At 39.9% G+C, this 61,747-nt stretch overlaps 4 protein-coding genes across 14 annotated transcripts; 1 reads left to right on the forward strand and 3 right to left on the reverse strand.

The window, feature by feature from the left end:
• The first annotated feature begins 11,654 nt into the window (after positions 1-11,654).
• nkx3-1 (NK3 homeobox 1) lies at positions 11,655-12,903 on the forward strand. Its single transcript, XM_088422582.1, has 2 exons — positions 11,655-11,900; positions 12,008-12,903. The coding sequence occupies exons 1-2, from the start codon at positions 11,741-11,743 to the stop codon at positions 12,391-12,393; spliced, it is 546 nt and encodes a 181-aa protein (XP_088278708.1). The 5' UTR covers positions 11,655-11,740; the 3' UTR covers positions 12,394-12,903.
• Positions 12,904-19,841: 6,938 nt separating this feature from the next.
• On the reverse strand, positions 19,842-29,909 carry slc25a37 (solute carrier family 25 member 37). The gene is made up of 4 exons (XM_088428744.1): positions 29,598-29,909; positions 24,628-24,856; positions 24,306-24,362; positions 19,842-22,309 (listed from the first exon to the last, which is right to left on the reverse strand). The coding sequence occupies exons 1-4, from the start codon at positions 29,790-29,792 to the stop codon at positions 21,783-21,785; spliced, it is 1,008 nt and encodes a 335-aa protein (XP_088284870.1). The 5' UTR covers positions 29,793-29,909; the 3' UTR covers positions 19,842-21,782.
• A 1,453-nt stretch (positions 29,910-31,362) lies between these two features.
• On the reverse strand, positions 31,363-47,311 carry entpd4 (ectonucleoside triphosphate diphosphohydrolase 4). Of its 9 annotated transcripts, none has more exons than XM_088424728.1 (14): positions 41,058-41,160; positions 40,723-40,845; positions 38,783-38,980; positions 37,900-38,025; positions 37,493-37,698; positions 37,237-37,387; positions 36,798-36,901; positions 36,230-36,289; positions 35,953-36,080; positions 34,131-34,297; positions 33,732-34,056; positions 33,153-33,238; positions 32,670-32,831; positions 31,363-32,220 (listed from the first exon to the last, which is right to left on the reverse strand). In XM_088424728.1, the coding sequence occupies exons 2-14, from the start codon at positions 40,728-40,730 to the stop codon at positions 31,986-31,988; spliced, it is 1,956 nt and encodes a 651-aa protein (XP_088280854.1). In that variant the 5' UTR covers positions 40,731-40,845; positions 41,058-41,160; the 3' UTR covers positions 31,363-31,985. The 9 variants fall into 9 exon arrangements, with proteins under 9 accessions (XP_088280854.1, XP_088280852.1, XP_088280853.1 ...); XM_088424726.1 differs by having other exon boundaries at positions 35,929-36,080; XM_088424727.1 differs by having other exon boundaries at positions 35,953-36,083.
• Positions 47,312-48,803: 1,492 nt separating this feature from the next.
• Positions 48,804-59,584, reverse strand: gda (guanine deaminase). Of its 3 annotated transcripts, XM_088433050.1 has the most exons (16): positions 59,496-59,584; positions 58,887-58,958; positions 58,633-58,796; positions 57,213-57,301; positions 56,934-57,105; positions 56,621-56,708; positions 53,381-53,486; positions 53,264-53,291; positions 52,228-52,335; positions 51,857-51,964; positions 51,680-51,777; positions 51,487-51,554; positions 51,124-51,270; positions 50,907-51,025; positions 49,724-49,751; positions 48,804-49,630 (listed from the first exon to the last, which is right to left on the reverse strand). In XM_088433050.1, exons 3-16 carry the CDS (start codon positions 58,756-58,758, stop codon positions 49,554-49,556), a joined length of 1,362 nt encoding a protein of 453 aa, XP_088289176.1. In that variant the 5' UTR covers positions 58,759-58,796; positions 58,887-58,958; positions 59,496-59,584; the 3' UTR covers positions 48,804-49,553. The 3 variants fall into 3 exon arrangements, with proteins under 3 accessions (XP_088289176.1, XP_088289190.1, XP_088289183.1); XM_088433064.1 differs by lacking the exon at positions 58,887-58,958 and having other exon boundaries at positions 59,496-59,570; XM_088433057.1 differs by lacking the exons at positions 58,887-58,958; positions 59,496-59,584 and having other exon boundaries at positions 58,633-58,858.
• Positions 59,585-61,747: the final 2,163 nt, after the last annotated feature.

Here is a 61,747-nt window from a genome sequence, read left to right on the forward strand (position 1 = left end):
AAATAATTGTGGTATAGGCTTGAGAGATTTAATATCAAAAATAAAATAAAGCTAGTATTTAGATAGATAGATAGATAGATAGATAGATAGATAGATAGATAGATAGATAGATAGATAGATAGATAGATAGATAGATAGATAGATAGATAGATAGATAGATAGATAGATAGATAGATAGATAGATAGATAGATAGATAGATAGATGCAATTTGAAAGAATTTGCACTGTATATGTACAGGATTTGCTTCATCCGAAGTCACAATGGAATTAAAAAACTTTTGATTAAAAAAAAACACATTATTTTATTAAATGTATAGTATGATCCAAGTATTACGTGGCGTAGCCCCTGAAGATTTGTGTGTCATCAGATTCATTGCAACTATAGTCAGCCTTAAACAAGGATCGGCTGTAGGTGCGCGCGCGCGCGTGCACGTGGTCGTCAGTCACGCATTGCAGGCTGGCGCCGCAGCCTCTCCACTTCCACAACATGAGGTGTCGTGTTTCTGTTTGTTGTGGCCTCGGACAACACTAATAACGTGTCTGCACAACAATGTGGATGGCAAAGCTGGCCGCCATCAACGAGGCCGTCTTTCAAACCCCCACACCCCACCACCATCCCGCCCCACCCCAGCCTGCTCCTTCCATCCCCCTGGGATCGCACGTACCTCCTCTGCGCCCCTTTCTAACAACTTGAAAGATTTTCTTGAACCACTTTGCACTAAATACCTTTTTTTTTATTTGATTAGAAGAGGCAACAGTACTCGTTCTGTACTTCAAGTGATTCCTCACTGATGAATAAATTAATGTGATGCCTTGAGATACAAGTTTAACTATAATATTGTCTGTTACAAAAAAATATAGAGTGAAACTAATGAATTACAATAAAAATAAAAATTTTGCATCATGAAGAGTAAATTACTACCATAAAGTTATGATTACTGTGATTCAGTAAGCTGTTGTAACAATGGTTATTTTGCATAGAAAATGTATGCCCGTTGTTATTATATCATCTGTCGACAAGTGTTACTTCCCCATTTGTGGTTAAAATCCATTGCTTCTAAAATATTGACACAATCTGTTAGCATGTCGATTACATTTTCCATTGTTTGTTAGTATTAAGCTAATTTTTTATATCATATTTTAATAGGTGTCACATCCCTGGCTTATCATGTCTTTTTTGTTGTAGGCGAGGTCCTCCTGCCATGACGAGAGGGCAGGGTCACTGGCCGCGCACCTGACGACCATCATCATCAAGGCCTTACTTATGCGGCCGGCGCAGGAGGACAATCGCCGGGTTATTCCTTGAGCCTCTCTTCATCGAAGCCCTAGTCGTTCCAGTGTTTTCTAATCTCGAGTCTCTGCAGTCGCGCGTTTTGCTTTTTACTTTGCCTTATGCTTTTTTGCTTTGTTGCTCGTTTGCCTTTTGCTACCCCTCCAGGCCTCTTTTTGTTGTTCCTAGTTTTTTGATTGTCCTCCTGCTGACCCGTTTGGTCTCTCCTTTTGTTGCACCTTTTTCCCCACGCTTGCCGTGCGATTTTTGTTAATAAATCTTTGAAGCTGAACCCAGCGTGTCGTGTCGGGGTCCCCCACCCACTCGTGTCTCGGGGTTATTCGCAACAATAGGGAGGCATCTTGGTGGAAGTTAGCACGTCTGCCTCACAGTCCAGGGACGCAAGTTCAAATTCATCTCGCTCCGGCCTTGCCATGTGGAGTTTGTATGTACTCCTTGAGCCCGTGTGGAATCTCTCCGGGCACCCTGGCTTCCTCCCACATTTGAAAACCACACATGGCAGGTGAATTGGACACTCTAAATTGTCCTTAGATGTGATTGGGTGTGTGAATGGTATATATTTGTCTCTGTCTGCCCTGCAATTGGCTGGCAACCAGTTCTGGGTGCCCCCCGCCTACTGCCCATAGATAGCTGGGATAAGCACCAGCAGGCCTGTGACCCTAATAAGGATAAGCGGCTGTAAAATGGAGGGATAGATATTTCAATAAAACAATGTGTAATTCTCCTTATATTTGAAAATAAACAGGAGCCTGCACATTGTAGTCTGTGGAGTAGCATCGACTGGGGGGGGGGGGGTGTAATATACATCTAATATACATTCTGCATGAGTACCGAGTATCCAATAAAGTGTTTGATATCTTTTTAGCAGTTACAACCAACGGCAGATATGTGTTGATGTCATCGGACTCTCACTGCCCATCAGACACCAGAGCCCACTTATCTGTCAATTAGGGTACCCCCCCACCCACCCGCCCACTTGAGCCCTCCATCTTGTGTGATGTGTTCAGGTGTAAGGTGAGAAGCATTTGGAGGAGATCAGAGCATGCAGCCTGTCTGTTGGCTTCTTTTTGAGGGGGAAACAAATCACAGAGGACATCTTTTTTTCCCCCCTCTTGGGCCTGTGCATGTGTTTAAAGTTGCACAGGCGACCACTCTACAACTCAGTGTCAGGGGTCAGAGAGCATCCAGCACAAAGGAGCAAGAAAAAGAAGCATGATGCATTCTAGCGTGTCAACACCGTTTTCAGTGGAGGACATTTTGAAGCTGCAACAGCAGCATGACTCCGACAATAAAGTTTTGGTGGCTGACCAAATCGATCCAGTCCATCACAACAACGTGCACGGGACTCAAAACAAGTCTTTCATAAACCTTGCAGCGGCTGAGGATGACATGAAAACACCTGGTAAGAACACTATAGTTGTGCTTTTTCTATTTGATGTTCACTGATGGAACACAACTTGTCTAAGTCCTTTATGTACAATAATGGACACAAGAACTCATAAGACAGTTCATACGCCTACATTGTTCAATGACAAAACTTCTTAAATTGAGGATACAGCAGATTGTTGACTTTCATTGAAATAAAATAGTTTCTTGATAGTGGTTTCTAATATATGTGTATATATTTATATTCATGCAAATAATTGTCTAAACAGGGTTAACAACATGTCACAACTCCTCCTAAAACGATGCCGTGTAAGACTAGAAAATGTAGTTAAAGAATGATTTAAAGGATTATTTGTGGACTAAATTTGGACTACATTAGACAAGCTAAATGTAACCAGTGTATATATAATATAATCGTGAACGACTAGTTTTGGACTAAATCAATTCCAAGATGGACGGACCAGATTTAACCCAAAATCCAACGTCCAGAAGATATCTGGTGCTGGGTTGGTCACAGTTTAATTATCTTCAAAGAAGAATTTGTGATACTGCTTCGATAAAAGATTAATAGAAACATTGATTTCTATTGAACAAAACCCAACTTAGATATTTATATCAGTAGTTATCGACACTAAATTGGATTTGGAAGTAGCACATGGAATTATTACAAAAGATTAACTTCATGTATTTGCAAATTCTTGAGCTTGAGTAAAAGTGATAAGGTGTCTTTTTTCGCTTCAAAACACACCAAAACGTCATAAATAAGTTAAAGAAGTTAAAGAAGTTAAATAAAGTTGTGCTTTGCAACATGAAACCTCAGCCAATAGTTAGTTTCTATATTTATTTAAGTAGATTCAATATAAGATACAAGTATTGAAGTGTTGTACTTTTTTTAGATTTAAATACACAAATTTTTCTTTATTTCATTTATGTTAATGTGATTGTATTGTTCAGCGTTTTTAGTTTTTTTTTTTACATACACAAACGCACACAGAGAAAATGTGTATGTATATTAATAAATAAGCTGTCAAGCAATTCAAATATTTTGAGTAATTAACCACAAAATGTTCCAAAATTAATGGCAATCATCACAACAAAGATTATCACTTATCACTTGAAAAAAAATCTTGGACTAAACAAAAAAAGATCAAACCAAAAATATTTTCTTTCAAAGACCTTTGTAATTGCTTGCATTGATCCTCTACTAACATACAACTGTTGAACTAAACTACTACAGGCATTTTCACTTTGAAACAATCGTCAAAAGTTTTCACGGTATTAGTACTGCCTGTCAGGAACATAATTTCAGCAACATTTGCGAGGTAACTTGTCTCGATGGTACGCCAAAGATGTACAGCTTACACATAGTTTGAATTTGGCTTTGTAAAGTGTGTAAATTTGAATTTTTCCGATGATAACTTTTTAAAGTAAAAACAATTAAACGTCCAGCTTTATCTGTCTTTGTGCTGATGAGTTTCATCTATGTTTGCTTTCCAAGTTAGTTGAGTTAAATTAGTTTTTAAATTCCATTGTTTTAATACATTAGATAGATGGATGGATGGATTAGATCTGTATAGTTAAAAAATATTTTTTAATAATTAATCTGCATTGTTAATTGAATGACAATATATTGCGTTTCACCAGACGCTTGCCTTGAGAGCAAGGGAGGCTCCGAAGGAGGAGGGGGCTCTCGCAGGAGGCCGCGCGTGCTCTTCTCGCGGGCTCAGGTGAGTGAGTTGGAGCGTCGCTTCAGCCAGCAGCGCTACCTGTCGGCGGCAGAGAGGGAGCAGCTGGCCCTGGTCATCAAGCTCACGTCCACCCAGGTCAAAATCTGGTTCCAGAACCGCAGGTACAAGTGCAAGCGGCAAAGTCAGGACAGGAGCCTGGAGCTGGTACCCAGGAGGGTGCCTGTGCCGGTACTGGTCCGGGACGGGAGGATGCGCGGGGCGACGTCCCTCCTCCCGGCGGCTTGCAACGCCACTTTTGCCCATTATAACGCCATGGGTTGCTATGCGAACAGTTGTGTGTGTGGTTGGAGCTATCACAGTGTGCCTGCTGAGGTCAAAAACACAGAGGGAGCCTTCATGTATGCGCTGGATGTTCTCAGAGGCTGTTGACAATACTCCAAATAAATACAGTGTTCGTATGCACACTCTCGTGTAAATCTGTAATATTTGACATTTGTACAGAAAGAAAGATCGTCAGCGCTGATTTCAGATTTGTTGATTATCTGATTTGTTTTGAAAATGTGATAGACTGCTTATAAAAAGGACACTCTGCATAAGTCCTTTTGTATGCATGTTTTTTTTTGCAAGTTGCTGTTATGCAAGGCCCACAATAAAATGAAAATGTGCTGTTAAATTTATATTTACTTTCATTTGTTGTTTTAACACAAAGTTAGTTAGTTAGTTAGTTAGTTAGTTAGTTAGTTAGTTAGTTAGTTGGTTACCAAGCTAGTTAGTTGGCTAGCTTGTTCATTAAACAGACACAGACAAAGAAACCAAGATAAATATAGTTAGACAAACCTTTACAGCTAGCTCACAGTTAATACGTAAGCTAGTCAGACAAAAAGTTAATGAGTCGGACAAACTCAACTAGCAAAAAAAAGAATTAATGGAACATTTATTTGTGTCTCATTTCTTTGACAAACAGTGGGTTAATTGCTTGGACAAAGTCAAGATGATTATTAATTAGATAAAAATAAGAGTTAGTTAGTTAGTTAGTTAGTTAGTTAAACAAATAGACAAAGAAACCATTAATGACTTAGTAAGACAAAGAGTGATTAGCTGTGTGGACATAATTAGCCTACATTTTATGAATAATAAAAACATCAGTCTCTCAGTCAGTTAGCTAATTTGTTTGTTAATTAGACAGATAAAGAAACCTTAAATGATTTAGGAAGGCATCCATCCATCCATTGTCTTCCGCTTATCCGGGGTGACTTAGTAAGGCAAACAGTTAATAACTTATCTAGTTAGCTGATCAAAAAAATAAGGGTAATTAGTGGTGCAGGATGAATTAGATAGAAAACTAATTAATTGGACAGAAAAGCTATTCCTCTCATTTCTTTGACAATCAATGGCCTAGACAAGGTTAGTCAGTTAGTTAGTTCGTTAGTTCGTTAGATTGGGTAAACTTCAACTTCAACTGGGTAAACTGTGAAACATTAGTTTGACAGTTCATGTTGAAATTAAGTTGTATCAACAAAGTATCAGTAAGACAAAGTTATGACGTAGTCACAGTTAGTTAGTCAGTCAGCCAGTCATACGTTGGTCAGTTAGGTGCTCATAGTCAGACAGTCACACAGTTTAATTACTTAGTTACATTTATAGTCAGTCAGTCACTTTTCAATAATCATTGCTCGCGTATTGGGTTTCACTTCTATGGCTGTTTTTGAGGCATGTTGTTTTCAATTCAAATGTTTTCAGGTCTGATGAAAACAACACATTTTTGTGCCCACCGCAACCAGGCCTGAATACGCTGATGGCAGTGTTTTATTAATAGTGTCTGAAGAATTGCTCCGCAGTCAAAGGGGGAAGTGACATTCGACCCGAGGCTGGCTGCTCTATCAAAGAGAGCCCATCATTGTCCCATTGACTAACCCACTGATAAGCTCAGCGAACGTCCCATCCTCAAGCGTTGCTTGGTAAACAAACCTGCAGACTGAGAGGCTCTTTAACTAAGAAACCCTTTCCATTCAACTGTCACTCACTGGCAGACGTGCCACCAAAAATCAGCGTTTCTCCTCCGTTCTCAGCTTCTTTTCCACTGTATAGAACTTGTGTGAGGAGAGCAAGAAATGGTGGGATTTGAAGATTAGCACAGAAGCGTCATATAAACTTAAATAGATCTTGTTTAGACAGTCCAAATGATGAGTTAAGCCGAGCTGTTAGTGGGGGAAAACCCCTGAAGGTGGAAAGGAGGTGAAGCGCTGTGATAAGGATGAACATGGAGACAGAGTGGAGTCCACAGACACTTGAAGAGATCAGATAGGCATATTAACCACCCACCTCTCTCTCTTGTGTGTGCATGTGTGAGTGTTTGTCTGCGTGTGTGCGCGGTTGTGTATATGTGTGTGTCAGGAGAGTGAAGAGATGCTTGATTGCAACCCGGTGATTCACATTTCATGAGGGTCATCTGGTAGCGAGGATGACGTGAACACGTTCATCACATAAAGAAGCGTCAGGCTAGATGTAAAAGCATATAACGTCATCTGAGCGCAAGCCACTGTTACAATCTCCCCTTCACCAAGGCTGACGAGACGCTGGAAAAATGGGATTTCTTCCGTCGCATCCAACGACATGAATCTTTTCTATAGAAAATGGTGACACTTTTTGGTATGTGTTAGGACTCTAAATTGCTCACTAGTGAAAAAAAACACATTTCTAAAAAGTCCATTAAAAAGCCGTGAAACTGCTCTGGGAGAAGCCACTATCATTTATCATAGTGCATGACTCCTTCTCGTGACTGGCTCCTGAGTAGAGAGTAGATCATATGTCCCGCTGATATTTGTTTCTATGCAGAAAGGTTCTCCCGTCACCGAAGTTTTCCTCACAATACTGTCAATGCTGTGAAAACTGGTCTAAAATGCACATTTCAAATGTCTAAATCATTCATCACTCAGCTCAGTTTTGTTAAAGCAAATATTGGAAGTATTTGTTTTATGTCCTGTTATTATGTGCAAAATATGCTGTTTTGTAATTAAGTGTGTTTGGCATAAGGAATAAATTTGAAAATGTAGAGTCATACACTGTAAAAACAGTTGGGTCAAAAACTAACCCAATTATGGATCAAAAACAAACTAATCAATACTTGGATCCGTTGGATCTAATTTTTTGATTTCTTTTTATACAAAATGGCAATTTTTGAGGTTGACTTGTACAAAACATGCAAAACATCCTATAAGGTTGGGCCAAAATGACCCAGCTATTAAATCAGTCTTTTTTATTACCCATATTTATTCATACCTCAAGTGTATCAAGATTGTAAGGGTCCTATTTTCGAGCCCAGCGCAAGCGTTGCGCAAAGCAAAATCGAACAGTGCATGATTTTTCTCTTTGTATTTTAACAGACATGCACATTAGAAATGGACTTTAGTGCTGTTGTGGGAGTGAAAACAGTCGGCTTGCTTCCCAGTCTAAAGAAGCAGCTAATCTCATTACGCAATTGAATGTAATACAGTGACTAAAAAAAAATAAAAAATACTTATTTTCGATTTAGAAAAACGTTTATGGTAATGTAATGTGGTAATTTGCCATAAAATGGTTGCGAAACATCCTCTAGTCTACTTTCAGGCATCAAATTGTCAGTTGTGCTTGAGATGTATAAAATAAAATGCCCTCGGTCCACCAGAACACCCAGTGCGGCATAGCATGATCTAGCAAAGTCCCAAACACATTCAGCCAAACTTGCCCCAGCATGAAATGCTACTTTTTTGTCCAGCACATTTGTGCTGCATACGACACAGAGCATCTAAGTGTTACTTTATCCTTTACGGTTACATTTATTTTGTTAAGGCCACAACTCAACATAGCAACATGCTAAATGACAGCAGCTTCAAAACATACGACAATCAGTGACGTGATTAAAGAGGCAAACGGCTGGCCCGAGTGGTAAAAAGCAGGCTGACACATGTAATGTTACGCCACAACCTCGGACAAAGACGTTGGCAGGAAAACAACTAAAGATTAATGACGAAACAAGTCAGTGTGGCTCAAAGAAAACATTTTGTGGAGGATAAACAGCTTCCCGGTGAGAAAGGTCATTAGTTGAGCTATGTCGTGCCACATGCTCATATATTTACAATGCTTGAACACTAGGCAGTTATTCTCAAAGTGTGCCACAAGCTCCCTCTAGTCTTAAGAAAAACCTGAACTACAAGCACTGTTAAGTGGCAAAGTATGCATCACGCAACTCAGTTCTCAAAAATCATCACTTTGGAGAATAGTTACCAGGTCTTCAAAAAAGAGACTTCCTGCAGTTTAATGCCGCTCCCAGTTGACGTTTAGAGTTGACTAGTGAATTTAGGACTGTTACACATTGTGTATCTAAAACAAAAACAGTCATAGCTCATTCAGCCATTAGTCAAATAATTTAATGCTAATGCTAACAAATTGGAAAACACATTTATAACCCTTTCGAGCAATTGATACTTGAACATAAATGGTGCATAACACATTTAGATATTGAATAAAGTAGTACTCACAGGTACATATGTTTTATCCTCTTTGAGGAGCTGAGATGAGCAAAAATACTGTACTGCCCCCGGTGGCGAAGGTGGGCTTTAGCACAATGGCTACTCAACTGATGTAACGTCAAAAAACCAGCTTCATTTATTTGTAATTGTATTGAATTATGTAATTATAGTTTTTAAGCATTTATGACAGAGCATTTTTACTCATCAGAAAAATGTATTTAACTTTGCGTAAAACACTTGAGGATCACTACACAAGGTGCCTTAAATAAGAGATTCAAATGTGTGCGCCAAATCAGCAAACCAGACAAGAAATAAAGAACGTCAAGGTGAAAGCTATCACATATGGGATCTTAATACTATGTTGACTAGACAGCAGTGAAAGCCTGGGAAGAACCTCTTTACTGGTTCTAATCTGAATCATTCATGTCATGCTGTACCGTTTCTGAACAGAGAACAGGATGTAAAAGTGTGATTAAGGGTGTGTGCACAACAAATAGGGGGAGAAATATTGGCTAATCCATATGAAAACACATAATACAGCTATTATTGACCTTGTAGAGGAAGGAAATGAAGCCAGGTACTGTAAAAATACTACACACAGCAATTTTTAACGTCTTAACTGATTATCAAATTGTGAGAAAAACAAACGCAAGAAAGTGTAGCATGAACATGCTAATATAATTCACAGAAAAAGAGTATGAATCTGGGGCAGGCTACCACTATTGTGACACAGCCAGACAGTATATTTCACCAGGGCTCCCTCTAACGGTATGCAAGAGAATCACTGCCTAAAAACAGCACAATTGTGTTTACCTTAAAGTGAAGAGCACAAACTGTTCATGCTTCTGCTGAAAAAGAAAGAAAAATAGGAGGGAAAGTCTACTATAAGCTTCTACACTTCAACATTTTCAGATACAATAAAGGTACATTACAACCTCCCCCTCTTCAGCAGCCAGCAAGGCGTAGGGAGCACAATGTCTTGTTCATCACCCCAAAATGTCCCCTTTCCAAATAAAGCAAGAAATCCCAAAGGAGCACTGACACCGCTTGTAAATGTATATTCTTGGGCCACGACGAGAAGCAAACAATGAACACGCCCGTCCAGGAGCCGGTCAAAATGTGCCAAAGTCATTAGCGCAGTCCGGTGGGTACGACCACCCACTCTGACCTGTACTTCCCCCGAGGACAGGTCATCCTACCTCCCGAAAGTCGCAGATATTCATCTGACAGCCGCATGGAGAACAGTCACCATGTAGCACAAACACAAAAACTGTATGTATGATTGTGAATTTGTGTTCAACGGAACTCATTCGTTTGCTGTTATCTAGCTTATAAAAAACACATGACAAATTAACACCTCAACTTGGTTTAACAACTCAACTGCTCAGTGGAGCAGTGCTTCGCACGTCCTCCTTACAGTTTAGTGACCTGAGTTCGAATCCAGCCGACTCCGGCCTTCCCATGTAGAGTTTGCATGTTCTCCCCGGGCCCATGTGGGTTCTCTCCGGGCACTTCTCCCACACTCCAAAAACATGCATGGCAGGTGTATTGGGCACACAATCGTCCTTCGATGTGATCGGTTGCATGAATGGTCATTTGTCTCTGTGTGCTCTGCAATTGGCTGGCAACCAGTTCAAGGTGTCCCACGCATACTGCCCAAAGCCAGCAGGGATAGACGCCAGCAAGCCTGCGACACTTGTGAGGATAAGCGGCTGTAGAAAATGGGTGGATGGATGGATGGATGGATGGATTATACCGTATATTTACAAATATGTAGCTCTTTTTTGCTTTGCCATATATGAAAGAAAATTGATTGTCTTTTGATTGTCTTTTGAGGTTTTTGGATCTTGTTACTGGCAGATTTGTAATTTGAAAACATACTCATTAGTGCATTGTTCTCATTGTGCGGATTTAATACTTTTTCAATTGATTTAAAACACTTTGTTTTGAAACTTCAATGTATACCTCGTTATTTTCTCTTATTAATATTGAAAAACTGATGTTCTGCATATTGCTTTTAACTTACCGGTATTAGATTGTTTTAAATAATTGTTTTCGGATCTCGTTACACTTGAACAACCTTCGATGTATTCGTAGTCCAAAATCAACTGTTGTTTCGTCTTTATCAGATAGTGAAAGACTTAAAAAATAATAATAAATTAAAAAATAAAAACTTTAATTTCTAAGCGGTTTTACCTGATATGTTTCGGCCTACAGCTTTCGTCTTCTACAGAGTGTCACATGATGGTCCATGATGCGTCTTTGAAGATTTTTGTTTTTATTTTGGAATTTTAAAATTTTTAAATCTTTCACTTTGTCATAAAGAGGGATCTCCTTATATATCTCTTTATATATTATTCATATTTATTGTTTGATATGTTTTGAAAACAGATTTTCTTGCTAATTTCATGATTCCATTCCATGCATTTTTAAAGTGACTGTGTAAGATTTAGACCGTTTCTCATTAAAAATGAATAAACTAAATTATTATACATTTCAAAACCTTGCAAATAAATGTGCTCTTAAGAACCCACACTATGTTTTAAATATGGCTTGAGTTATCATCAAATTATATTACACGGGGGATGGCACTCCTCCGGAAGTCGCCATATATGTTATAGCTACGGACAGCGCTCATTTTAAAACAATCATTTCAAAATATTCCATTTCCCAATGTTAGATTTCTTACAGTGCCAACCAACCGCAGGGAAGGTTCCTGCATGAGCACGAGTACACACCTCCTTCAGCAACCCGCCCCCGCACTCGCATTAAAAGCAACTGTGTGCGCACGTGTGAAGAGAACACAGCACTTCAGCACCCTCTGACACTAAGAGGCCTCTTTCACAAGTGGACCCGTGAATGGGAACATGTCTGATCCGGTCAAACCTCGGACGTCTTTCCTCATCGAGGACATCCTCTCCCTGAAAGACAAGGCGGGCTTTGTTGGGAAATGCTGCACCCAGGCGAAAGAAGAATGGGAAGAAGAGGCCAAAACGTTGTCAGAGTCGACATTTGTGGAGCACTCAGGTGAGCTCGGCATCTGAGTGCCATTCATTGCCTAATTATCTGGCTCAGCCTACTGTTTCCTTATGATCTACCGACTTGAAAGACTGATCCTATCTCCCTATTCACAGCATCTTTGGACACATCCTGTCCCGGCACGTCCGAGCCGGGCGGCTTCACATCCACGGAAAAACCCAAACGCTCCCGAGCGGCGTTCACGCACCTCCAAGTGCTGGAGCTGGAGAAGAAGTTCAACCACCAGAAGTACCTGTCAGCGCCCGAGAGAGCTCACCTGGCCGGCGTGCTAAGACTGACTGAGACCCAGGTGAAGATCTGGTTTCAAAATCGCAGGTACAAAACCAAGAGGAAGCAACAGGCGTCGGAATTCCTCAGGGACACCTACAAAGAGGACGAACTGGACCCAGTAGTTTTCTTCAGCTCTTTCTGCAGGGCGTACCAATACAGGCCCTACTTGTGGGACTGCGCCGGCCCCTGGAGGTCTGCATTGTGGCGATGAACAAGCCAAAAAAAAAAGTTTGTTGACTTCACCAATGTGTCTTCTGATAATCTGTATTTGTTCCCACTAAAACATGTTTGTATCATGAACTATTCTATGCCCTCCCCCCGCGGTAAATAATATTGTGGTAAAAGGTTATCAATGACATTTATCACTATTTTCCCACTTGTTTACATAATGGAAATAACATGCAGCCCTGGAAATTTTAGAAACTCATATCTTTTTTTTTTCTAATCATTCCACTCCCTGAAGGGTCACATGAGTATCTCGCAGGTCTGTTCTGAAAATAGTAGGGCGATTTGATTATTTGGAAATGTCAACACTATCGGTGATTTATAAAAAGAAAGTGTTGCGTTTTGATATTGATCTGTTTCCTACTGTGTTAAAACATTTCTGGCAATTGTTGTGAGAAATCATTATCCTCATGAATGTCTTTACAAAGAGGAATCTTGATGATTTAAAAAAAAGAATACACCATGTAATTTAGGAGTAAATTGATCAAATTTGAAAGTTCCTTCTTGAGATGTGTGTGTATATGATTGGAGCATTTCACATTGAGCATTCAGCGCCTGAGATCTGGCTCTAAATCTTAAAAACATTGGCATTCTAAAAAATATATATAGCTCATTCACTCAGCACTCATTGAATTATTTTTGTTAGGGAATTTTCTCTGGATTAAAAAATATATACATTTTGTGTGATTTCCAACAAAACGACAGCAAATAAAATTGCAATTTGACTCAAAATTTCATTTAATTTATTTGCTTTGATTTATTGTGAAGATAAACCCCTTTTCAAGGGGGTGCTCAATGAGCACAAAAGAATTAAAGTAAATAAGATGTAAAGTCTGACACAAGCAGTACAGTCATTCAAAATAATACAAAACTAGTACAAAACCCTCAAACGCACACTCACGCTGTCTCTTCAGACAACTCCCTCAACAAGTTCCAAGCACAATCTGAGGTCTAGAAACACAACCGCCAATTAAACTCCGACAATGGATGCGTCGCAGATGGACTTAAATACTATCCAGTATTTATCCAGTTAAAGATATGTCTGATAGCGCAACTGTGCGCACAGGAATGACAAGAAGCACTAATGCGATGACTTGGAGATAACGCGGGAGTGCAGCGAGTGTGCAGGGTCATGCGGTACGACGGCGTCACGACTGGCTGCAACGATCGGCGAAGTTCAATCCGAGCAGCGAGTTCACACGGGTAGTCATGGCCGACTTGATAGGAGAATGAGTGCCACCCACAAAACATACCATGACAACAACACAACTGACAAACATCTTAAAGAGCTTCTTCTTATCTCTACGTGTGAGCATCGCAAGATGCCAGCACGGTATGAAGCCGAGAACCTGTCAAGTGGCTCCTCTCCCCCGCGGGACCGTTCCGAGTGGACCGACCAGTCGGCGAGCGGCGGGTCAACCGGGTGAAGGAGTAAACGGAAGCCATCGACTTTTGAGACGTCCGATTTCTTATCGTCTGCGCGGTCGACAGCGTAAACAGGTAATTAGACATGAAGAGGGCAGATAGCGTCTGTTTTGACGGCCATGAGAATGTGACAGTAATCTAGCTGTGTTTCTCAGCGGGCGGGCCGCATGTGGACATGTTGAAAATGATAAAGGAATTTGTCATTGCACTGCCCGCGCAGAGACACGGTACATTGGACTCAACGCAGTGGAAAGAGCCGGCATTTACTATCGAAATTCTAAAAGGTGTTTCTCATGTTCTGTTACGCCTCAACAGGAACAGGAAAACATTTTGCGACCCCCGCCCTATCTCAACTATAAATTGTATCATTTGTCTATACATTTGTTTTAAGTGCACCTTTGCATGGCATAATGATGACAGTAAAAATAAGGATTTAAACATCACTAAAGCAAAGCTTTCTGGGAAACCTTTCCGTCCACCAAGGCCATCGTGCTGGGGTTGCATGAGCACTACATGGATCCCCAACTTGGATTAATGCGCCATTTTCAGAGAATTTTGAGGACTTGCCAACTGGTTTATAACCACACTGGCATAAAATGACTCCATGTGGAGGATAACATGTGCAAGCTCTCCATGACAAAGAACGCCTAGCAAGTGTAGCATTGTTAACTAGCTGCTGTTGACAAAATCCGCCACAGACCACATGAACTTTTACACGAAAACTGGAGGCTTACAACTATTTTCTAAACAGATGCATACAGTGTCTAAACTTCAAAATCTTATTGCATGGGCTGATTATGTGCTTTTGTGGTGCTCATCTGCACATTATTGTACACAAGAGACTGGCGACGAAGCTTCACATTTTCCGTCAATTTTATTTCTATGTTTGGGTTAGCTGCATTTATATATAGTATTACGATGATTTCAAAGATGCGCAAATTTACAGCTCACAAAGTGATCGCGGGACACATGAGCCCAAATCATGGATTGTCTACACCTGTGCTGTTACTTTTTTTTGTTTTCTCATCTTCGGGCCCTTTTGAATAATTACATATCCTCAGAATCTGTTTTGTACATACTACAAGATGGATAGTATGTACTCCTATATACAAATACTTCATACACATTGGCATATTGGCAATCACTGACATAGACAATTTGAACTGTATATCATCCATATATATGGACAAATCTGAAATATAAATGGGTGAAAAGGGAATAGCAACTTTGATTTACTATTAAAAACAAACACGGTAGCTAGCCCAATGGAAATACAGGAAATTAAAGTGTTGATTCGGCCATTGTAGTCATCTACTGAATAGGTTCAACCTCTATAAATGTTCATAACAATTAAGAAGCCCAAAAATATATATAAAATAGATGTTCACTGTTTAGCATAGCAAGATGAGGTTAATTGCCCAGAAGCCCATAGTCAACAGTACAATGTTCTAAATGACTCAAGGGGAATTATTTGGTATTATCACCAGGCACTGCTTTGGATTTGACTCTTTCTTAGCATTTATGAAATTTTGTGAAGCTGGAGCATCTTTATTTTTATTGCAGCCTCCTTTGCAATAACAGCTTTTTCTTGTGACTCAAGAGACATGGTATTTTTTGCGCCAAATCTGTTATCCTCATGTCTTGGGCACTTTGAAATCTCTTCCTGCAGCGCTTGGATCAACTGGATTTGGAGGTAACTGATGAAAAGCGCTGCAGCATTAGTGTGTGTGCCTTTAGATTATGAACTTCCCATTAGGAACACCAAGAGTGGACTTGTTGTTTATTTAGACTTAAAAGTGTGGTTAATGGTACTAGGAACCTTTCATCAGGTAAGGAAACAATAATGCAACGGGGGCAGCTGTTTTGTCACTCGCCATTACAGGAGGCATCCTTTTCAAAAAAAAAAGAAAAAAAAGGGGGGGTTCAAGCCTCTGTTTATTCCAATTGAGTTGTTATTATGAAAATAAAACAAAGAGAATTACACTTTATGGTTTCAAATGAACACATAGTTCTGCTAATTGTGTGCTAAAATACAAAGGGCAAACTCCATAGGCACACGGGCAAACAATCAAGACATAGTCTACACATTACTGGGGTTCTTGGGGGGCATCCGAGGAAGTGGAGTATGCCAAATTCTCCAGGTCTGTGTTTGCGTGTAGCAATCGTAAACCGGAGAGTCACGTCATCACTACTCTATTTCCCGTCAAAGACGTCTTGTCAACGATGGTGACGTTAAGAGACGGAAGTTCTTTCTGATTGGATAGAATTTGGTGAAAAATGATCTTTGGGATTGAATTAGTTGAGAGTCCAATGCCACCAAAATCCAACTGATTTCTCTGAGGTACCAATAATCCTTGTGCCAATAGTTTTTGCTTAATCTTGCAAAGTACCTCAAGAATGTACAAACATCTTTCAGTTCATTAGGTTTTGATTGTAGTAGACTTTAAACACCGAAGGTTGAAATTTAGTTTCTGTACGAGTACTATTAAAGGGTTGTGTCTCTGAAGGACCCTCACATCTTCATCAAGGGATGAGAAAACCAAACCTGACCACAAAGGAAGCTTTTGTCAGTGCTGCAATGTGCCGTGACTGTCTGACAAATTTGGCATGTCCGATAAGACGTTTTGAACCAGCCCTCATCTTTTTATCCACTATCATAAACTTCCCTGGATAGTCAACTGGATCCCCCATGTCACCAGGCAAAAAGGGAATGGATGTACTCTTTACTCCCGAGCATCCAACAGCTATCGCTGTGTGTATGTTTGTGTGTTAAGACCGGCATGCATTGAGAGAAGAGGCTGTTGTAATTTTCCAGCTCTTATCTCCGGTATAAAGATATAAAGTAGTCAAGCAAATGGACTGCAGATGAAACCGACAAGGACAGAAGACGTGAGCGTCCATTGTGGGCCTCGGATAAACAACGTGATTACGGACACATCAGGGACAACTCTTCTCCACTACCCGTGTACGTGTGCTGGGACATGCCGGCTCCGAATAAAGCTCGCCACTGTCTGCATCTCGATAACAACATCAGATCAGTCTTGTTTTTGTCCCATCGGAGCATATCAGCAAGTATCTGCCTTCATGTAAACAGTCCAATAAATGACAGCTGGCATAAGAAGAACCATGAGCAGAATTACTGTGAGCTAACTGAGGTCATTTAAAGGATACAAAGTTTATGGTACGGGTCTCAAGCACAAACTTGGGTGCGTGGGAGTTTCACACCTCTCTGGTTGAGTCATCCAGGTGATCAGATATTCGTTATTTAGTCCATGTCTTGAACTAGAACTAGGTTACCTTATCTGAGAGTCCCAGTCCCAGGTTGTTGTTTTTTTGGTCTGTAATCAAGTCATGTGGCTCAATTTTGATTCTTGTGCAAGATAATCCAGGTCCCAAGCAAGTCCGACAAGTTTTAGACTGGCTCGAGTGCGACAAGTTTAAATGTAGGCCCGTTCTTTTGTAAAAGTTAGCATTCACAAAAAGTTTTTTTGGGGAAAAAGATGTGATTTGGGTCTAGCTGTTCTAGCTACAGTACATATAAAAGGATCCAGGTCTCACCAACAAGTCCCACGTCATGTAACTCAAACTTGGACAAAGTTCAAGATCATGTGACCCTGGTCGGAAGCAAGTCCAACTAGCTAAATGTTATTTGGTTTAGCAGGAAAAAAAAAAAAAAAAACTGCCCACAAGTCAGGCCTTGCATAGAAGAGAACAAAATGCATTTATTGTCACTGTATAGCTGGTACACAACAAAATTAACGGCATCTTATCCTAATAGTTTTGTTTGTATCCTAAGTTCTACTATGCTTCATTTCTTTTACAGAAGTACAGTGGGCCCCCGTGTTACGAACTTAATCCGTTCAGCGGCTACGCTCGTAACTTGAACTGCTCGTATGACGGGCAATCCAAACCTATGTTAATTAGTGAATGCGTGCAACGCGTGCAAAAACCTTAGGTAAAAACATCACGACTTTATACACATATTAAAAATGAGTAACATAATCTACTGTACAATTAGATTAAATAACATATATACACAAAGTAAATATATAAAAATATAATATACAAAAATATATATATACAAAGGAAAAATGTCATTTACCTTTGGGGCGACGTGACTTGAGCTGGGTGGAGGCGGAGGGGAGCAGAGACCAACCCGCAGAATTTATTGATTTATTTTCTTAAACGGAAACTTTTCTCAAACTAGAACATATCACCGGCGATTTCCTTCTCTTTAATCCATAAGAGAAGAAGCCTCTCAATTTTGTTGTCGATCGAGGTCCGTCCCCCGGCAAGGAAAGTCTTGCCCTTAGAAGATTGCCGAGCGGTTACGGCCATACTAACGAGCAAGGTTAACCATGCGTGCGCCTCCTTCGTTTTTTTTTTTTTTTTTATTATCTCCTGCTTGGTTTCTATTGTCATCATCCTCTTACTTCTTCCTTTACCGCCACTAGCAATTTTAGAAGCCATGTCTAACAGATAAAGTTTGCAAAGTCTTCACAACATTCCTTCCTTCCGTTTTTCACTCATTTCCTCTCCTTCCTCCCGACCAGCTGTGCCATCAAGCTAGATAAAGGCGTTAGGCCAATAGCATATCGGCATTTCTGTGATTGACGTGACGCCGGCCAATAGCATCTCAGTGAGTGAGACCGAGACCGTGACCTTAATCGACCAATAGCAAATCGGCATCTCCGTGACTGAGACAGTGACTGTGACATTGTAAGAGCAATAGCGTTCAACGTTGCCGTGACCTGCGTCGTCTATTGATTTTGTTGACGCAGCAGAGCGAAAATATATGAACTAATACAATGTCCGGCATGTCAGATTGTTTGTAAGACGAAAGGTTTGCACGTAAGTGGGGGACAGAAAACTCCGCGGTCCACACTCGTAAGTCGAAATGTTCGTAAAAGAGGGTGTTCGTAAACCGGGGGCCGACTGTAATTAGAACAAGGGGGCTGTTTTGTACCTTGAACAAAGAGGGAGTTATGCATGTTAAATGCTAGATGAAATTAAAAAAAAAAAAAAATAATACTTATTTCAAATAACGGGGGGGATTGGGAATCAAATTTTTGAGAAAGAAAAAAAAACAGGTTTTATTTTTAGGCACAATCACCCAGCCCTAATTGTACGCAAAAAGAACAAAAGACCTAAAGTAGACTTTAACAGACTTGATGTAGCCTCCAAGGCACCAGACAACAACAGAAAGTAAAGTGACATCACCTGAAGAACCCATGGAAGACTAAATTCTTATCCATAATACTTTATAAATGCCACTTGAAATTCAATGCATGATTTAAATACCCAAAACAACAAATTAACATTGTCTTATTAATATATGAACACCAAAACTTTAAACTGCACTACCTAATTCCATAGCTCTTAATGCTGACTTATAAAAATAACTGAAGGTTCATTTTTTATTTTACTATAAGACACTTCAACCAAAAAAAGGGGAACAAATCTAATTGATATTACACAAAATTGCATTTTCAAAGACATAATAAGCCGTGTTACCATGTTTTGTAATCTATTTTTTAACTGCAGTATTGATGTTTTGAGTATTCAAAGTGGAATCATTTCGTTATGCAGTTACTGGATAATATCATACTCATACTGGTATCATAACATCACAGTGTCATGCGAGTAGTTTTACGGTACATATCTCGAACCTAGGGCGAGATATGTAGGCACTCGTCTCAAGAGTCCCAGTTGATGTAATTCAAGCGATGCATTTCAAGTGGTCCTAGACTTAAAATTGTCTACCTTCGTGTGGTCCAAGTCAAATGGTAGGTGACGTTTAGTTGCTTTATATTTTTAAGGCAGAGGATAACGTTTTGATTTAAAATGTGGTCCAATGATGCCCCCTGCTGGTACCTCAACTGTCTGACAAATAGGACACTTGGGGACCTGAGAAAACATGGTAATGTTAAAAATATAAACTTGTTAAATGTAAATTTATAGGTAAGGCTTTGATTCAACAACAGGAAAGATTGGCAACGCATAACGCAATTCATCATATCTCACTCATTTATTTCAGCTCCAGTGTTACATGCTGTAGCAGCATTGTCAGAATGACTTCATTTATGCATTGTCTGGCATTCCGTACGCCACCTCAATTATTTGTGCGTAAAAGGCTTAAGATATTTACATGTAAAAAAATACCCACACAAGCACACCCCACTGTTCTGCATTGTGTGATGTGTATTCAGAGTTTAGTGAACTACAAAGAGATGTTGATCATATTTCTTCACTTGGATTCAAGACATGAATACCTCATGACACGGAGATGCCGCAAATGCATATAAAGCTCATAAAACAAATTCCCATTTGCTCATGGGGAATTTTGCAAGCGCATCTATGGCTTATATAAAGTGTATATAAACAGATTGAATGATTTAAAAAAAAACTATGCTATCAATAAACACATTCAAACATTGAAAACCAACACTAACAAAAGGCCCCCCTACCCCACCCCCCCTTTAACTGCCACTGCTCGGATGGCCAGATTAGTGAATGAGAGTGCAAAAGAAGAAAAACAAAAAGTCAGCTTCCACATTTCAAACAGAGGCAGGAAGACATGCAGTGGTCACCACAATGTGACAATGTGGCTGTAAACAAAAACAACAACGCCTCTGGATGTGACCGAGCACGATTAACAGAGTGAGTACAATGAAGGAGCAAATGCATAGAAAAAAATTCAATACAATACAATGACTGGTAACTAGTACATGCTGAAAATAAACTTCAATGAGGTTATTTCTGACTTGGGAGAGTGGAATGCATTAAAAAAGGGGGTGAAAACAGTTTAATAAAATGTATATTTTATATTTGATCCAGTTTGCAACAATTCAGTGCACATGTCAGACTGCTAGCTCTGCTGTGTTCAGATTTCCATGAGCTGCCACATGTTCTTTTTATTTGACTAATTCTACATTGCCGCTATGTGGGCCACAAGGCGGACCTTTAGTAGACGCCTTAATGCGGACTTCAAAAGCTAGCAGTTACGGCAATCAATCAGCTTGTTGATTCATCATGTCATGAATCTAGCAACCCTATTTAGATAGTGCATGGCGTCATTTGGGCCAGAGGTGAGCTTGAGCCTTTGGGTATGGCATACACCATTGTTTGGTCGCTGGCCTATGGCAGACCGGGCACAAATGGACGAAAATGGTGGTGGGGGGTGGGGGGGTGGCTGGCGTTGGCATCCCTTACTGTACCGCAGAACTTTGAGGCAGAGCAACTACTACTCGGATAACTATTTGTCTACCAACATGCTGCCATTCCTTAAAAAAATAAAACAAAGCGTTAAAAGGTAGCACAATACTTGGCTGCATCCAGCAGAAGCGCTGTTGATTCAGTCAGACTAGTTTGACAAGTTTGCTTACAAAAGCAAAGCATAGGGAGGTAAGCAAGATTCACGCAGGCTCATAAGGGTGCTGGCTAGTTTGTAAATTGCTTTGAAATAGAGTGGTACCTAGGAGTGTTATATATAAAGATTTATTAAACGTCCTCACAGTGATCTTAGGAGTGTAGTCGAACATCGATCCTAAATGATTAAACTAATAATAAACTTTTTGGGGGGTTCAACTCAACAGATGGAGACAGACGAGCTCCACAGAAGAGCAAAAGAGGCACTTGGAAGTTGGAGTGAAGATTCATTTTTCTGCGAGTTCCTTATAAATACACACATAAGTCAAGCAAATAAAGCAGCGTTGTGTCACTTCCTCCCGCAGCACACAAATAAATAAATAGCAAGAACTCTAAACATCATTCAAGATTACGTGGCCGTGTGTGTAGGAAAGAATGTTGAACGACTGTGTGAAATTGTCCTTGATTCTTTTGCCCTTCAGTGACGTCATCATGACAAAAAAAAAGTGCAGACGTCAGTGCGGGAACAAGGAAGTGTATCACACCTCGGCTACTTCCTCGAACGTGACGGAGCGGCCACGTTCACTTTCCATTCCTGGAAGCGGGTCTCGCCTCCTGCTTGCTCAGGAAGTACTTGAAGAACTCATACACGGACCAGGCAATGGCCGTGGATGGCATCTGGTAGATCACTCGGGCCTGCGCCCCTTTGAAGAAAGCCGGCAGCCCGCCGAGCTTGTACACCGTCCGAAAAGTGTTGGCCATGCCTGACAAATGTCCACTGATGTTCACGGAGCTTAGCGCCACGTTCTCCTGCGTGTTGAGCAAAGTCTTGCACACGTCCAGCGGCGTGGTGACCGCGGCCGAGATGGCGCCGGCCGCCGCCCCGGACACGATGTGCGTGCCGGGGTGGTAGTGTCTGTGAGGGTTGAGCCACTCCTGCATGGTCTCGTAGGTAATGAAGTGAACGGCCTGGAAGGGGATGTTCATGGTCAGCTGCGTGCTGTAGCTGCGGTAGAAGGCACCGGTCCCCTCCGTGCGTGCCACCGTGCGAACACAGTCCCAAAGGCCGCGATAGGGCGACTTGTACATTTGCATCCTCTGCTTCACCACTGAGTCATGATGAAAGAAACACATTTATGAGGCTTCCATGAACTGTACACCTTTTTTATACTGTAGAAGGAGACATTTTTGGATGAAAATCTTAAAAGTGACATGGAAGGGTGGGGGGAAACAAGATTTTGCACGATAACGCGAGATAAGGCGTTATTGTTATATCTTTTTTTTGGATGACCCTTTGTGTACTTCCGAGTCATTTTCCGGGTAAACCTAATTCATTTTATTCTAGAGTGAACTTGAAAAGCAACCATTCTAAGTATTCCTCCATGACCCCATCTTTGACATACTGCCGTTTGTCAAACAGACGTGCATTTCCAAAGTCGCCAAACTGACCCGAGAGTACATAAACACTCATTTAAAAATCAAATATGCATTCCCTCGTATTCTTTGCGACAGAATGCAAAGTTGCTGTATTTTTGGGAGCGAGAACAGCAAATTGTTCACGTCACCTTAGAAACTCTTAGTTTAGCGTTGAAGGAGTGCTAAATGGTTTTCACAGAGGAACATTTGGGAGGCTAAAGCAACATTTAAAGCAATGTTTCTCAAATAGTGGGGCGGGCAGGAGGTGATGCCAAGGGAAAAGGATTTGTTTTAGCCATGTGAAGAGTAATTGTGATAAAATAAGGATTGGCATCTTTTTTTAAGGCACTTTGATGCACTTGGGTGTTTTTTGTGCCTAGACAACCTGTGTAAATGCTGCAGTTGTTGAAAGTTTAATTCATAACGGGTTTTCCTTGTGTCATTGTTTAGATATAATTATAAAATTTTATAGATAGTAATATTATTTATGGTCAGCGAGGCAAGTGGAGGGTGGGGGGGTAATGTTTTCCCTTTTCTGAAAATGGCTTTGCAAAATATAATTGAGAAGCACTGGTTTGAAAAGATGGAATTAGACTTGTGAAAGAGCCAAACATACATGTTACTGAGTTACAAATATGTCTGTGTAGCACTTAAAAAAGTTTTAAGGGAGGTAGCATCCATACAAAAGCTTTTTTGCATGACTTAACTTGTCCCGTGTGTGTATGTCATCCGTCTATTATTGCATCTTCAACTTGAGATAGTACACCCAGAAAACTCCTCTGGGACAGGCCAAGACCAATTGCCAAAGTGCCGCTCAAAGGAACCAGACGTAAGACAATGTTCAAAGGAGATTTTGACAGGACGACTCCTTTTTGTGAGTGTTTCAAAGCCAGCCCTTTTTTTCCATTCAGATGTTCCAAAATTGCACTGCTAAATGTGGTGAGTGTTTTTTTCCCTGGTGTTACAAAAATGTTGAGATCCATTCTCCTCAATCACCTCTTATTTTGCCATCCTAACATACACAAAATTTAAAGAGACAAAATCATCAATCGCATTTCATCTGGGGTTCTAAAAAAAAAAAAAAGCTCACTTTGATTGACACGGTCAGAAGTGTTGAATTAAAAGCACTTATTGTTGAAGTTTTAGTGAAGTGGTATACAAGTGCACTGCATCTTTTTTCAAATGTTTAAATTCTACTTTTACTGCATACGTTGTTCAATTTAAGCATCATTACTTTCCTAAAAGCAGAAAGTCTGCTGTCAGGATAATTGTAAATATAGTGATTATACATTTGCTACAAAATATAAATGCTTGCGATGAAGAAATGCTTTGCTGTGAGAATGATTATGATTAGGATTATAAGTATGATAGCAACTATAAATTCGTTACAAAATATAACTGCTTGCAAAGACGAAAAGGTATGCTGTGAGAATGAGTGCACAAGAACCTGACATCTGCTAAGGACTTGTATTAATGAATTAGGTGGTTGGAGTTTCATGCAATTGCAGCAACATAATTAAAAACAAAACAAAACAAAAAAAAACTTTGATTTTGGTATGGATGAAACTATGGGAATATTGGATAAGGCTATTTTTCTGGCTGCACAATATTGATTATTCGTATCAGCACATCCTTGTTAGAAAAAGTATAGTTTGTGTTTATATTTTCAAGTATTTGTGTTGTGCTTACCTTCAGCAGGGTTCATAACAGCATCATGGAGGACAGTGGCTACACTGCCTGCAATACCTGTCAAGAAAATAATCGTACATTGTAAAAGGATACGTTGTAGAAAATCATTTTTGTGATACTTTGAGTGGGCCGAATACAAAATTATAAATTGTAATGTCTGCAGAGTGCTAGCACAAGCATCAAGTCTGAAATTATTAACCAAAGTGAATCATTTTCTATTTTGACAACTTTAAAAAATGTTTCAGAGTGTACTTTAAATTGTGTGCGCGTGTGTGTGTGTGTGGGGGGGGGGGGGGGGGGGGGGGGGTCGGAGGCTGTGTACCGTTGGCCAGGTGGCTGTTGCCTCCACTTTTAATGACATCGCTGAGAGAGTGCTTGACCCGTTCGTAGCAGGCGAAGTAGAGCGCGTGTGCGGGGCCGGCACCCATCATGGTGATGTTGAGGCCCCTGAGCGGTCTAAGGAAACCCTCTGTGCGAATGATCCTTCTCAGGGCTTCGTACACACCTCTATACTGGGCATTGGGTTCCGGCTGCAGGCTCTGCATTCTTGTCTGCACACACAAAGAGACCTTATTTTTTTCTTTTCTGTCTCTATAAGCGAAGGGCTGACAGGCCGGTGTATGAGAGCCAGGCAATGCTTTGTTTTAGTCTAGCATGCCAAGTTATCTGCACAGCACAAAGCTTATTTTTATTTGCGGGGAGATGGAACCGGTGCTGGCTGGGAAAGATAGGCCCAGTTAGATAGGCCCTGCATGTTCTAATGCGTTTCCTTCCTTTTTGTGCTCACAATAAAGTACATTTCCATTTCCGTTTAATACAGATGCAGGAACTCGGGGCAAAACAAATCTTGGCTGATGTCGATGTGTGTCGATTTTTGCTGCACAAACCACATTATTTTGACATTGGAGAAGGAGTTGCCTTATTCGTCAGATCTAGCCATCGAAGTACTTCAAATAAACTGAATTAAACTCTATACTTATCGTCTGTAGAGTTTTCGGATATATAATATTTCCTACTTCAGTCTTTCACGATCCAGTGGTAAATTACATAAAGGTTATAGTAGTACCTCAACCTTGCCCAGTCTAATCAATACTACACAGGAGCGGTGACGTGCACACACCCTTCACTGTGGGAGGTCAATTTTAAGAGTGTATAGCACAGATAAGGCCCGCCCAGCATACACCCTTCGCATTATTGGCGCAGAGCACGAGGTGTGCCTCAACTGATATCTTGTTAGGTCAAGTGGTTAGTCATCCAGTGGACTCCAAATGAACACTACTAAAATTGAATGACATCGGAAACTCAACGACGACTGTAGAAGTTACGGTACCTTGAAAGAAAAATCCAAATTAGTTCAAGAGGAAATGACAAAAGGAGTTTGTGTAATTCAGAGCAGTTTGGCAAGATGAAAAAGAGGATATAATCTTGATGAGCGACTGTTCGTGGTAGAGGGAGGGGGCAGCCCTTCCTTCTTTTTCTAATTGGAAATAACAGATATAAATATGCTCTGCATCCATATAAAGAAAACTGTCAATATACTTCGAGATCTTCGTCATGAAATGTTTTTGAACTGTATGAGTGAAGTCACATTTAAGCATTCTTAACTTTACACAAGTGAAATATACTATGTACTTAAAACTACCTGAAAAGTGAACATATACAGAGATATGCCACTAGTGGTACTCCAGCACCAGCCCCAGATAACAAATGTGCCTTTAGCCTTGAGCCCATTTTTTGTCTTTATTTATCACCAATTCAAAAATAAAGAAAAATAAATGAAATGATCTCAGTCGTGAATTTCATACATAAAGTCGAGCTGAGAGTTGCATGCCTCAAAGAATAATCCATTCAAGTCTAAGTACAACGAAACTGCAAATGGCTCATTAAATCTGATATGGATACTTTGTCATTACTTGGATGACTGTAGCAATTCTAAAGCAAAGATGTCATTTGCGGTAACTAAGCAATTCCACTGTCATTGTTTACCTGCCAAACGGAAATGAACACGCCACTTTGCACCAAACAGAAAAGGGTATAACCCTAACCCTAACTAGTTATAAAGAAACGGATTTCTTTTTTATCACGGCGAAGTGTGAGGTTAATACTTGACCGCCTTGCACTCTGACCTACATTATGTAAATAATTGTTATGCTGTTGTTAGATTGAATGTGAGCTGAGCATTTCTTGTGCCGTTTCTAAATATAGTCGATGCAATAGCGACAAATCCCCCTGCAAGCATACGCGTACCAAACACACGAAGCCATGCAATACAGAATTTTGTGTTTGGTTTGAACCTAGAATAAGACTTCTAGGCCTATAAATAACATGTGTCATGTGAGAAGGCACACTTGCCTCGGATCTAAAGTCGCTAAACAATAGATGTTCAAAATTGTTGATATTTTTAATATATTAGTAGCCGGCTAATGAATTGTTGCCCTTCTAGTTTATTTCTAGTTTACAAGGTACTGAGTTTTGCAAACATAATTGCACTAGTTGAAATGTCTGCCCCCCAAAACAAACAAACAAACAAACAAAAAACTTAGCAACACCCCGATGAAATTTTGGGACAAATGAGCACAAACTAAAAACACGACCCATGGGTAAAACTGAACAGGAAGTCGTACATTTTGATTTGAAGCAGCCGTTTTGGGTGAACTTCATAGCTTGTAATTTGAGTTGGTCTAACAAGGGAATTCACCCAAAAAATCTCCCATTTGAAGCATGTTTACAAAAGTTCTATGCCATATTGACAACTCATTTTACAACGTTAAATCATTGAAGATTTGAACTTATTAACAGATTCACAGCCACTGACAAGTATAATTGTCAATTACATTTTTTTAATCTGATATCTGATTCTACTTCACAGTAAATATCTAATGTCGAAACAACTTTACTGATGGACAAGCACCAGTAGATGACAGTAATTCCCCATTTGTCCCGAAAAAATGCCTCACAGTTTGATGATAGTCCACTAGGCTGAATTTTTTAATCTTACCTTTACCATATTACTGCTGATTATAGAAGAGCGAAAAAAGACAGAAAGACAGAAAACAAGGAACCACTCCTTCCTTTCACATTATCTGTAAAAAAGTCAAATTTATTATTAAAATTGTTGTTGATGTTGCTATGTGGGGGGAAAACATGACACACCAAAAATACAATGAAAAGCTTGTTTGTTACCAGGAGAAAAAAAGCAAAACCCAGAAGGGAGAGGGTAAAAAAAAAAAAATCTAAAAGAAAACCTGTTTTAGAACTCTCATTGACATTTGCTTTTTGTTTAAGCAAAAGGGAAGAATTGACTAAAATTGAACTGGATTTGTGTCTGTGTTCATGTATGAGAACCTTCAATGTGACATCATTAATATTGAAATTAATGTTTTTACTTCTTGGTCCTTATGTCACACCTGTTTCAAGAGGCGATTGAGCGTCAAGTTATCGATCCATCGAAATATGAACCGCTGCTGCATCTTGGAAGAACATGTGTTCATGAAATCATACAACCAGTACAAATATTCAAGCAGCCAAGTGGGTTTGGGTTAAGGTTGGTAGAATTCATCAAAACAAAGCCAGTTAGACGATGCCTCTAGAGCCTGGATTCAGCGGGTTTTTTTCTACCAGGACACAGCGGCCAATCATATTACGTGTATATTATTATTATTGTACGTTGTGACACATGTTCAATCTAAACCTCAAGTGGGATTCCAAATAGCACACCCAAAAGGCCTGTTTATGCTTTTGCTCACTTTGCATAAATCTCATTCAGTGTCCTGTCTACAACTCAAGTGGGATTCATAATAACAAACCCAAAACTGCCACTTACACCGTCTCGTACACAGCATAAACACTGAGAAAAAGAGAGAGAGGGACAGAGAACTACAAGGCAGTCTTGAGGTAGGACACATAATTTAGAAAGGTACCCCAGAATCGGCTACAACACATAAACGTGTACCTATCTTCAAGAGGAAGTTCGGTCAAATAAAGTTTTGGCAGCAATATTTTCTATGCGCTCCCACTAATATAGTAATGGTATTCTGATTAATATAGCATTTGTGGAATACGGTTAAGCTACAGTAAAATACCTGATTTAGTTCATCTCAGGGAGGTGGCCATTTTGCCTTTAGTTGTCGACTGAAAACAACATGACAATTGTTCAGAGCGAAGTAAAGGAATTCACGGCTAATAAGTTACCTGAGTTTAATCATGCAAAAATTCATGGCAAAACCAATGCATCAGTGCATGTGGCAAAACCAATGCATCAGTGCATGTGTTGAACTCATCAAATGCAACTCGTATTGTGCGTATTGCTTTAAGGAAAAAAAAAAAAAAAACACGATACAGCCGCTAGACAGCCACTATATCTCAATCGGTAGCTGCTTGTAACTGAGCTCTAAATTTTACAAGGAAGTACACTTGTAAACGGATGTGTGCTTGATAATGAATCACAATGCTTTGAATTATTCTCTTCAAATCAGTATTATATGTTATTAACCCATCGTTAAGCAGAAACATGATTGAGCCTGAGCAAATATGATATCATTCTCAGGTGACAGTAAGTGAAAAAATGTCTGTCCCTTGAGATGGATAAAAACTGGTGGATTTTGGTGCTTAATTCATTTTCCACAAATGTGATATCAAATGCAATGCTGTTTTTAGTATGGGGCCCATAGAATATAGTTACAGATGTTTTTTTCCTTGGCACCACCTTTAATAACAGTTTGTAAAAACAAAAAATGACATTGCAAAAATCAGAGTTTTCAAAAAAGATTTTTCTGATATGTTGCTATTGTTCATTAATATGAAAAACTAACATTTGAATTTTAAAAAGTTGATTAGAGATGCAAGGGACTTGTGTTAGTAACAATTACATATTACAAGTCAAGGCACCGATGTACTGAGAAAAGTTCAACTAAACTTTATACTTAATAATGACAATGTTAAGTAAACCTTTAACTGGGCGTCGGTGGAGACTTGTGAAACTTTGTTTTCTCACTCAGAGATGCTAAATAGAGCGTAGCTAACGGCTTGTGTTTAGAAAAACAGAACGTTTCTTAACCTTCTCCACCTCACTATGATTTTTTTTTTAATGATGGCTTCAAGAAATGAGCGAAACAACAAAAGCTAACTGTGGTCAAGTAGATCAGACAGTTTAAAGCTAATGCTTGTTAGCTAAGACCTGCAATAGCCAGCCAAGCTGTCTGCGGGGCTGTGGGCTTGCGAAGAAGAATCAAATCGATGGCGTGAGTCTGGCAAGGGGTAGGCGAGACAGTGCGGTGGGTGTGCGTCCGTTACCTTGACGGAGTCCACGGGGTACATGACCGTGTGCTCCAGCACGCCAGCCACTGCGCCCGCTGTCATGTGCGTCGTCACCGAGACATGAGGCGGCAAGCTCTCGTAGTCGCCGTCGGCGGGAGCGAGCTGGCCGCCTTGGCTAGCCGTCTGCGACATCTCCAGCGGTGCCAGCACACGCTCCGAGCTCAACTCCATGCGTGGCGAGCTTCCGCCCTCCCACAACTACGAGGACCGCTTGTCAGGGAGTTTTGGGCGGCGTGGACGGCCACAACATCTTCAGTCGTCTCCACTCGCTGGAGTAGGGAAACCGAAGTGACGTTTCCCAGAATAGGCGCGGTTTGCTCAAAAATATACCAATCGCATTACGGATAATCGCGAGTAGGGCGGGCTCTTGGTCTAAGGTGGCCAATGACAAGTTTCCTCTCTGACACTTAGCTGTCACGCGGTCGTTTTCATTCATTATCTCTCATTGGGACTTTTTAAAAATTAAAAAAAAACGTTTGTAATGTTCATGACATACATCAGCTTTATAAATATATATATATATGATTTTTTTATTTTTTTTTCGATTCAAGAGTTTTATTGTCAATACTACACAGCGAAATTTTTATTGTCAATGCATACTAATACTACACAGCGAAATTCTTATTCTGTTCACTTCCCCGAAGAGACTAAATTCCACAGTCGAGCAAATAATAAAGTAGGCAATGAAACAAACAAACTTAAACAAACAGTAAGATCAATGAGGGCAATAATAATGAAGCATTAATAAATGAATAGACTTACATTCTGAGCATATTATGGAGTAGATGGGCTGGGAGAAACTGTACATATGTATATGAATATAATGAATCTAAATTAAACAAACAAAAAAAAACAGTCCTATGTTATTCAGTGCTCTACATGAATAAAATCAAACTTACATACAGTAATTCGACATAAACAAAATCAAGTTAAACATGATAGATTGGAGTGGTAGGGGCACTTTATGGGTGAAGAGTATTCGCACAGAGACTCTTGAATTAGTTTTACATTTTTATCACGCACAGCTGCTGGAATTGATAAGTGGGCTTGGTCACCTCAGGGGACAGCCTGATAGTATAGACTGTAATGCATACAGAAGCCAGCTCAATAAAATCCCCTACATTGTGGTTATCGAAAAAATGGAACGCAAATATAAAAATGAATTCCAAAACTATACATGTGTAATTGATAGGGGTATAGCAAATAAATAAATGTAGATGGATAAGCCAATGAGAAATAGTTGACTACAAAATTATTTGAATTTTAGTCGTGAATAGTAAACCATTACATATTTAAAAAAAAAATGGATGGATGAAAATGAAAATCAGCAGGACTTTATTCCTGATGGATTGTATACCCCAAACTCAAAAGTAATAACACTGTGGAAGAGTAAGCTATGTCTTGTGACGTGTCAGCCTCTTCTTTTCCTTCTATAAGAACATTTTAATCGGTTGCAAGACCGGTTTTGGAAACAACGTGTGTGTGTGCGCGTGCATGCGTTGTGAGTAGCAATGTTTGGAGGAACACTTTTAGTATTCTGTTAATGTGCTTCAGTGTGCAATTTTTTTCTGATTCAGAGTGTCTCTAGCTGTTGTTTTAAAATGGTTTTTAAGGGTCATATTTGCCCTGCCATGAGTATGAAATGTGCTATTTAAATAAAAGTGCTCTGCCTTAAATTAAGGATGTGCTTTGTTATTGAGATCTTATTCAGACAACAAATGGGAGGGTTTCTTAGGCAATAAAATTTTCAAATCACACACCTTTATTAATGTATTGCAGTCTGACAAACATTTTATAACACCAATTATGCATAAATTACATTACATGCATGGACTCCCAATCCTCTCACAAGTCATACGGCAGCTTCTGAAAATAAAGCCCATCACAAATAGCCCTCAAATACTTAGTTACAGCCATGGGGAGAAACAGCAAAACCAGTAGGTCTATTAAAATAGAAGAGTGTTTTGAATGAGTCCATCAGTGACAAGACATGTGAACAAGCAACAAATCAATCTTTAATAAACACACACAAACAATCGTACCAGCATTATTGGGCAGTATTAAGGATTCTCATGTGCATTCCAGTGATCTCACTGCTTAGATGGAGTACATTAAGTGCTCGATAAGTTTTAAAAAAGGCTCTGAAAAGGCAGAATGAGGCAAACACCCACAAAAAGGTCCAACTTTTGGAAGTCATTTTGTTTCTTCTGTAGGAAAATACAATAATTTCATTCACCAGAGTCCTAAAATGATATAAATGCAGTAACTGACACTTTTTTTGTGGCTCAGTAAGGCCTGAACTCTCTCGTGGAAATTTCCTGGGCAAGACGGGTGGTATACAATATGGCAAGTGACAGTGTGAGTTTAGAGGTTGATGGGGAGTGATGGTGATCCCAAGCCGTCCTCCAGCCACGGCACAGACGACGGGGAGCAGCGCTGCGCAGCTCGCCGGTGGATCCGGCGAAGTCGCAGCATGTACAAAATGATTGAAAGGAGGACGATGAGGAAACACACCAGAAATAAGTAGTAGTTGTTAACGAAGGAGAAGTTGTGTCGCCAGTGATAGTGCACTCCTTTTAGACTTTCTTGCTGGATGTCCCTGGGGAAAAAAAAAGGGCCAAATATGAAGCTTGTGAACTGAACACTTCCTCTGAGGCTCTCAGTATAATATTTATCACAAATAAACATGAACAGCAAATCAAAGATGCTAGTTTTCATAAGTTCATAAAAGACTTCAATAAAATTGCAGCTGAACTAAATAAACAACACGTTGTTCAACATAGCAAAGTGATGTCACAAACGAGAAGGTTAAATAAGTACTTCATTAGTGTGGTACAGATGAGGGGAATCCGCCCACATTCCATAAAAATAAATTCTCTATAGGTGTGACGGTACATGGCTGTCTTGAGTGATTTGCGGTGGCCTGGTAACCGGTCTCTACCGCTCACCCGACTGGCTGGGCTAGACTCAAACTCCCATAGGATCCTAATGAGAATAAGCGCTACAGAAAGTAGGGGAATGCAATACAATTTCAGCAAATGATCTTACCTCAAAGGTAGAAAGCGTGTTCGAAAGAGAATCGCTCCAAGAGTCCACTGGACTTCCTTATCATACACTAAAAATGCAGTTTTCAGGTTTTTATAGTCAAGGGGGAAAGAGAAACCTGAATGCAGTACTTCATACATCCACGCCGATTTAAAACACTGATACCTGCAAACATATAAAGAAATAAAGTAGGTATTAAAAGAGAAACTACTGCATGGCCACAGGTTGATGTCAAAATTAGGCGGTTTCTGGAATTGGCCTCATGCCTTGGAGCAACAATAAGACCTTAGCAATTGATGTATGCCAGTGAAGTCAAGGTGTAACATAAAATTCAAAATAAAACATAGTCTGGAGTCTCCTTTCTAGTCTTCACTTGAAGCTACTCTATTAGTCCCTGCCTTTAGTATTTGTTTAGATTGGTCAACCGTGCAAAATATAATGACTTCTATTGGTACATTTTGAACTTTTTGGCTTGTTGGAACTCACTGGAGTCTGTGGAGATCCGCGTGGGAGGCGTACAAACCGGCGTCAAAGCGTTCCCTCAGAGTCTTCCACTGGGTGGCACAGTAATTCTGAAATGGGAAACTTTATTATCAGTCATTAGAGGGTTACCTTCCTATTTCACAAGGAGTGTTTTAGTTCAGGATATTTATCACGCAGATGCACCTTGACAGTCAAGCATTAAGCTGTGATAATAATTGCTTGAGGGAATCTTGTACAAAATAATTACTGGCTTAAGTACCTGAAACACTTTTTATTGGTTTATCTTAAAATGTGCTTTCATTTTTTAATATAACCATCGCCACATTCCAAAAAAAGGGTCTTTTGCAGAATACTCTTAAATATATATATATATATATATATATATATATATATATATTATTTTATGGCTTGTTAGGTTGGTTGTTGCTTTTAAAATAATGCTTAGTTAATAATGAGTGGCAAAGTCAAAATGTAATGCTTAATGCTTAATTTTGCAAAAGAATTTCAGAGGACCTATTACTCTATCATAACATCTGTTAATCTTTTTCAAGTGACTCTTTCATGAGGCATGTTTCCATTTACCTTGGCAGCTTGGGCATATTCGGAAGCATTATAATCTCCGCCCATGCGCAGCACATCCTCAGTGCAGTAGTAGAATTCAGAGAAGCCATAAAACTGGCTATTGCTGTAGTCAATGGCTGGTTGGAAGATTCCGCTCAGAGAGGTTTGAGCCTCATTGGTGCGGTTGAGCAAGGGTTGAAGCCTGTGTCTGCACTGGTCAAAGTCACCAGTGCCTAGCACATGTAGTTTCTGTTCATGAGTGCCAATCTGGTCCTGCAGGTCTGTGGGGAGACAGGGGTCCAGGATGGGGGATTCTGCCGTCTCGCCAACATGCTGATGAAACAGCCTAGTGAAATGGGAGAAAAATGTTCATGAAATGGAAAAAAAGGGGCCACTGTTGGGCGCTACTGTAGCACTGACTTGTTTCGAGTGGTGGTGTTTTTTATGAGGCTCTCCTCATATCTTTGGCGTGCTGCGTTCCCACCGAAACCGAGGAAGGTGGACACGTACACGCGGTACACATGATCAGTGTGATGGGCGTCGCATCCAAGATTAAATTCTGCCAGTAAACCTTTGGCCACTTCCTCCTAAAAGACAAACGGACTATTAAATGAAATTATAGTGTGGGTTCATTTCTAAGAAACAGAAGGATTGACATCCATGACATTCTATTAGGAAACTCTAACAAGAGCAGGTACAAGATGCTTTATGCAGCAATGAATTCAACTCGATGCATAGCAGAACATTAAGAAACATACAGGTAGCCAAAGAATACACACCAAGAACAGCAAAATGTCAACTAAACTGAAGAAGGGATGTAGTAAAAACGTTTCTTCACATTTTATATACACAGTACCTATGGTGTTACTATTATGTTTTTATAAAGTACATTATAGAGTGGTATATTTCACATTATAAATTTCCCAAATTTTATTATCATGCAACATGGGTCCTCCTTGCCATGGGCTTACCACCTGTGGGATGGGCAAAAAGGGTTGGGTGTAAAGAGAGCTGGGCGGCAGTCAAGGACAGAACCTTGGTGCACCAAACCCTGGCTAGAGAAGTTAGCTCTTGTGACATATAACGTCACCTCTGTCGGGGAAGGAGCCTGAGCTGGTGTGCGAGGCCGAGAAGTTCCAACTAGATGTACAGTAGTTGGACTCGCCTCCACACACAGGTTGGGCACTGGTACCCGTCCTCTCGGGAGGGGTAGGACTCTGCTCCACTTCGGAGTCGCCCACCGCGAAGAGAGGCACAGAGCGGGTGTGGGCATACTTATTGCCCCCCGGCCGAGCGCCTGCACATTGGGGTTCTTCCCGATAGATTAGACTCTAATCTATCGGAGTTGGGTGGCCGGTACAAAGTTATTAAACTATACTTGTGTCATCAAAAAATTGACATCTGAAATGTGATTATGTCCTAGACTAGGGGTGTCAAACCCAGTTGAACTATGGGCCAAATTGTACCCCTAGTTTCTGACGGAGGGCCATTATGACTGTGAAGTCGAATCAATTTTAAATATGATCGTCACATATTTATCTAGTTTTCAGATCAGAGGCCAGTAAAACTGTTCCAAAAAGGGATTGGTCACAAAAAATGCTTATTGTTTCCACAAAAATGTTTTTAAAATTGAAAAAAAAAAAAGTGAGATTTAGTCATAATTACATCATAAATAGCATTTCGCGGGCCACGTAGAAAGATGTGGCGGGCCGGATTTGACCCCCGGGCCTTGAGTTTGACATAGGTGTCCTAGACCTAGGAAAACAAGATTAAATACAATAGCTCAAACTGATATAAAATCCAACATACAAATGCCTATTTATTGTAAAATTGGGTACAAATATACAAAATGTTATTAAAATACATTTTAAACTGAGGAAAACAATGCCAATTCCAGAATATCAGACTGTAAACATGTCTAATCTTTGAGGACACCATATTTTCTTTCATTTGTACAGTATTGGTGTGATAGCTAAACAGCACAAAAACACTACTACCTCTGAACCTCAGAGGGCCTCAAATAGGTCTTCACTACAGTACATTAATTCAATAGTACATCCTGCTGTAAACGCATGCAACATGCTTACAGTAAGTGATGCATTGCGAGCAGATGACTTCCATTGGACAAGACTGATGCGCAAAGTGCCAACCAGGGAGAAGAAAAAAAGAATGACATAACCAAAGAGCACGAAAAAATGAGTTGGAGGTAGATAATAACCTGTTGTGGGGATGTAAAGCTTACAGTTTTGGGCACTTCGAATGCTATCTGTGTGGAAACTCCGCCCATGTCCATAACACCAGCAGTTCTTTTTCTCACGAGCGTCTCCTGTTGGTCACTGCCTGGAACATTGACCTCTACAACAGCATCCCCTTCTTGACAGGAGAACACAACATCGGTAAAAAAGAAGCTAGTGCAGGTATTATTAAAAATTCTCATGTTGCACAGCATTTATTGACCTAAAGAAAACGGTAAGAAGTAATTGTAAAATTTATAAAACACTATTCCTTTGTGTCCTTACCAGTGTGTGCATGGTTAAATTTTCCAAGGACGAAGTTGATTCCAATCCATGCGTAGACCCCTGAAATAAATGAGAACATATTTGACAGGTAATGTACTGTAGGGACACAATCAATATGCAGAAAAATCAGGTACTGCAAGGTTTTCATATCATCTACCGCCCCTCAGAGATCATAGCTAGAGTCCATTTTGTATTCCTCCCATTTCAATCCATCCAATCATTAACAGAAAAAAAACTACACAAAAAGGCTTGAGATTCAAACCCAGAGGCAATGACTGATATCTGTCATCCTCATTAATCTAATGCACTGGAACAAATGTCATTTAAAATTGCTCATTTGAATTTTACTCATTTTTTTAGCTACCGGTACGCGTTTTTTTTTTTTTTTTCTGAGTGTGTGTGTACTTTAAGTTGAACATCTGGAAAGAGACGGAAACGTGCTTCTCCACCCCATCATTAGCTTGTATAAGCCTCCAGCTCTATGTGGCCCTGGCTAGGATCCCCAGATAAAATTAGCTGTCTAAGTGATCATTTGAAAATAGAAGTGAGTGAGTGACAGACATACTACCTTCCTGTTTTCCAGATATTACTTCCACGTGAGAATCCCAGAACAGGAAGTTGAATTGCACCGGGATGTCTGTTCGCAAGTCTTCCAAAATTGCCTCCTGCTGACTGATATGCAAAAAAAAAAAAATAATAAAATCAAAACAAACAAGCAAACCGATAACATCTTAATACTGTTAAAGATTACAGTGGTACCTCAGATGTACAGTATGTTTTTGAACTAAGTGCAGTCAATCATAATGCTGACAGTTTTTTATTTTGTCTTGCGTTGCAAGCAAAAACGTGAGTTACAAGCACTAGAGGTTTTACGGACAGTGACATGACTATGTTCATGGAACAAATACAAAACCATAGGTAAAAATACCACTAAACATCTTAAATCAAACAAACACCATAACACAGGGTGCGCTCCTGAACTCAATAATGCACAAATATAGTTTCACCTCTCTGGCAGAATCCTCATTCCAGCTGTGCACAGGATGTAGAGGGGTGTCTCGATGTGCTTGTTTTTGGGGATGTGCTCAGCTGCAAAGCTCAGCAGGGGATAGATGTAGTCACTAGCTTTCTCTGGTGTTTGAGCAAGATTTGAAATCCCTAAAAGCAACAAGAGGACACATCTGAGACAGATCACTCAACACAAATCATACTCTTCATTGCATTAAATTATTACAGTCACCCATTTTAAATGCATCCTCTTACCTGGTTTGATCTTCATCACCACAGACTTGCGATTTTGATCCCTCATTTGCCGAATGTCCAGGAGCTCATGAGGATTGCCGTTGTGACTGGGCCAGCAGTACACGTAAATCCTGGAGCCACTGCTGCCACAATCCACGACCAGCCCATAATTGAGGTCAGGATTGCTTGCGTCTGTGGTATCCACGTCCGTCACCCGAGCTAAGTGCCTATCAAGAACAGAATATCCATCCATCATTTTCTGGAGACGCTTATCCTCACAAGAGTCGCAGGCTTGCTGGTGCCTATCCCAGCTGACTACGGGCAGGAGGCGGGGAATATCCTGAACTGGTGGCCAGCCAATTGCAAGGCGCACAGAGACAAACAACCATTCACTACGAAGGACAATTTAGTATGTGCTATACACCTGCCTTGCATGCTTTTGGAGTGTGGGAGAAAGCCGGAGAGAACCGACAAGGGCGCGGGGAGAACATGCAAACTCCACACGGGAAGGCCCTGAACTGTGAGAAGTACATGCTAAACACTGCGCCACCAATCTGCTTGGAGCAGAATACAGTAAAAATTAGTGTTCGTGACACATGCAGCCTACAACATAATTTAGGTCACCAAATCGTAAGAAGGAACTGATATACGGTAGTTGTGAGAATGTGTGCCTTACAGTCATGAGATTCTGGGTTCGACTCATCACAGGCCCCTTTGTGTAGACCTGGCATGCTCTCATTGCATGTGATCACTTACTACGTTCACCCTTGCCCGGAAGAAGAATCAGATGCGCTTGGCAGAAGAAGTCTAACAATTGATTTGGGGACATGGCAGTAGGCTCGGCATCTGTTCAGATTTTAGCGCTAATATCCCTGCTCATTTTGGGTCTGTTTGTGCAGCGCAACTTGGCTTTTACATCATATACCAGTCAGAAACTTTTCGTCATTGGACTGCAAAATTACAACCATTTTATCAGCTATCTTTGCCTCATTCCTGAGCTATTGCGAAAACCTGACGCTTTGCAGTCTACTCGGCCGACCGGAGTTGCTCAAAGACGGCGTAGACACCGTAAACAAAGATGAGGGAAACAGAGGGCTGAGAGCTAGGTTAAAGCCATCCATCTATTTTCTATCCCAGCTGTCTTAAGGCAGGAGGCAGGGGACATCCTGAAATGGTTGCCAGCCAATTGCAGGGCAATTAGGGACGACAAATAGGCTAAAGTCAACACTGCATTTTCCTCGCTAATATGCAGTCATTGGCAAAAAAGATTGCATCTTGAACTCATGTACTGCAATATCAGGTCGGGTTAACCTGTGGAAGTGGTTTTCCTTTGTCATCCAGCTGGGTGGCAACTTTCCGTTGACCAAAAGCAGGTAAACCACTCCCAGGAGAAAGACGAGCAGGCCAATGAAGAGCAGCTGCCTGGATGAAGTGAGCAAGAAGCGAGGAAGGACCTGGGATGGCAACCGGAAGTGCCAGGTGGCTGGAAAAAGGCAGGAAAAGCTGATCCTAAATGGCAGATAAAGAAAACAAGTGGATCTGAGAGCTGAACATACATTTTCTTTATACTAGGCTTGTTCAAAAGTCCTAGGACTGGTGTCACAGGAGAGTACAATCATGCTCACCATTATTGGCACCCCTTCATTTTTTTTTTTTAATCTCCACAATATATTCAGAAATAAATGTAAATGCACCACATTTATATCATTAGGGCCTTTTAATGGTACATTCAAAGGAGTTTAACAAAATCTGTTTTTCATCTTGCACGCTGTCATTTCAAAGAAAAAAGAGCATGTGCTGGCTAAGACATGTCGCTCTAGAACACAGGTGTCTAATTCCAGTCCTTGAGGGCCGGTATCCTGGATGTTTTTGAACTCTCACTCTCCAACACACCTGATTCAAATTATTATAATTATTTACAAGCTCCTGCAGAACTTGCTAATAAGCTAATCATTTGAATCAGGTGTGTTGGGAGAGAGAAAACCGGAAAACATGCAGGATACTGGCCTTCAAGGACTGGAGTTCGACACCTATGCTCTAGAAATTCTCTGATTTCATGATTCCTGTGATACAATCAAGGCCTCCAATACCAAATGTAACAGAGCTGCCCCACAGCATTTTAGAAAACATTGAAAGTAGTTGATTCATATTACCTGGGCACGGACAGTTTATCAGAGGTTTCTCATTTGTACTGACTTAAAGGAAAAAATAACCAAAACCAGTGACACAAAGCGTGCTTACATGTTTTCTCTTTTTTCCTCCCATTGTCTATTGTTTCAATGCTGTTTCAACTTTGTCCTTTTTTTTTTTTTTTTGTCAAAAAGCTATGAATTGCATAGGTCCCCAACCGCTGGTCCGCGGACCAGTACCTGTCTCTGAATGAACTGGTACTTAGCCACCTAGGCTACACCCAAAATAATGAACTTTTTCCATTTTTTGTATCATCCGAGTCTTAACGCTATTTTATTTTTGAAACACCATTTATTTTCAAAATTGGCCTGATTCTCTTGGATTCATTTCTGTCACTTTAGTGTCAAAATTCCACTCACAAAGAAGTAAAAAGAGTAAGAACCAGACGTCTTTGAGAAGAGGGAAAGACCGAGTCAAGAGACAGGTGACGCACCTACAACTTACAAGCTTTTAACAGGCAATACCAGGAGTCCTACTTTAAATATTGACTTCTCGAGGTAAGGACTTTGAGTGCTACTTCGTCCTAAAAAGGAACCACAAGGTGACAAGGAATGGATTCATTACTTTTTTGTTACCAAACCAGATGAGCTCACAAAAGGCAAATGTTTTTTCGAGTCTCCCGACATCCCATTTGTGTGCCAAGACAAACAAGCTGAGGAACCCCATTAGTTCGGCGATCGACTTGTCGATCGACTTGACAAGCGACTTGACAAGCGGTGATCTATCCATTCCCCTATTCTCTACCCCCACAGCAACAGTCTCAAGCGTTGATCGGCCCATGGTGATAAAAAGGTTGGGAAATTAAAATAGAATGAAATTGTATCCCTTGACTTTTTTTTTTTTTTGAGAAGATATTCCCCATTACGAAATCCAACCAGCAGTTTTCTATAGCCACTTGTCCTCACCACTTGTCCTCACCAGGGTCACTGGCTTGTTGTCTCCGGCCAGAAATCCCTCTGTAGTTTGACATGAATTTGCATCCTTCTCACCAATACTGAAATGGTTTCTTTGAAGACCACCCCCCTGACCTTAGAGAGTTAGCATGCATAGTGCATACAAACCTGCCCATGATGAAGACGTGTCTCTTGGTCTTACTCGTGGGAATCCATCAAGCTGCAAGATGGCTTAAGAAACTCTGGCATTCGGACCATTTCCATTTCGTTGTCATCATGGTCTCCCTTTACCTTAAATTGACAAAAATATCATGTTTAGAATTGAATGATGAATCTAGCTTATACCGGCTCCTTTAAAAGAAGATCGAATAGCTCCAAAAGTTAATATAACAGCTGCGCTATTACTCCGCGGAATTGATACAGTAAATTATCTTCAATCTCATGTTTAACGTGCGTTGGAATTAGCAGTCACGTACGGGACAACCATAACCTTTCATACTTACGTTTAAAATGTCAAAGCCCTTCATTTTCGCGAACAATCGCCATCTGTGACACCACATGCTAGCCGGCTAAAATAAGTGTGTATGTGGCAACTGACAAGGACGGAATTATATATGATGGGACCATCAACAGGCCCCTTGCGAATGAAGCAAGAGGTCGGCCATCTTACGTTGCCATAGATTCTATTCCGCTGATACTACTGAAAATACTTATAGTTGCGTGCCTTGCGCTCGGACCCGGTTCTGTTTGAATTGGCTCGTAATGTGAACTGTGATCGAAAGCGGTTAGGTTTACGTTTTGCAGTGAATATTTTTACGCTGTTCTTTGCTTTCATCCCACTTTGTTGATTTTTTTTTTGTGGACAAATATTTATTAATAATTAAGTTAATGATTTATTTTATGAACGGATCTCTACTGTAACCCGATAAAAGGGTCTATGTTGAACATTTTCTATGGACAAATATTTTATAATTATTTCTTTTAGAGAACAGGTCTGAAACTTTATATTGATTTTTTTTTTTTTTGTGGAACAATATTGTTTTCGATTTGATAACAGATTTATTCTATGATCCAAAAGAGGACACTTTAGGCTGATTATTTCTTTGGCGGACCAATATAAATGAAGTTTGAAAGGGTCTCAAGTTTAATCAATCAGACACGGAAGTCTTCTTTTTTTTTTTACTCCCCAAATTTTTTGTACTGGTTAAGGGGTACTTAGCGGAAAAGATCATTCACAGGAGGTACACCACTGGAAAAATATTGAGAACCACTGAGTTGGACAATTGGGAAGACACCGCCCATCTGCCGGTATGTCTGACAATACAGTATTCGTGACAGCCGCATGAGGGTGTCGTTGAGTCAATACTCGTCTCAAACAAAAAACGTACTCGTAATAATGTACAGGTTTTTTGTCAGAAATACCCAGAAACTGCCGTTCATTTATTTTGGAATTGTCCATCTGTAAATTTATTTATATAGAGCTCTTAATCCCCACAATGTTTCAAAGGGCTTCATCAGCGAAATAATCCCAGATAACATTTTGAACTAAGTTTAGGGTTTCCGGCTAAAATTATAGGGTTTCATAGTAGAGTTTCATACTACGGTTTGAATTTCAATGTAGGGTTTCAAACTATGGTTAAGTGTTTCAAAGTAAGGTTTTAAATAAGTTGGAGTGTCAAAGTAAGGGTTAAATTTGGGTGAAGGTTTCAATGTAAAGTTTAAACTACAGTTAGGGTTTCAAAGTAAGATTTTAAACCAAGGATAAGGTTTCCTACAAATGTTTGAGTTTCAATGTAGGGTAAAAACCACGAGTACAATTTCAAAGTAAGGCTTCAAAGAGGTTAGCGTTTAAAAGTAGGGTTTCAATCTATGGTTAGTTTTATCTTTGGTCAGTGTTCCAAAGTACGATAAAAAAAAATGTTGTGAGTTTCAATGGTGTTTCAAACTATGCTTAGGGTTTCAATCCAAACAGGGATTAGGGTTTCAAATTTGTGTCTCAAACTAGGGTTAGGATTTCGATGTACGGTTACATCTTCTCTTCAGGCAGCCCTTTGGCATGACTGCTCTTAAGCGCCTCATTGTCAAGTGTGAGTGTGCGCGTCTAACCAAGAAACACTGTACGGTACTTGAATTTGAAAGTTGAGAGAAGAGAGAATAGCTTGATTTTTTTTTTTTTTTTCATGGTGACTTTTAATCATTTGAATTTGGCAGGATTGTTCACAGCATTCTTTTCTTTAAAGGGACAGTGAAAGATTTAGGCCATTTTTCATTAAAAAGGAATAAATGATTGTAAATTTTAAAAAAATACAAATTAATGTGTTCTTATAGAACAACAGTATGTTTTAAATATAATCATCAGTCTAATCATTATTAAATTATATTACTTGGGGGGGTGGCACTTCTCCGGAGGCGGCCATGTTTGTTATAGCTACGGACAATGGTAAATGCAGCCACTCCTGCTGTCCGTAATGAACATAACGGTCAAAACTTACACACTATCCCTTTAATGTCTCAAATGAATAGAATTTATTTTCACTCTACAACAAACATCTTCCAGCGTACAGCCCAGGGGCCATAAACGGCCCACTATCCACATTTTAACGGCTTGCGGCATATAATAAAATTACGTTTTGACATGGACCAAAACGCTATTTAAAAAAAGTTGGAAGTGTGAAAAATCAATTAAATAATTTGCCTCATCACTTCAAACAAAACCCTTTGACATATCAATATGCAATTTCTTGCCTGACTTATTAATTTCTACAATGATGAATTAAAGTATATGCGGCCCTCAGAAGAAAAAAAAGCAAATTTAGACAGCTCTGATCTACAGAGACCAAAGAATGTATGTTGCGTGATTTGAACATTTAATGAGACAATTTATCTACGTTATTATGAGCATGATTAAATAAAAAAATAGCTTTGAAGTGTAGATAGTCTCTTGAAATAAAAGTACTATTTCAATTGCAACGAAATTTGCATGTTTAACACTACACCCAGACAACTTGCGCTCTACTCAAAACTTTGCATTCTGTCCACTCCTTGTGAGTAATTTTCCAGCAATGACTCACATCAACACACTTTAGGCTCTTGCACCGCTGTAGGATTTTTGTCAAAGTTACCTTCTCCACGTTGGTTCTTTGTAAGTCAAGATGTTGCACTCTTTCCAGTGGGTTAGGAACACAGAAATCAGAAGGTCCATGAAACTGCTGTAGGATGCCAGAGCACAGAATGTTTAGCAGAAGGCGGTTCAGTGGGCATGGTAAAGAGACCAAGGAGAGCCTTTGGAGTAAAGGGGAACCAGACAGGAGGCAGTAGATGACTCTCATCAGGGACTTCCAGGACATGAGAGGCTGCATTTGGTCATGATCATAGGAAAAACTGTTAACAAAACACAGTGATGACACATTATTACTGTCACGAATTTTTGCTTTTCAAGCAACATGTTATCCCGTGAGTTGTCCAGACGATGTAAACAAAACTGTGGCGCAATCACCAGTCATTGCGTTAAGGTCCCAAAAATACCTGCAGTAACCCAAGTTCGTGAAATAGTAACTGAACTTTTTATTTTTTGTTTTTGCTCCTTTTTTGTTAAAAAAAATGAATACATAAAATCTCTATTTTTTTGTCCGTTCCGACTTGAGGAAAAATATAGCGAAATATTATAATAGAAACATAGCCAGATAAACCTGCAAGAGATATGGTCATAAATGAAAATTATGTAGCGGAGGTTGATTTTTTTTTTTTTTAACTGGTCTGACTTGCAAGAAATAAAGTGAAAGAAAAATATGGACGTAAACCCCTAACAGAAAGTTATAGTCATAAATGAAAATTCGCCATAGAGTGAAGATACAATAACTGAATCGCAATGGAGTGAGGTAACAACGTAAGAATGAAAAAATTAAAATGACCCTAACCTTTTTTTCTGGTTCAGATCATTTGAAAATGTGATTGGGCCTGATTACGGGATCTGTGCATCCTTAAGATAAATTATAACAATTTGAGCAGTTACTGCCTCTGCATAACTTGATTTGGAATGTAATTTTTGTGTCAACCAGCATTACAGAGGATCATGTTTAACGTTTGTTCACATTACATTGTATGAAGTATTTGTAGGCTTACTTTAGTGTCAGAGAGCAAAGGTTTGGCAGCTTCGGAAGCTCATGCTCATCCGGTACTCGATCCGGTCCTGGGGTAGGAGGCTCCGCGCAGATGATCAAGTCTTTGAGTTTGGGACAGGCCCACATGAGCTCCAGTAGAGGTGATTGAGGGTTTGTTCTAACTCCTTCCAAAGTGAGTGACACGAGAGAGGAACCTGACACTTGCAAAGCAGGAAGGAGATCCTGGAGAAGGCCTTGATGGTGCACGGAGAGGCTCCTCAGCTGCCCTGACCATGACCGCAGCCCTGCTGCCAAAAGAGACAGCAAACCTCTTCCGCCATTGCCCTCTTTCTCTTCCAATTTTACAGATATGGAGGTGATGTTTGGACATAAATGGGCAAACGTGTCCAGAGACTCGCATGTTAAAACTTTAGCATCTCTTAAGCGCAGTGTAATGTGTTCATCACCACCTGTTTCCTTTGCTTTATTCTGAGAACAAGCTTCCATGTGAGGCTCACTTTTGCAAACACAACCATCTTGTGCATCTGCTCTACTTGTCTTCACTACATGAGAGTGCTGCATGCGCCTCCGCTCACTCCATACCGCCTCCAACGTAGGCAGCCCTTCTCTACTGGCAAAGGCCTGCACCTGTGAAAAGTCTCTGTGCTTGATCATCCAGCAAGCCTGTGAGAGGTCCTCCATGGCCAGTCTCTCTAGGTAAGGTAGCGAAAGGAGCAGGTATGCCGCTAATGCAGCAAGGTCTCCCTCCTGTTCCCCAAAGCCGATATCAAAAGCCAGCAAACTACACAGAGGCAAGGCTGACGGCGTCGCGGAAGAGGTGGTGCCAGAAGGTGAACATTTTGACAAAAGATGAAAAGCTCCAAGAGGAAGGAGCGCGGCGGGGGTGATTAAGTGACATCCGGATACATCCAAATGCCTCAGTAAAGGGCAGCAGTGGGCGATGGTCCGGATGACGATGCCGTCACATGAAGTGCCCGCCAGGGAAAGTGAACGCAGCGCAGGCAGACCGTGCAGGGTGTCTGACAGTGCCTTAGAAGGCAGCTGCAGAGCTCCAGATAGGTTGAGTTTGCGCAGGTCCTATGGGATGAAGGGAAAGACAATTGTTCCGAAAAAACATTCATACTTTGTCCTCTGATGAGTCAAGTGGTGGTGAAAAGGTCAGAAAAATGACAAAGAATTGCATGTATATAGGTGCAATTTAACGTTTCTTCAACACAAAAAGAGGACAAACTGCAGCAAACTCAAAATGTCATTGCATGTCATAAAACACCCTCTGCATAGTTGATTGAGAAATACAGAACAAAGATGTGCAAAGCTGTTATCTGGGCAAAAAGTGTATATTTTAAAGAAACAAAATGATAAAACTTTTGTTTTAACTTTTCATCAAAAAATGCTGTGTGCTAGTTAATGTTTACATGGCTGAAAAAAAATATTACACAGAGTACGTCATTGAAAAAAGGTTGAGAACCGCTGGCCGCTGGGAATGTAAACTTATGAGAACAGCTGTATTTATCACCATTAACTGTTGGTAGACATACTGTAAGTAACATGTCGTACAGTGCTCCCGACAAGTTTGTATGACCTGGCAGCGTGCAGCAATGATGGCACACTGGGCAGAGGAGACCAGGCTGGGACACCTCTCCAGCGATAGACCTCTTAGCTGGGGCACTAACAAGAGATGGAGGGCAGCACGGGAAAGCTCCTTTCTGGAGCACAGCAGACCCGTCAGTTCCTCCACCAACTCCGCAGCTGTGAGAGACAGTGAGAGTGAGATTGATGAATTCAATCATTATCGCACCACAATCGTAAGGAAGAGGCCTGTGACTTACAGAGTGCATTGAAAGGTCCCATGATGTGCCTGAAAGAATACTTATCTATGTATTTGTCAGCATAATCTTTCACCCAGATTTCCTTCATGTTGTCAGCCAAGTTGAACAGACAAAGTTGCGTCAGCGAAGGCACGAATTCGTCCTCAAGCATTACCTGACTATGCTTGGGCTGGGCTTTCAGCAAATGGTCCCCAGAGGCTCGAAAGAGGGGCATCTTTGAAGACCCAATCAGACAGATGGGGTTTGCAGGTCACAGAACAATTCCTGCAAGACCCACTGAGTAAACATTTTTCCATTCATCCACTTCCTATCGCGCTTGTCAGTGCTTATCTTAGATGAAACCCAATCAAATTAAAACGTGAAGCTTAATAGTTTAAACGTTAACATTATCACGTTAAAACATGGTATTGATAGTTATTGCGTGATATTGAACTTTTTATGGAGTGCGACAGCAATACGTTTCCGTCAAAAACAACTGCCAATGAAAAGTCAAAGGACTCACTCACAAGAGTGAATAATTCTGCGTAAAATACTTTATCGTGTTGATAAAAAGGTGGGGAGGTAAGCAGCTCTGAATAGTTAATTTAAATGACGACATTCAAAATGACAGTAAAGTATGGTCCTCGGTTTCTGCTCCCACACAATCTGTGGACAAATATATCTGCTCGAACCTACTAACCTGAATAATCGAATGGGTGAATTAGTGAATTATGTCAGTCCCTGGAGCTTACAGGTTCCACAATGCGGCCGTCCCCTTTACTTAAGCTTCGACATTATGACTTGAAAAAAAATACTTCCTGGTTGTCTAGCTTTTGGATTGGTCCGTGTACATTTTGAAGCCCCACAAATCGCCTGACAGGTATAATTATGCCGTATCATTTTGAGCAGAGTTGTGTCTATGTTAGATGATAGTTTTATTTTTGACGTGTTGGGATTGGTTTAATTTGTTGTACTTCTTAGAAATTTGCGCGATCGCAACCAAACTGGTGGGGATTATTTTTAAACCGCTGGCAAGGTACTGATTAATTTAAGATGAGTAAAAAATGAATATCGGGAAGGCTGATTTACGAACGTGTGCGTGTGTGTTTTTGTAGGACTGTATGTCATCCCGTCAGTGGTTTTTATCCAATTATTTTGTATTGTACTGTTTGGGCCATTTTCATGTTTTTAATGTATTTGGCTGGTCAATGGTTGCGCAACAAGGTTGCAGTCGCGGCAATTCTTTTATTGTTGAATTTGCTTGCAGTGAATGTGTACAGTGTGCGCCTACCATTGCCGAAAGTGTGCCTCGCTCCTCCTTACCTTTGCACAGTCATTTTAACCTGGCTACTATAACAAAGTTGTTAAACTATCTGCAGCCTTCGTCAGTTTATTCTGACAATTGCGTGCAACCTACACTGAAAAACAATGCTACATAGAAAAAAAATATTTGGTACAAATGCTCAGTTGGGATAATTGATAAGAAAAGTGATGCACATTTAGATATCCTTCTAAAATTGATGTAAATGTATGTTTAGTGGGTTATTAAAGGTACCACCCAGCCACATAAACCTCTTATATTACAAAGGTCACCTCATCTGCAAGCAGTAACATAACTACTGTAGGTCCATGACTCAATATGAATAGAAAAGTTAATCATCACAACACATCCAAATGCGAGATTTCTTGTTCCGGAAGTATTTCGCAAGTGATGAAACTTTGCAATTCGGCATTATTTGCTGTGCTCAAGTGAAACCATTTATCAGAGGTGTCCACACTCGGTCCTCGAAGGCCACTGTCCTTCGTGTTTTCTAAATTTCTTTCCCCGACACACCTGATTCAAATGATCAGGTCATCAGCAAGCTCTGCAGAAGCCTGATGATCATCCTGATCATTTGAATCAGGTGGGTCAGGGAAAGAAACCTCGAAAACATGCAGACAGTGGCCCTTGAGGAACGAGTTTGGAGACCTCTGATTTAAACGATCACTCTGACACTATCGTGGAAAATTGAAGTTGTTATAATTCCATGAAACGCATAAGCGGCTTTAGAATATAAATGGAAGATAAATACTTCTTAAAATGCCTAAGTGTACTTTCAACACTTCAACTGCAACTAAAAATTTTGTAAATTAATATTATGACCAGGATCTGTGATGAACAGCAGCCCTTGAAGCCTAACTTGGGGCCAGCAATGCGGACCAAAATTTGTCACCAGTCATATAGTAATTAGTAACGAACTGCCTCTAACAAACCCCTGGACCTGAGTCATGTTAGGGCATCAGTACGATCAGAGTGAAGATTCCAAATGAGCCCTTATTTTTTAATTTTTTTTATTGGTACCTCAAACATGAAAAGACAAAAATGATTTCAATTTTACCATGAAATGAAAGACCAAAGAAGTACAATGCAAAAATGCTGTAAAATAAATGAAATTTAGGTTGGATTGCATTCTAGCAATTTGATTCAAATATAAGTTTTCCAAAAGCATAGAGAACTCTTTTGATTTTTATAGCAACAACTGAGTAATATTAAAAATACTTCACAAAAAAACATGTGCCTTTGCAGTTTGAAACCAGAATTCATGAGTACAGTATTCAAAAATGTAAGCACGTGCCCAAAACAACTGTTTGATTAAGTTTAATTAATCCCAAAGTCGCACACAAATGTGTGCAATAAAATGATATGGCAAAGAGTGCCTTGCTGTTCTTCTAGGGCAAATACCCTCACCCCAAAGTCCCTCACGGCAGTGGGTTAGCCAACACCGCATCGCACGCTGTCATTTTTTTTTTTTTTTTTTTTTAAGGACAAACACTTGCACATTTTACAATTGGCAGCCTGGATTCTCAGGTTAAGATGATTTTGTTTGTTATGGTAATGCTGATTTACAGTTATATACAATCACTGATAAATTGTAGCATACTTGCCCAGTTGGTCCGTACAGTTTTATGAAAAACATTTGCAAATGAATAGAAATAGTTGGCCACTATCCATAACCATATTATAGCCCTATTATTATCAATCATTCGAAGACAAGCAGCATTTCAAGCAGTTCAAGCAGTGTTGGGAAGTTTAGTGCTGGCGTGAGTCAGAAGATGGTACCACTTTCCTGCCAGCCACATAAACCTCCACTATGTTCCTATCGTCACCTGCACGGGCAAGAAAAAAATCTATCATGTTGAGGATCTCATGTGATACCCAGAGGAATAAGCAGAAAAATTATGATTATAATGCTCACTCACCCAAATTCAAAAACTTCTCCAAAATAATCTGAAAGTAAAGTGGTAATAAATTAGTTGGATGTCCACATTACAGATTCCACATACTGCATTGCATCCCCACTCCACTGCGCTGTGTCGTCCACAGCACGACACAATCATTTTAATGAATGAGAGTGGTTCCACATGCTGCGGTTTCGCTGCATTGCGCCATCGCGCCGCGCTTTGCCTGCAAACAACCTAAATCTTGAAAAATCTGGTCCAACGTCATCTGCTGTGGTCAATTCAACAGTTCAGAAAGCACCAAATAGGAAAAACAACGTGATCTCCATAGGGATTTAAATCTACATAGGGATTTACAAAGAAAAATCACTCTATATAGACAAGATTGTCTTCTCCTTTGATGATTGACTGGATGAACCCAAAAGCAGCTAGTTCTCTAGTGCTCCTTCTCTGTGTCATTGTCATTGAGACAAAAAGAGCAAATGCGTTCCTCCTGTTAAATGGCATTGTAACGTTTGCATAAATATGTATGACTGTTTAAATCACAACTTTATCAATTCACTTAAAAGTTAAAACAAATATTGTATGTACTAGCCCATTTTAAATGAAGCGAGTAATGAAGTGTTATACACGCAAACGTCCCACATTTATGTTAACACAGATGTTTTGTCCAATTTTAGTTTGAGTTGTTAGTTTTTGTTTACTATCTTAAGTTTGGTACTTCAATTTATGCGTAATGGATTTAAATGCTCGGAACAGTTGACATGGATTTTCATCTCCCCAAAATTCTGTTTTGGTGCACTGAATAGAAGCAACAAATAGACCACAATGTGACACTCCTGTGATTGGCCAATTCTGCACAAGGGATGCATTGTTGATGAATCACAAGAGTCATGTGTGTCAAAAAAAGTCACACCTCATAGTCAAATGAACACAATCCCTTCAAATGGTCTCAGCCCGATTGTTTGGTTAGCACTAAGGTTGGTAAGCTAACGCTGGCCTTCAAACACGACAAAACATTGTTGCCATTATTGCCGTAACGACGAAAGGCAAAAAGAGACTTGGTGTTGAAATTGTCTCCGAACAAAACAAACCACACAAATAGGAACTGGCTAGTCTTGACAAAACCAAACTGGACAAGTGTGAACACGGTGTCAGTCAGTCATTGCGCCATCTTGCTATGTTTTCAAATTTTTATTCATACCTTTGGTTCCTCAATCTGGATCAAGTCAATGGGGCCATCGGGGACTGCTACATTGACTCGAAGAGCGTCAAAATCTTTGCCCACTTCAAAGTTTCCTATTTGGTCATCCAGGGACAAAGCTACAGACAAAACACATATTCAAACAATATCACCACTCCCTTCGAATGCCAAGATAAATTCATCACTGACTAAATCAGAATGCAACTTTGTATTGCACCTTGGCTCCCTCCAAGTGTAGCCAACCTGAAAACCTCTTCAAAGGTGAGCGTCTCATGCTCCGGGTCTTGTACAGTCAGTATTTTAGATGTGTCCAAGGTTCTCCTCACAGCATCTAGCATCGAGGCTGAGTAACCGCCCGCCACGTCTGACGCAAACAAATCAGAGGTCACATGGTCAAGAGGAAGTACAGACAAAAAGCTTTTGAGGGGACATGACATTCAAATTGGATCTTTTTCAGTTGGCTTGTTATTATTTCCGGACTGCCAGCTCATCCAAAGACTCAAATGTGTTTGTCATAGAAAACCAGAAGGTTTTTAAGGTTCTCTTGTTAAGACTGCACAAAGTTGGTCTCTGTTCTCACCTGTTCCAAGGCCAAGCTTCACTTTGTGGTTCAGAACATTACGGACATTGAGGAGTCCACTGCACAATCTGGATAGATGAATAGTTATTCAGAAGGTGACAAAAAATGGTTACAAAACAAACTCATTTGTCGTTTACATAACAAACACATATGTCGTTATGGCACATGTAAAAGGTGAATCAGTCACACTTACGAGATGTTCGAGTTTGGACAGTGAGACAAAGCAGCTCCTGTCTTTTGAAACAAGGCCAACTCTTCATCAGTCAGATAGCAACCATGCGCCATTACTGTCTGTGAAGGCAACAAAATGAACCAAGTGTCTACCGGAACATTTTTTTTTTCATATGGACCAACAGTGTATTCTTCTCACCTTGTTGGTAAGCAGATTGTGTTTGTGGTAGACATCTGTGTAGGAATCAAAATCAGGAAACAGCTCTTTCACAATCTTCACTTCCTCAACATTTTCACTGATATGACTCTGGGAATTAATATGGTAATCATAAATTGATAAGTTGGTAACCGTAAATTGTACATTTTCAATGTTTGGAAACATGGAAATAAAGCAAGAGACAAGAGTGTGTATTGTCTTTTTGTTTGACTGTTTTGACTCAGAGATTAAAAAAAAAAAGTAGTATGTACATCCAAAAAGTATCAGAAATCCCAAAAGACTTCACATCCCCTAAACAATCTCTCTGGCAACTATTCTCACAGGACACAATTTGGTTTCCAAGGTGAGCTCACCTGAATGTGGAGATTGTTATTCTTCGCCAGCTGTCCCAGTTGTCCAAGCAAAGCTCCCGAGCATGACAGGACAAAGCGAGGTGTTACCACAGGCTTCACCAGAGCATACTGACAAGGCACCATGGGGAGACACGGGCGTCACTCAAGTTGATGCAAATGCTAATATCCTATGTATGTATAGGAGGGATGCTACACTTTTTCAAAAGCCAATGCGACAAAGCCAATACGGTCGACATTCCAGAAACTAAATCACCCAGCATGGATCGTGACATAAAAAGGTGTAGCTGCTTCAGCCAATTGATAAAAGCAGGCCTGACAGAGTGGAAGGGGGGCCTAGAGACACTCTAGACAGAAAAGAAACATTGAAGCAAGAAGAAGGTGAAAAGTGACATTATTTGGACATTGACGTTTTGATTACTTTTATTTAAACTTTGTGGGGGGAAAAAGTGCTTTTGAATACGGAGAACAGACTTTATTTCAACTTTTGCATTCCGATCACCTGTTTTGACCTCTTTTATTTGTACTTTGTAAAGAAAGTAATTTTTAACTCTGAGAACAAACCTGATTTCTATTAATGCCTTTTGATCACCTGTTTTTGAGATCTTTTATTTTAACTTTATTGGACTAAACAAAATATTATATTTTGTTTAAGACCATGCCTTTTTGGACTCCACCTATATGACACACCTCTCACAACGTCACATATAGTGGAGGATGCAGAAGGCCCAACAGGAAACCAATGCAGCCCTGCTCCATGCGCAAATAAAGGCAGACCACCTCCAAGAACAGAACTATTACAGTTTGCCAAAGCCAAAGCAAGTGAACCCCCCCATTTAGAAGGGTCATTTAGAAACGAGGCTACTCCTCGTGCGCGCTGCCGGAATGCGGTGCTTTTTGTTTTTTCTTGATTCAATTGGTGCTGAGAAGAAACCTACACCAATAGATTACAATGCTACACTACCTATAAAAATGCATACGCAAATTAGTACAAAGCTAGACTTTGTATTTGTAAGTTTCTGTTGGCACAGACGCTCACCTTCTTCTCCAAGAGCTCAGCAATGAACCTTGAAAAGTACAATGAAAGGATTTGTCAGTGTACAAACATGCAAATCCACACATCTTACGACAGACTGATACATAAAATTGAACGTACCGACGGGTTTCCTCCAGGGACTGTTGAATGGTCTCTTTGTAATGTTTAACAGAGTTGTTCCTGTCCATACACACCTTCCCCACCAAGGCTCGCTGTCCCAAGTTGTCTATAAAAGTAAAATCACAATTTCACTGTGTGGCTAGCAATCTATCTTTTGTTGTTTAACAACAGAATAGAAAACGCCCTCACTTAAAGCTTTATTCCAAAATAGACCCTCCTCTTTAAAATATCTATCTTTGTAAATGATATATTTTTTAAACCTGTAGATATTTTTTTGACAGGTAAACTGAAACCTTTTGAAATGGTTTGGCTGATATTTGGGTCAATGAATGTGTTTCATTGCTTTTCCCTCACATGTCTGCAGCAGATGACATAATACAAGAGCTGAGCATCTGTCCAAGCACCTACTGCCACTTATGAGGCTGCCATACCACCCAGGCATGTCAGCATGATACTTGATCCATCCTTTGTGTGATATACACTATACAGTACAGTAATTGCTTGCTATGAAGCCTTTGTGTGATATACAGTATACAGTACAGTAATTGCTTGCTGTAAGTGCATTGTCAAAGGCAAATTCTGAACAAAAAGTGACAGACACAATCAATGTTGGAGCTAGGCAAATGCTACAAGAGCAAACAACCATACATATCCCCAGCTTTTCCAAAGGTGGCAGGTAAACCTGGGTGATTTTAATAAATTGCACCATGGGTATGCAGAGACAGTCACACTTTTGACAGTTCTAAATTTGGCAGTTGAAAAAAAATGCTTCAGTGGAGCTGAGGAAGATTTGTAACTTGAGCTCATACCAACACTTGTACATGCAGTGGTGCTGTTCATTTGGCCTCCTTGAACTGTACAGTATCTGAAACTCAGTTGACCTTTATGTACAGTAGTGGAAAACAAAGATAGCTAGCTCCTGGGACTGTTTTAAAGTTCCCTGGCCTAGAACACCTTCCCCTGTCCCCAAAAACACACACATGTACAAAAACATGATTTGGAGTCTTAGGCGTTTTGATATTTACCCTTCAAACAAACAGCCAAATATTACTGAGAGAAACCCATGCAAATGAGGGGGAAACCTAACATTTCTTGAGGCTGCTTCAAATGACCTTGTGGATTCTGGTATCACTGTCCTTATAATAATCATAATAATATAATATAAAAAATATTTGTGATCAAGAAGCCCTGTACCACAATATTCTTGTTAACACACGTTGGTATAACCCATGTCTGTAAAACGTATTTTTTGGTCATTTTAGCGAAAGCAATAAAATCTCATTCCGAAGACAAAATATTTAGGTTTGCTTTATAGCTGTGAAATGCCACAAATTGGTCAAACGAGACCCACACAGTAAGAAAGGGTTTACAATGCAACGCCTTTAACAAAACAAAACAAAACAATGCATGTTTAGCATGATCCCTGGTTGGTTATAACTATAATATGTTAAGTTTGGTGTGATAAGATTTTGTTTTCTTTAAGCACCGGCCTTAGGCAATGCTCTTAGAGATCAGCATATCAAATCTGCCTCTCTCAAGATAACATTCATTTCACTCAAAAATCTGGTCTAACAGCCTAAGATAGCTATTAACTTGCTGAACAACAACAAAACATCAACATACCGAAAATGACAATTGCACTCTGTGAAACTGTGCTTTTATACTATCCTCTATTTATACTTCATATTTATTTGATAGGCACCGTTCGGAACAATGCTCCCAATTTCATTGTATATATACCAGCTATACAATGACAATAACGGCATTCTAAATCCAAATAAATTTGACAGGGCTGCGAACAGGCAGGATCAAGAAATCAAAACCACAGCCCATGCAGTAAACTTTCCAATTTGTTCACTATATTTACTACCTTAGGCAATGCTCTTTGCCATCAACATACCTTAGGCAATGCACTTTGAGATCAGCATATCAAATCTGCATCTGCTAAGAAAACATGCATTTCACTCAAAAAAAAAAAAAAAAACGGTCAAACAGCTTCAAGAGAGCTAATGATTTCCTGAATAACAACAAAACATGAACGTACCGAAAACAACAATTGCACTCTGTGAAAGTGTGCTTTTATACTATCCTCTATTTATAGTTCATATTTATTTAATAAGAACCATTTGGAACAACGCTCCCAATTTTGTTGGATGCCAGCTATACAATGGCAATAAAGGCATTCTATTCTAAATTCAATTAAAGTTGACATGACTGCAATCAAGTAGGAGCAAGATATCAAAACCGCAGCCCATGCAGTAAACGTTCCAATTTGCTCGCTATTATTTACTACCGATAACATCTGCTCTAGAGTGACTATCAAACATGTCTCACACACCTTTGGTTAATGCTGAAACAGACAACATGAGCAGAATCAATTTCAAAAGGTCATCCATTTGACAACAGCGGAGTCGGGTGGAAGCTAAATGCAATGACGGAAAAAACTACAATGTTCATACTAGTTATTGCATGAAGTCTGTAGACTTCAAATTCAACAATTACAGTAAATATTTGAATAAACAAAACACTTGTAGGCCTTAATACAAACAAGCAAAAAAAAAACTGTTTAATCTTAACAGAGCGTGTCGACATGTTATTGGGACGCTGTGCAAACTACTTCACTACATACGGATGCATGGAACTGCCAATGTGGAGTAAACAGTTTTGACTTGGCCATGTTGTTTGAATGTCCTTCAAAGTCGTTCTAATGAATTGACAATGTCATAGTCATAGTCATTCATAATCGTGGATATGTCAAGACGATGAGGCATTTTGAGAATAAGTGCTATGTGTGTTTAGTCTTCAGCTCACATTTTTGCCAATGTTTGAACGACTTTACCAAATACGTTTACACGATGTTATAATTATGTTTGAGTGACTTAGTATAAATTAATAATAATACTCATACAGGATATGATTACAAATAATTGAAATGACTTCATCCATTTGTTAGAATGAGTTTACAGACTAATTCTAATGTCCTAATGGACCTAACTAAGAACCTTTTGTCATAAATGGATGAAAACAGTATATCACAATGATTAAACCGTATCATTGCATACAGTGTTGGGAAAATTGCTTTTTATGACAGTGACTACATTTCTTTTTTTAATTTGACCAGATAAAATGCTGATGGAAGATTTATATGGTCAAACTCACTACATACTCACAAGCATTGCTGATATGCATTGTAATTGGAATGTTATCTAAAAAGGAAAACGTGAGTAAAGGGTTTCTTACCCGCAATGTGACCCAGCAAGAGAGATGAGTCTGTGTGTATTGTGGCAAAGTAACAGGCAGTGGTTGTTCCATTTCTCAGTGTTCTTCTCTGTCAATGACATGGATCCAATTAAAGGATTAGGACATTCTCTTTTGTCAAGTGGTTAAACATACACTTAGGCGTTTACATACATTTCTAAAACTGTAGATTGCCTAACAACAGGGTGCCTGATTTGTGGCTCAACACATAATACAGTGCTTTATATATAGTCAGCAGGTGTAGTATATACATAGAGCTGAAGTATATACATAGAACACTTTTCAAGGAACTCACCACAACTTCAGTGTAGACCTTCTTTGCGAAACTCTGGTCTTCAAAGCGTGATTCCACTGGAAAAGTATATTTGTTGAGCCAGTCAAGCAGGGGCAGGTCCAGGGCCGTGCCAGCGTAGCTATATTGGGGGGCATGGATGTGGGTGTCCACCATTCCAGGCATGAAGAATTCACTACAATGCAGAATGCATTGCACATCATTTTTCTTGGATTATTGCACCAGGGGTGGTGTTGTATTGCCGATAAAATAATACATACTCATACGTTTTTGCAGACTTACTGTTTTTCTAGGTGAGTTACTGATGATGGGCTAAACGCAAATTCGGTAGAGAGTTGCTGCAGCTCTTTGCCTTCTCCAATAAAGGCGATCTGATTACAGAACGGGTGGTGATTAATTGACAAATAAAAAAGGAAAGACTTATTTGTTCACACTTCAAAAGCACTCATGCAATAATAACATTAATGATAAATGTGATTCAGTGAATGTTACAACTTACTCGTTTGACATCACTAACAGAATAAAGTAGAATCACAATATTTAAACAACCCATTAAAAATGATCAAGGCCATAAAAGAATGCCAAAACATCAAAAAAACTATTAAATGAGCTATCAAGTCACAAACGTTCTTTAAAATAGTTTGGTCACTGAATTCTACATTTGCGGAATACGCAGCAACATCCACTTGTTTTTAGCCATCCCAGGGGGCAGGGCGGGCTATTATGTTATTATGCCACTTCCTGTCAACTGAAAATGTAATCACAGTTGCTTAGGGAACAACCGATCACGACTGCTTGAAAATGTCACATGACCCAACTCAGAAAGCAGGTGAGCCGTGACTGATTATTAACAGAGCCAAGAAAAACTGTGATGTAACTTTTACTTTAGTTGGCAGCAAAAAAAAAAAAAACACTGCCTTTTTGTGATGGATAAAAAAAGGGTGGATTTTACTGCTAAATCCATACAGTATTGCGAAAATGCAATATTAATCTGAGTAACATGTTTAGACTATTGGGGTGCATATAATGTCTTGTAAATAATTTTTAGAGCTGACTTGACTTACCTTTTAAAGTTATTAAGAACAAATGTAATGTATATATAAATACAAAAATATATATACATCCAAAAATACAGTAAACACTAACACAAAAAAGCAGGTAAATAATTCTGTACTAAAAATTTGCATTCATACTAAATAATTTAAAAAAATACTAATATACCTAAAATCATTCACTATTACACATCACAATAGAAATGTGTATACGTACTACTAAATCTAGCAAAAGAACAATACTATGAGTATGAACTAGTAATGCCATGCAGCAATAATTATATCATCATTAAAGTAAACAATAACAATACACATTACAAAGCTTTTTAAAAGATCAAATTTGAAAGAAAAAGTTTTAAATTCAAATTAAACTGCAGATCCACTTTAATGTTTTGTTCTTGAATCATATCGAAACTGATCTCATGGCTGTACGTCGTGTAGAGGAGGACGTGCACCCCTCGAACAAATTATGCTAAAAAGTACAACAAAGAAACTGAAGAAAACGAAACACTGTAATACAGTACTGCTAACAACTACTAATACTACTGCTATAAAATAAAATCCATCCGCTGGACACATATATGTATAGGAAACATTCACACTCACAAAAAAGGACAATTTCAGTACACGTAATAATATCATAATAGCACCTTTCCGTCGGCTCGAACTCCAAGTATTGCATCTTCAAGAATCTTCACCGCTTCCTCAGGAGTGGAATGGATCAAAGTCCCTCTAAAGACTCGCTTGAGCGTAGAGTTTCCGTCCGAGTTGGCCATCACGACTTCAGAGCAGTGACACGCACTCACGCAGGCACCTGCAGGGGACTGCGCCTTTTAGCCGTGTGCCTACTCCATCAAAGTGACGTCGCGACGCAAGTGGTGGGGATGAGGGGAGGGGGACGCACCTGACTGAGGAGGAAGTACTCAGCTAATGTGAGCGCGACGAGCAGCTCGTTGTATTGCCGTGATCGTTTGCCCTGTAGATTCAATTGAATGCTTTGTCTTGGTCAAATTTTAAACGATACATCAAATGAATGACACCAGTCGTAATGGAGTAACGTTCAGACAACTAAAATTGGACCTAAAGCTCTTTTAATATTTTTTTAATATGAATTATTCACGTTTTGTAGTAACTCGTGTGTTTCCATTTTACATAATAGGTTTTGTCTTATCAAACTTCTAACAAATCAAATCGAAGGAACTTATGGTATATTTCTGCAGCAGTCACTTTTACTGTGATCATCGTGTATGTAGCTCCATTTATTGTAACAGATTTCTCTACAGCTTGTTAGTGTATGGCATGCCGTTGCGAAGTCTGTATTTTTAAAGTATTATGCATATTGCTGATGTGGGGCGGGACCCTCCTATCTCCACATTTACCTCTTTTCAGGACACGACAAAAAGATGTTCAACCACTTATAATACTTTAGATTGCTTAAGAACACCAACGTGTGGTCGACTTATCAATGCTATAGATTTTTGAATAAAAAAATATACCGGGATGTGAAACTCACCCAAATTCCTCCTAATTGTCTAGCACGTTGTCGGATGGTTGTTCTGTTTAAAATAAATTTAAAAAAACAAACAAACAAAAAAACAACAAGTCGGTCATGGACTTTCACCCCCATGTCGATCTCGTTCTACCTCCACCTCCTGCTGCATTTGGGGAGGATCCCAAATGTTATTTTAGTGGCATATGTACCACATAAAGCAAGTCTGTGTTTTAGCGAAATGTTGTGTATAAATTTATAGTTAGATAAACAAACAGAGCACAATACAGATGGGTGAATTGTTGACAATTCACGTAATATGTGTTCAAAACGGCATATTCCGCCGAAAGCTTATTGAGCTTGCTTCCCCTCGATGTTCACTAATGGGGCAAAGTAGCCAACCTTCCAGGAGAGTCAACAACAGCGCAAGTAATTATATGAAAATGACAAGATTATCTGTCGAGGCGCTCACGCTTGTTGACACATATGCCATGCCAAAATGGAAACGTGCTTGGAAAGGCCACTTAAGCATTACTACAGCTGGTCGAAAAGACTTTCAAACACAATTCGAATAAAGTGGTATAACTTCTTCATTTGTCAATGTTGTCAGTTTCCCTCTTTTCCTTACGTCTTCTAACCCCTTTCTTTGATTGATTGACAAGTTTCTGGTAAAAAAAAAAAGTTTCAGACATGTCCAACTTCAGACGCCAAAAGGTCAAAATCGGCAATAGTTTCTTCTAAACTCCATTTAACTGGCGCATACAAAATGACCGCAGTGTGGGCAGTGAAATTTGTAATATCCAAATGCAGTCATTTGTATTTTTATTGTATTTTTTTCTTATAGGCTATTGTAAAAGCAGTTTTTTGTGTGTGTTTTTTTTTTTTAAATTCCACAAAGATTTGACCATGCCATGTTGCCACTTTTCTAGTTGTCTTAACGTCAAAAAAGCTTAATTGCATTCTCAATTGCGGGGAGTGTACAGTCATGTGGAGATTTTGAACACTACTAAGGAACATAACATCATGTAGTCTTATGGAGGCTGACATTGGATCTCACTGATATGAACAGGTTACTTAAAGGGACAATGTGTGAGATTTAGATAGTTTTTCATGGAAAAGGAATAAATTAAATGATTATAAATTATAAAGAAAACCTTGCATATAAATGCGTTCTCAATGATCAACAGTATGTTTTAAATATAATCGTAGGTCTAGCAGGGTGGCACTCCTCCGGAGACTGACATGTCTGTTAAAGCTACGGGCAATGGTAAATGCAGCACCTCCTGCTTTCCGTTGTGAAAAATGGTCTAAATCTTTTACATTGTCGCTTTATGGCAGAACCATATCCTGCCTTTTTTTCATGCGTCTCACTTTCGACGCACCTGATTGAAATATCCAGCCTTGTTATCAAGCTTCCAAAGGGCTTGCTAATGAGCTGATTATTCGAACCAGGTGTGAAAGGCGAGTAAGACATTGAAAATAGGCAGGATATAGCCCTTGAGGAACTGGGAGTTGCCTAACCCTGCTTTAAGGCTAAGGATGAGCTGGCAGCTCTTGGCGCTTCCTCATTTGTGTGGTGCAATAGGTTTCTTAGAATTGGCGTTTGTTCCAGTGCAGTTTGCAATTCGCTGGAAACCAGTTCACAAGGATAGGCAGAGGATGGTTGGGGCTTTGGCACGCCCATGACCCTAGTGGTGAGGATAAGTGGCTAAGAATGGATTGATGATTCCACACTTTTCTCAGCTATGATGAAGTGTGTGTGTGTGTGTGTGTGTGTGTGAATGAATGACTAGTTATATAATTTAGTCAATGTTTAATCAAGTTTATTTGTATAGCCCTGAATCACCAGTCTCAAAGGGCTTCACAGGTGAAAAATAAATTACAAAGAACATCACAAATACACGACGGCATCTCTTGAACAAAGTGCCCAGAATTGGAAGGAAGGAAGACCTCAAAAACCAAACCCATCTAGGGAAGATGAGACTTCAGAGGGGACCACAGGTGAGAGGAGCCCCCTCCCAGGCCCAAGAGGTTGCACTAGTTACCGAGTGCTAAAAATAACACATTGTGCCATATTAAGGAGTACATATCCAGTACAAAGATGTCTTGACGGCAGGCGAGAGGGTGAGATCCTACTCACGGAGTGGCCTCATGATCCACCCTAACAAAAGCCGCATCGGTCGATCGGCGCAGGTCCACATTTGTCTCTCATCATCTAGCCTCCTCTCCAAACCAAAAGGGAGAAGGAAGGACAAGGAAGCTGCAGTCAGACATAC

This window comes from Hippichthys cyanospilos, chromosome 1 (genome assembly GCF_059441005.1).
Source record: "Hippichthys cyanospilos isolate Australia breed blue-spotted pipefish chromosome 1, RoL_Hcya_1.0, whole genome shotgun sequence".
NCBI classification, from domain to species: domain Eukaryota; kingdom Metazoa; phylum Chordata; class Actinopteri; order Syngnathiformes; family Syngnathidae; genus Hippichthys; species Hippichthys cyanospilos.

Excerpts from the sequence above, each read along its gene's own strand:
- nkx3-1 (XM_088422582.1), top strand. The coding sequence starts at position 11,741 with ATGTCTGATCCGGTCAAACCTCGGACGTCTTTCCTCATCGAGGACATC. Across the intron at positions 11,901-12,007 it reads GACATTTGTGGAGCACTCAG|CATCTTTGGACACATCCTGT; the intron begins GTGAGCTCGGCA and ends CCCTATTCACAG.
- slc25a37 (XM_088428744.1), bottom strand. The coding sequence starts at position 29,792 with ATGGAGTTGAGCTCGGAGCGTGTGCTGGCACCGCTGGAGATGTCGCAG. Across the intron at positions 24,857-29,597 it reads ACCCCGTGGACTCCGTCAAG|ACAAGAATGCAGAGCCTGCA; the intron begins GTAACGGACGCA and ends TTGTGTGTGCAG. Across the intron at positions 22,310-24,305 it reads TGTTATGAACCCTGCTGAAG|TGGTGAAGCAGAGGATGCAA; the intron begins GTAAGCACAACA and ends ATCATGACTCAG.
- entpd4 (XM_088424725.1), bottom strand. Across the intron at positions 36,084-36,229 it reads ATTTAACCATGCACACACTG|AAGGGGATGCTGTTGTAGAG; the intron begins GTAAGGACACAA and ends TCTCCTGTCAAG. Across the intron at positions 33,239-33,731 it reads AATATGCCCAAGCTGCCAAG|AATTACTGTGCCACCCAGTG; the intron begins GTAAATGGAAAC and ends TTCCCATTTCAG.
- gda (XM_088433050.1), bottom strand. The coding sequence starts at position 58,758 with ATGGCCAACTCGGACGGAAACTCTACGCTCAAGCGAGTCTTTAGAGGG. Across the intron at positions 51,026-51,123 it reads TACACTTGGAGGGAGCCAAG|CTTTGTCCCTGGATGACCAA; the intron begins GTGCAATACAAA and ends TTTTGTCTGTAG. Across the intron at positions 49,631-49,723 it reads GGAGAAGTTTTTGAATTTGG|GTGACGATAGGAACATAGTG; the intron begins GTGAGTGAGCAT and ends TTGCCCGTGCAG.